The following is a 72,089-nucleotide window of genomic DNA, read 5'->3' on the forward strand; positions in this document are numbered from 1 at the left end:
CAAGGTATAGTTCTGTTTCCCAGCAGGTAGAAAATATTTTATTGTAGTTATTACTGTAATTACTCATTATTCGCATTTTTGTACATGAAATGTTTTCTTGGTGAGCCGACGACTGTATACGTATATCGATCTGAACTGGTGTTGTTTGAAACGGTACTCATTTCATGTTAGCCAAAAAGTGATACGATAACATGGAGTATCAAACAAAATTTGTAACTGGATTGAGAATGTCCTTTTAGGGGGGACGCAGCATGTTATCTTGGATGGAAGTACAAATGTCTTCAGGCATAATCGAAGGAACTGTTTTCGGATCATCTTTTCATGTTGTATAATAATGACCTAGCAGACAGTATTAATACCGATTTCAGAGTTTTTACAAATGAGGCCATTATCTGAAATGAAGTTCTTTTTGAAATAAGTTCCAGAAATATTCCGTCAGATCTGGATACGATTTCAAAATCATGGAGAGCTTATAAACTAGTTTTAAATGTAAAGAAATGTAAAACTTTGTGCCTCACAAAACGAAAAATATTAGTACCCTATGAACACAATACCAGTAATTCATAATTACAATCAGTCAACTCGTACAAGTTACTTGGAGTAACAAATTGTTGGGTTATGAAATGGAAAGGAGCTTTGGTTCATTAACAGGTTAAGGGAAAACAGCCAGTCTACAATCGAGGCTGTTCGCCAACTATTTGTGCATCTCGTCTCAGAATACTGCTCAGATATGTGGTACCTATACTAAACACGACCAACAGGGGATATTGAACGTATAAAAGGAAGGGCACTACAAGTGGTTACTGGTTTGTTTATCTCACGAGAGAGCATTACGGAAATGATGAAAAACCTGAATGGATAGATTCTTGGAAGTAGACGCCAATTAGCGCTTGAAAAACTTCTTGCAGAACTTGAAGACGCCGAATTAAGTGAAGAATTAGTGATATTCTTCAGTCCCCTAAGGACTGTACTCATATGGACCATGAAGACAAAATTCAATTCATTACAGTATTCACAAACGTATTAAAGGAGTCTTCTTCCCGCACTCAATACGTGATTTGGAATGCTACAATCTCTGACATGCGCTATTATCCTAAAAACGCTCTACCATGCACTTCTCAATGATTTGCGCAGTATGCATATATGTGTAGATGTAACTCCCGACCCCCATGGCTAAAAGTATGGAACTGATTTATTGTTCCTCTCAAAATCTATAAAACTATATACACAACTACCAAAATGTATCAAAAATGTATTTTTAGGCCATGACATAAAATACTAAATGTTTTAAAAAGTCATTAAATCCTCTGTGGATGTTTCACTGGTAAAATTCTCCGCTGGGCCCATCATTCAGATGTGGAGCATGTGTAACACAAACACTTTGTGCCTTTAATACAACTGTCGCTTTATTATAATTGTATTGTCATAAGTGTATTTTTTCACATTTGAAGTAATGATGAATATTTTTAATGTGTGGATTATATTTGAAAAAACGTTGGTCCCATTGCTGATTCACTCACACGGACCTCAAGGTAAAAATGCATTATTAGAGAAAAGCGCTCGACGAAGTCCTGTATGTCAGCGGTGATTAGCAGGTCAAAGTAAAATGGTTAAGAAGTGCACCGAGAAAAGAATGGCAATCAGTCTGTCACTAACCTTTAGATTTTCAACACCTTGGAGCGGAACCAAGGCAAACTAACCTCCAATAATTCTTACAGCGTGAAATGTTTCTGCAGTGACCTATAGTGCTTGGACACTGAAGGAACAATTACGTTAGAGCAGTTTGAATGCTAGACCACATTTGTGTAATACTAATTAACGTCATCACGGGCGCAGCGGAACGTGTTTTTGCTGCAAGGCAATATACTATTTATTTAGGTTTATAGAGATGCACAAATAAGTATCTCCTTTGTTGTGATCTTATATGTCTGTGAAATTTAAGCTTCCTGTTTTCCAAGACAGTTATTGACGACAGTCAAGTAACCTGTGGAATCCTATTCCTAATTCTGAAATAATGTTGAATCTAGTTATTAAAAGACTGTTTCATTCCGGCGATAATAATAAATGAAGTGCTAAATGTACGAGTTGGGGGGGTTGTTTTGGGGAAGGAGATCAGACAGCGAGGTCATCGGTCGCATCAGATTAGGGAAGGACGGGGAAGGAAGTCGGCCGTGCCCTTTGAAAGGAACCATCCCGGCATTTGCCTGGAGCGATTTAGGGAAATCACGGAAAACCTAAATCAGGATGGCCGGACGGGGGATTGAACCGTCGTCCTCCCGAATGCGAGTCCAGTGTCAAATGTACGAGTAATACAGTAATAAAGTCGAGGTTAACACTACAGTTCTTAGACTGCATTACCTGAAACAAAAATTTGCTTCTTGAAGAAAATAACTAGCACTCTGTTCCATTCTTTTGTATCCCGCCTGGAAGGCTCCTGTGATCTGCAAAACAGGCCGAATGAAGGAAGCGAGTAGGAGTAGGAGAAGTAAAGCACTTCGGTACTGCGTGTAAATTTGAAGATGTTTACTACAGGCAAAAACAAGTTAGTAAATGGCAATATAACTTCGCGATGATGATCACGTAGGTGCGAAGCCGTATTCCCGTCCTAAGTAATACAAACTCTCAATAGCGAGCAAACACACTCTGAAGTGGAAGCGATGTTTCCAGGCCGTCTGCTCTTGATGAAATGGGCAGAAAGAAGAGAGGCGCACGTTGAACTCCACAGCGTCGGCTAGGGGGCGCTGTGGTGGGCGTAGCTCGTCCGCTCTCGTAGTGCCAACTTACGAGTTTGCACCTACTCTGTGCCATCGGACCTACCGAAAGCGATACCACACATTCTGTTTCGAAACTACTCTTCAATAATTAATTGATATACATGTCGAATATTGTACAATCAATTTCCACCATAAGGATTTCCAAACAGTTTTTAGCATGTCTTATTATAATGAGAGGACCTCCTTATTCTAGAAACTTGTTTGCTAATTGCTTCTACAGACATCGTAAGAGCAATATTACTTCAAAGCTAGACAGTTCAGTTAGCAAACGTCATTGCGGGTGTGTTGATAGTGACAGATTTTGTGAATCTGTCCGCATGTGAAATCAATGCCAGAAGCGTACGTTTTATCGACTGAAACTCTGAGGTTTAAAATTATTAACACTGGTTCTAAAATTCTGTGTTTGACTTACATCGTCGATCATATTTTTACGTGTTTGACTTACATCGTCGATCATATTTTCACCTGGCTACAAATAAATACAACTGTTAAATGAATCATGTAAGAATAGTGCTTTTGAATTTACATCGCTTGTACAAAATCAATAGTCCAGTTGCTTAAATTTCTTAACTACATGTTCCAGTCATAAACCTTGAAATCCTGTACATCAACATCTACATTTATACTCCGCAAGCCACCCAACGGTGTGTGACGTAGGGCACTTTACGTGCCACTGTCATTACCTCCCTTTCCGGTTCGAGTCGCGTACGGTTCAAGGGAAGAACGACTGCCGGAAAGCCTCTGTGCGCGCTCAAATCTCTCTAATTTTACATTCGTGATCTCCTCGGGAGGTACAAGTAGGGGGGGAAGCAATATATTCGATACCTCATTCAGAAACGCACCATCTTGAAACCCGGACAGCAAGATACACCGCGATGCAGAGTGCCTCTCTTGCAGAGCCTACCACTTGAGTTTGCTAAACATCTCCGTAACGCAATCACGGTTGCCAAATAAGCCTGTGACGAAACGCGCCGCTCTTCTTTGGATCTTCTCTATCTCCTCCGTCAACCCGATCTGGTACGGATCCCACACTGATTGCAGTACTCAAGTATAGGTCGAACGAGTGTTTTGTAAGCCACCTCCTTTGTTGAAGGACTACATTTTCTAAGGACTCTCCCAATGAATCTCAACCTGGTACCCGCCTTACCAACAATTAATTTTATATGACCATTCCACTTCAAATCGTTCCGCACGCATACTCCCAGATATTTTACAGAAGTAACTGCTACCAGTATTTGTTCCGCTATCATATAATCAGAGAGTAAAGGATCCCTTCTTTCAATGTATTCGCCGGCCGGAGTGGCCGTGCGGTTCTGGGCGCTACAGTCTGGAACCGAGCGACCGCTACGGTCGCAGGCTCGAATCCAGCCTCGGGCATGGATGTGTGTGATGTCCTTAGGTTAGTTAGGTTTAATTAGTTCTAAGTTCTAGGCGACTGATGACCTCAGAAGTTAAGTCGTATAGTGCTCAGAGCCATTTGAGCCGTCCTATGTATTCGCAATACGTTACATTTGTCTTTGTTAATGGTCAGTTGCCTCTCCCTGCACCAAGTGCCTATCCGCTGCAGATCTTCCTGCATTTCGCTACAATTTTCTAATGCTGCAACTTCTCTGTATACTACAGCATCATCCGCGAAAAGTCGCATGTAACTTCCGACACTATCTACTAGGTAAAAACTAACACTAACTTGCTCTTAGAGCAATATAGTATGTTGATGTTATATGCTCTTGTTTGAGAGTGCGTATTCCGATGGATTAATTTTGAACGCATTAACTTCATCTGTTTATACAAATTAGGTTCAAGCCAAAATTACTGAGTAGCATCTGCTCTTTGAGGTTACTTCAAAACAGCATTCAAATACCTAGAGAAATGCATCCACTAAGCCTATTTAAAAGTATCGTATTTCGAATTTGGTAATAAAGAGCAAAGCACATTCTCATTTCCAAATACTGAAATTACAATCGGTCGGAAATGCCGACCGGTCATCCACACTTCCACTCAGGCGTCAGCTAATACTGTTACTAAGGCCAAATCTGTTTATGGAAATGACATTAATTTATAGCGTGACTCAGGGTGCTCGAAATGCTTGCATAAAAATACGAATTCCTTTATGCTGTCATTAATGGAAAAAACGACTCCCACTAAAAGAACAAGTCCATGTATCAACTCGAAGCGTCAAAGAGAGAGATCAGGTTTCATTTCTTTGATAAATGACAGTGTTATCTTCGGAACTTTGCAATTTATCAGACACTTTCCACCTTTTACTTATTTTGAAAACGGCTTAAAATACCAAACTGACTGAAAATAGCAAAAGGAGTGCCACACAGGCTGTGCATATTATTCGGTAATCCATTTCCTCTCCTCAAGACCTGTACGAAAACGTAACCCAATCCACCATTCACGTAAGCGTGAGGTGTTTGAAAACGTAACAAAAAAGTGATGTGGCTCTCCTGTATTAGCGCACAGTGCAGGCAACCACGATAACGTAACTCGTCCATTTGCTGGAGCTGATAACAAACAAACGGAACACAAATGTAAACACAAGTAACTTATGTTCTCCATAGATGAGTACTAGGTGTTTATACTTTAAGTGCAGCTACTCACAGAGGTCCAGTGTGGGCTGCAACTATAATATATCAGCGAAGCTTGATAGCTGTTCTAATGAGTTTCTGTGGAACCGATTTATGATGGAAAAAGTTAATTCCAGTTTTGGCCACCATGTGCATATATGACGCTGTGAATGCAAGAAAGACGTATAGAAATGTTTTCATATATAACGGATTAGGAAGATGTCGTGGGAAGAAAAGGTCAAGCAACTGAGATAGACATAATGCTGATTTTATTACTAACCGCGACTCACACAATTTTTCATTATGAGTAACATGCTGTAATGTGCCAGATTTGCACATGGTGGCCAATATTGAAACAATTTTTTCAGCGTAAATCGAGTCCGCATTAATTCATTAGCTTGTCTACCAAGTTTCCCTGCCATTCGATAATTACAAACTGAACACGGTGTCCGTGATAAGCTGCACTTTCATTATAGCCACCTGGTAGCATTTGTACGTTCTCTTTGTTGATGTACATTTTACTCACACACATTTTCAGCTGAAGAAGGTCGACTTATGACCAATTTGATATTTTCATTGAGTTTTCATTTGCTTTAACTGTCAATGACAGCAAGCGGACAAGTAACGTTACCCTTGATAACTGTGTGCTAATACAGGAAAATCAAAAGTCCTTTTTTTGTTACTGCTTAACCATGGTGTGGAAAGTGATACACTTATAAAGAGAATTTGAGGCGAGGACGTGGATTATCGAATAAATGAATTGGGGTGCTGTTTAAGAAAGACATAGTTCTGTTCACTTCTTCGTAATGAACATAATTATAAAAAAAGACAACCATGATGGTTTATGCCCCTCTGGCAGCCAGACAGAATGTAATTCACATATTTTATTTCATTTCTGGACAAATAGTTGTTTAGGATGGTAAAGATAAATGGGACCCGCTGTATATGCAAGCTGTACTAGCGAGCCAATGACATCCAGCTGTAATTAGGAATAAGTACAGGATCTTATCTAAATTAACAATAAAATGGGGGAAAACATTTACCACAAAATTATACAAAACATTTGTGTTACTGATATTTAGCCAACACATGGAACTGGGGGTGCTTTTTATTTGCTAAACTGTTTAAACAGCTTTATGCACAATTGTCAACATATTTATTGTGGTGGTATTAGATGATGATTATTATCAACTAGAGTTGTTAGATGACTGGAGACTACCGGAGATTGTCATAGTTGAAGATAGACTACGGTAGTTTTCGTAGCAGCTGTGGTCAGTTCAGATCGTACCTGCATTACCTGTACACTAGATGTGTTGCATAACTAATGGGCGTTACCTCATAACTAGCACTTTCTTTACGTATGCGATAAGTGTCTTACTAGATCTCCTAGAAACCAGAAGTGCTGAACTGTCCAGAAAATGAGAAAGAATGTATTACGCGCTGCATGACCTACGCAACATTTTTGTTCTATGTATTTATCTTCCTGTCTGTTACGTACAAATATACACCATTATAGCAAAATTGAAAATGTCAACCTTTATCTCAGGTTTTACTTGAAAATTATTGATTTGTAATGTGAAACAGAGGTATATTGTAGTAAAAATAAATAAAACACTACATATTTACCATACAGCAGAAGAAAATGCCATTTCCTCAAAAAATGTAAAAAAAAAAAACAGAAAACTAAAATATGTCAAGTATCGATTTAATGCTAAGTTTCTGCTATTGTGTGTGTGAGGTCCTATGGAACCAAACTGCTGGGGTCAGCGGTTCCCAGTCTTACACACTACTTAAACTAACTTAAAGGAACATATGCTAATAACGACACATACACCCATACCCGAGGCAGGACTCGAACCTCCGGCGGGGGGGGGGGGGGGCGCGCAGTCCGTGACATGGCGCCTCAAACAGTTCAGCCACTCCGCGCTGCGTTTCTGCTATTCATAAACAACTTTCACATTTATCAATATATGCAGAAAAATCTTGTCTTTGGTCATGATGAAGAACATTCTACTTCTAAATTAATTAGTCTTATTACATAAAAGCGTGAAAGTTACGCGATAAACTACTTTTTATTGCTCATGAAATGCAATTAATTTCTGTAAAGATATAAGATAAACAATTGGCTCACACTGAGTGACGTATGGTTTTAATTACTTGTAAAACAACGAACCAAATAAATAAAAAAACGAAGAGAAATCGTCAGCGTCCAGTCTTTGTCTTACACAATCATTTATGTTTCTTTTCCTACACATACCACTGGTAAACCTACCATTTACTACGTCATTTATGTACTGTACGAAAACTGTGAACCATAATTTTGGTAGAGCAACATTCTCAGCTATCTCTTCTACATATTTCTGGATCTGTGCAAGTAACTTACTAGAATACCGGTTGGAACTTCAACCAGGCAGTACCTAGATCACTGCTGTCCACGGTGATATCCTTTAGCACTAATACTGCCCTACTTACGAACACACTGTCAGTCTAAAAATTTTCGAGACTGGACTAACAAAAAATAGAGAAAAGTTAAGACGGTGGTTTCAAAGCCTCAGGTTTACGTAGTCTCCCCCTACCAGGGTCAAACATACAGACCGTTCAGACAACAGGTGCTTCTTTGGGATGTTGCTCAACTCGGGTGTCGCATTCGCACCGTCTTTGGTGTTGGCGAACCATCAGACAGACATTCAGGACTTCATCGTTTTGTCGCTTGTTCGTATTGATAACACCGGTGCCCGTCGCTCTTGTTGATTTTGGTCACAAATCAACGGTTCACATTTTTCATTTCAATGAACTCCCACATGCCTCCACGCTTAGGTGTTCTCGTGCTGGATTCAAGTTACTCAAGAAAAATTGCACACACTTTTCTTCAAGACGTTCCGGAGAATATCTTGAACACATGATTTAGAACAGCTCATTTCGTTGTTTCATTGCAATTTGTGAGTCAAAAACGCTGACACAGTACAGCCGCACGTCCACTTATTTAACGCTGCTTGCCCGCAATTGACTCATCGAGCGCCCATCTGTTGTTTACAGTTGTCACTTTAGGCTGCCCCAGAAATTATTCCGCTGAAGTCACTTATACGCCAGAAATAGTAACAGTCGTCCGCCTCGTTAGCTGCGCGGTCGTCAGGGTGGTGGTTTGCTAACCAAAGGGGCTCGGGTTCGATTCCCGGGCGAGTGAGAGATTTTCTCCGCTCGGGGACTGGTTGTTGAATTTCATTACTTCCGTATCATTATAGTTCACATTACTGTTGCGATGGCTAAACGGGCACAACCCAAAAGCCAATTACACTACGGAAGTGCGTTGGATTATGTCTCTCGCAGCTTTCTGTTCCGTCATCCAAGAAGCTTTGGATGGCCATCCACTGATAACAGTTTTTCTTTACAATACTTGTCCTGATATTTATACGTATTTTACAAATTAGAAACACAGCAAACTAATTCCAGGGTGGTCCATTGATACTGACCGGGCCAAATATCTCACGAAATAAACATCAAACGAAAAAATTACAAATAACGAAACTTGTCTAGCTTGAAGGGGGAAACCAGATGGCGCTATGGTTGGCCCACTAGATGGCACTGCCATAAGTCAAACGGATATCAACTGCGTTTTTTAAAATAGGAACCTCCATTTTTTATTCCATATTCGTATAGCACGTAAAGATATATGAATGTTTTAGTTGGACCGCTTTTTCGCTTTGTGATAGATGACGCTGTAATAGTCACAAACGTATAAGTACGTGGTATCACGTAACATTCCGCCAGTGCGCACGGTATTTGCTTCGTGATACATTACCCTTGTTAAAATTGACCGTTTACCAATTGCGGAAAAGGTCGATATCGTGTTGATGTATGGTATTGTGATCAGAATGCCCAACGGGCGTGTGCTATGTATGCTGCTCGTTATCCTGGACGACATCATCAAAATGTCCGGACCGTTCGCAGGAGAGTTATGTTATTTAAGGAAACAGGAAGTGTTCAGCCACATGTGAACCGTCAACCACGACCTGCAACAAATGATGATTCCCAAGTAGATGTTTTAGCTGCTGTCACGGCTAATCAGCACATCAGTAGCAGACAAATTGCTCGAGAATCGGGAATTGCATGGCGACGACTTTGAACGTCCTGTACAGTTCTGCCACAAGAGAAATTACAGGATGATGACAGATTTTTTGCACGCGTTCTATTTAGAGACGAAACATCATTCACCAACAGCGGTAACGTAAACCGGCATATATGCACTCACTACTGGGCAACGGAAAATCCAAGATGGCTGCGACAAGTGGAACATCAGTGACCTTGACGAGTTAATGTATGGTGCGGCATTATGGGACGAAGGATAATTGGCCCCCATTTTATCGGTGGCAATTTAAATGGTGCAATGTATGCTGATATCCTACGTAATTCCAATGGCTCAAATGGCTCTGAGCACTATGGGACTTAACTGCTGAGGTCATCAGTCCCCTAGAACTTAGAACTACTTAAACCTAACTAACCCAAGGACATCACACACATCCATGCCCGAGGCAGGATTCGAACCTGCGACCGTAGCGGTCACGCGGTTCCAGACTGTAGCACCCAGAACCGCTCGGCCACTCCGGCCGGCTATCCTACGTAATGTTCTACCGATGTTACTACAAGATGTTTCACTGTATGACAGAATGGCGATGTACTTCCAACATGATGGATGTCCAGTACATAGCTCGCGTGCGGTTGTAGCGGTATTGAATAGCATATTTCATGAAAGGTGGATTGGTCGTCGAAGCACCATACCATGGCCCGCACGTTCAACGGATCTGACGTCCCCGGATTTCTTTCTGTGGGGAAAGTTGAAGGATGTTTGCTATCGTGATCCACTGACAATGCCTGACAACATGCGTCAACGCATGAGTGAACATTACGGAAGGCGAACTACTCGCTGTTGAGAGGAATGTCGTTACACGTATTGCCAAATGCATTGAGGTTGACGGACATCATTTTGAGCATTTACTGCATTAATGTGGTATTTGCAGGTAATCACGCTGTAACAGCATGCGTTCTCAGAAATGATATGTTCACAAATGTACAGGTATCACATTGGAACAACCGAAATAAAATGTTCAAACGTACCTACGTTCTGTATCTTAATTTAAGAAACCTACCTGTTCGTCTAAAATTGTGATCCATGGGTTTGTGACTATTACAGCGCCATCTATCACAAAGCGAAAGAAGTGTTCCAAGTAAAACATTCATATTTCTTTACGTACTACACGAATATGTAATTAAAAATGGGGGTTCCAATTTAAAAAAACACAGTTGATATCCTTTTGACCTATGGCAGCGCCATCTCGCGGGCCAATCATAGCGCCATCTGGTTTCCCTCTTCAAGCTGGACAAGTTCCGTTATTTGTAATTTTTTCGTTTGATGCCTATTTCGTGAGATATTTGGCCCAGTCACGATCAATGGACCACCTCTCCGAACCCCAATAGATTCTCGGAAGCCATTTAATCTCTTTCATCCTATATTAACTTTTTGTAATCTGATTGACAGGAATATTGTTGCTGCTAGTCTATCCGTAATCAGAGGGTACGAAATGACCATTAAAAGGTCAAATGGCTTCCCAGAACAACTGTCACATAGACAGGAACAATTAAACAGCACAAAACTCATTGTCGGCGATCAAGCTCCGTACCGGTAGTGTGGTGTTCATTTGTATTTTCCTGTAGCCTCTTAATCGGTAACGCATACAGTCAGAACATTACAAACTAAATAAATTGTTCATTTTTTTAATCTGTCTCTTTGGGATGTTGCAAACGTAATTGCTATCATATATTGTACATTCTGCAAGCGCAGCAAGCCGACTACATCAAAGCCTGTTTATTTGCAACCACCAGCACTAATTTTTAATGAACTAATTATCGTCATGTATTTCAGCCGTCAGCTGTCATCATGCTAAATACGAGTGCAAAGTTACAGTCTCATTGGCTTACATTTGTCTGTGCAGCCTATTGCCTCGCTGAATGACAGGCAATTTACTAACGTGAACGACGAATGTGTACTCAGGCGAATCGACATGCTTTTATGGCGCACAGATAAACGTGGTTCTTTTTTCCATCTATCTGCTGATGGAACATGCATATCAGCATATGAATAGATGTTATTCTAAAAGTCTACTAAATTGTATGTCTTGCATATTTATGTAAAAGCAATAAGCAAACTGTTTTTCGCATTCATTCTTTTATCGATATTGTAGACATACGTACTCGCTGAATGCAGCAGAAAAATCTTTGCACTCTCTACGCACGAAAGGATGGAAGTGGCACTCTGAAACTAACAGAGTCTTTGAAATGAGTAATTTGCATCTTCGTTTCATTCACTACGAAACTATACTGTTTAAAGATACAAATATGTGAATAATACGTTGGGTATAAAGTGCAGTATTCACATATTAATAATATGATGTACCCATCTGTTGCACTTCTTTCCTCGTTTGGCTTTACCTACTATACTACCTATAGTGCTGCATCACACAAGCTAACATAAATTAAGTTTCGACATGCGAAAAAAACCGTTGGCAAGATTAATTATAGGTCAATCACGGCTGTTTTATGTTTACATCTGGATTGGTACTTAGGTGTAGTTAGAAGTGACCACCGTATTGCATATACAGGATGAAGCGAAATTAGCGCACTCGGGCTTCGCAGCGCAACTCCTCACATGCCAAAGAAAAAAATGTCTCTCACAAAATTGCGTCCGGCGTGTTCATCCGGCAGAAAAACGACGTTAAAGAGTGCCAATCGGGTAACACTGTAACCACATGTAGGGTAACTACGTCTGTCAGAACGTATAAGCTGTGGTGTACAGTTGGTTGAGTCAGTTCCTTTTCAGCCGCGCTAGCGAGTGGTCGCTGTTAACTGCGGCACTGCACTTCCGTGTGTACAACGCTGTACTTGTGCTTCGCCGAGTGCTGTCCGTCGGTTAATCTCCGTGTTCGTTCCCATTCCTTGTGATGTGATCGCTCTTTCTGGTCTTGCTGCTGCCAATTGGAATTTCGGTTGTTTAACCGAAACTGAGTCGCTGGATTAACCATGGCTACAAACCTCGGGAAGAATACTCTGGTATTTGCTTTTGACAAGGAATTCCGTTCAACCGACATCCCTGGAAATAGATGACTGGATTACACAGGTAATTGGTCTCAATTCTGAAACCGTCCGTACCTGGCAACTTGATCAGAAAAAATACTGTGCTTTTGTCAAGTTAATCAGTGCTGCGACTGTTGATAAAGTGTTACGAAAGTGGGGCTATGAAGTAGATTTTGCGCATAGAAATGGATATAAAAGTAAGGCTTCCATCTATAGAGCAGACATTCATTACAAAACCGTTCTTGTCTTGAATCTTCCCATTGAAATGGAAAATGATAAGATTAAGGAAGCTCTTTCAAACTACGTCAAGAAGAATATAACAATTCCAATCCCAAAGAAAGCAGGTGTTAACAGATGTGAAAATTACCGAACTATCAGTTTAATAAGTCACAGCTGCAAAATACTAACGCGAATTATTTACAGATGAATGGAAAAACTGGTAGAAGCCGCTCTTGCGGAAGATCAGTTTGGATTCCGTAGAGGTGTTGGAACACGTGAGGCAATACTGACCTTAAGAATTACCTTAGAAGAAAGATTAAGGAAAGGCAAACCTACGTTTATAGCATTTGTAAACTTAGAGAAAGCTTTTGACAATGTTGATTGGAATAATCTCTTTCATATTCTGAAGGTGGCAGGGGTAAAATACAGGGAGCGAAAGGCTATTTACAATTTGTACAGAAACCAGATGGCAGTTATAAGAGTCGAGGGGCTTGAAAGGGAAGCAGTGGTTGGGAAGGCTGTGAGACAGGGTTGTAGCATCTCCCCGATGTTATCCAATCTGTATCTTGAGCAAGCAGTAAAGGAAACAAAAGAAAAGCTCGGAGTAGCTATTAAAATCCATGGAGAAGAAATAAAAACTTTAAGGTTCGCCGATGACATTGTAATTCTGTCAGAGACAGCAAAGGACTTGGAAGAGCAGTTGAACGGAATCGACAGTGTGTTGAAAGGAGAATGTAAGTTGAACATCAACAAAAGCAAAACGAGGATAATGGAATGTAGTCGAATTAAGTCGGGTGATGCTGAGGGAATTAGATTAGGAAATGAGACACTTAAAGTAGTAAAGGTGTTTTAGTATTGGGGAGCAAAATAACTGATGATGGTCGAAGTAGAGAGGATATAAAATGTAGACTGGCAATGGCAAGGAAAGCGTTTCTGAAGAAGAGAAATTTGTTAACATCGAGTATAGATTCAAGAATCAGGAAGTCGTTTCCTAAAGTATTTGTATGGAGTGTAGCCATGTATGGAAGTGAATCATGGACGATAAATAGTTTGGACAAGAAGAGAATAGAAGCTTCCGAAATGTGGTGCTACAGAAGACTGCTGAAGATTTGATGGATAGATCACATAACTAATGAGGAGGTATTGAATAGAATTGGGGAGAAGAGGAGTTTGTCACACAACTTGACAAGAAGAAGAGACCGGTTGGCAGGACATGTACTGAGGCATCAAGGGATCACAAATTTAGCATTGGAGGGCAGCGTGGAGGGTAAAAATCGTAGAGGGAGACCAAGAGATGAATGCACTAAGCAGATTCAGAAGGATGTAGGTTGCAGTAACTACTTGGGGATGAAGAGGCTTGCACAGTAGCATGGAGAGCTGCATCAAACCAGTCTCAGGACTGAAGACCACAACAACAACATTCAAACTACGGGGGCGTTAAATCAATTGCAAATGAAAGATGGTCACCTCGCTTTAAACTGCAGTGTTTCAACGGGGTGCATTGTGTAGGGATGGACGTTAAGACGAATATTCCGTCTCACATAAACTATTTGTGAGTATAAGGCACAAATTGTTTATTCAGGTCAAGAAGCTACATGTCATATATGTAACGAAAACGTCCACTTCAGACAGGAATGTCGCTGCGAACTGTTGTTCTTAAAAGTAATCTGATACAGCGTCAGAAACTTACCTTAAATGAAATGTTACCAAAGAATAGCCCGGATCAACTGGTTGACGATGCTTAGGCAGCGGGCCAAGCTGATGTCTCCCTTCACGATAACAGTCAATTTCTCCCGTTAACAACAAAGGGAAACTCTGTTATCAGTACTCGTGAAAATGAAATGCAACCAAAAAAACGACCTCTGGAGACAACTGATAGTTGTACAGAGGACGAGCTGCCCTGTCCCACTCCCTCACTTCGCAAGCAAAAACAGTGCGATGAGGAGGCAGAGGAACCGGAAGGCAAAATGCGAATGGAAACTGATGAACAGAAAGATAATACACATTCGGTACCAGAAAATGAAGTGGGTGTAATCAGCATTAATTTGCAAGAAACAACAGGTGCAGTAGCTGATTGCAAAGATCAGCATCTATCTGTTAATAAACAAATTGAGGGAGAGATTGCAAAACTGCCGTCTCCATTTGGTTCCCTTGATCAGGAAGTAAGTGAAATTAATAAAGAACGGGGAAGTGGTGGCCAAACTGAAATTACGGTCAACACCTCAGGGCAGGCGCCGGCAGCCTAAATTGTAAAAGCGTCTGCTGCTGCTCCAGATAAGCCGCGAAGTAAAATATGGACGCAGCCAAATGGGAATATAGCTCGTAACCAAGGGAAAGGAAAATCCGGTAGGGGCGACCCAAGCCCAAAGAATGTTCTGTCCGAAACTGTCCTACACGAATCACTGGAAGAAAAATCACAAAGTTTACCAGGAAATGGGCAGTCTGCTTGCGGTACAGGGGAAAACATCAGAAGTGGAAAAAAACGGGACAGTAACTAATAAACTGATTGAAGTGTTATTCCATGTTCAGCCTTGTGAGAAAACTGTTACAACTTAACTGAACCCTGAACCACACGAATCTAAATTAGTTTATCAAAACATCTACATAGTGACAGCACGACGACGCAATCTTATTCTGTCACCACTATAAACATAAATAAAATTACGTCCAGTCCGAAATTATAGGCCTTTGAGGAATTTTTGTACGAATCTACGACTGATATTGCCCTGTTACAAGAAGTTCTAATTTCGGATTTAGCAATTTCCGGTTTTGTGAGTTACATAAATGTGTCACCCGAAACAAGTGTTGGAACAGCTGTTTTGGTGAGGGAAGGGATTACAGTAAGCGAGGTGGAACGACTGGAGTCCGGAAGAGGAATAGGACTAAATATCTATGATGTGACTATCATCAACTAGTATGTCCCTTCAGGAAGTTCTCACAGATCTGACAGGGCACTTTTCTTCAAAGATGACCTGATATACTTGTTAAGAAAAACTCCAAGATAGTTATTACTTGGAGGTGATTTCAATTGTGTTTTAAATTGAAAAGATCAGTTACCTAATTTTAATTTCTCAAGTGAACTAAAACAACTAGTTACTGGTTTAGAATTAAAGGATACGTGGGAAATCAGATATCCCTCCATTGTTGAGTTCACTTATGTCACAGCAACATCACGTGTCAGGATTGATAGATTATATACTTCTAAATATCTTGAAACTTCCGTGACAAAAGTAGAAACCATTCCTACGTACTTTTCAGACCATTCAAGTGTCGTAGCATGCATAAATCTAATAAGACAGCCGGTTCGCAGGTTCAAGAATCAGTGGAATTTGAACACTTCCTTGTTAGTAAATCATGATTTAGAAAACCTGATTAAAGAAACATGGCCAATATGCCTGCGTGCTCGTAGGAGATATGCCACTGCTATCGACTGGTGGGCTAAAATGGCAAAACCAAAGTTGACGAAGGTTCTTATTCAATACAGTGCCCAGAGCGCAAGAAAAATGAAATGCACTATAAAATATTACTACTCCGTTTTTAGAGATCTGTATGATCAAGTCTCAGAAGGTTCCTCACTTCGGATAGCAGACATCAAAAAGTGAAAGCCAAGTTACTTAATATCAAGAGAAGTCAAATGGAAAGGTTGAAAGTAAAATCGAAGGCAAATTCGGTGTCAGAAGATGAAACTACTTCCCTAGATCATTTAGTGAAGCATACGAAAAACGGGAGAAGGACTTTTATTGATGAAATCAGAACAAAACACGGTACGATTCTCAGAAACCAGCAGGGTTTCATGGATAAGACTTATCGCTATTATTGAGAGCTATATTCTGTACATCAAAGTAGCGATGCTTCCTTGGAAGAATTCCTTGACATCCTAGCTCCACAGCTGACAGAGGTTGACACCGAAAATTTTTTTGATGTTGTCAGTGAAGAAGACGTGTATGAGACTCTGTGCGCCTCACCACCTAAAAATCCCCAGGACCGGATGGTCTGCCAGCAAAGTTTTACATCCGTTACTGGCCAATAGTAAGTGCGAAAATCACGGGCATGGTAAATGAGGTTATTCAGGGTAAAATGATTCCGGCTGAGTTTAAGGAGAGTAAAATTGCTCTGGTGCCAAAATATAATGGAAACAATGATTTAAATAATTATCATCCAATTTAACTGTTGAAATCTGATTATAAATTAATAGGTAGAATAGTAAACAAGAGAATTTCATGCCTTACAGATAAAATTATTAGTCAACATCAGAACTGCGCGCAAGGCAGAACCATCTTCCAAAATGTAGCAGAATTCAGGTATATCATTGCAATAACTTCTGTAACAAACATAAAGTGTGCTTTATTTCTTTTATTTTTATAAAGCGCTCGATGTAGTAAATCATGAATACCTTCTACAGACATTTAAGAAAATAGGTTTCACGATAGGGTCATACAGTTGATTAAGAACATAGCAACTGGAATAAATGCTAAAATAGCGGTGAATTGTCAACAATCCAGGACGATGCAAATACAACGAGGTGTTCCTCAAGGAAGTCCTCTGTCGATGTCGCTCCTCGCCATTTCGCTGGAACCTTTGCTCCGACATGTCCACAGTAGATTAAAAGGCTTAACATTATCAGGAAATAAAACAGTTATAAGAGCCTATGCTGACGATATAGGGGTCATTATAAGGAATAATGACGAGGTAACCACGCTAGCAACAGTGATTGATTCGTACTGCAGAGCATCTGGAGCCAATGCAAACGAAAAAATAAGTAACATGTTAAATCTCAGAGGTTTTGATAATATCAACGTCGAGTGGGCAAAATTAGTCCGACAACATAAATCACTTGGGATCACCCTGAGAGCATTCCCCATGAAAATGACGGCTTTAAATTGGAAAGTTGCAGCAGATAATGTGCAAGGAGCCATTATAGAGAATTTAACTCGATATAAGAACCAAGTTATAGAAACAAGTATATCAACTCACGCATCCTTGCTGAAGCTTATTATACTGCCCAGATGTTTCTAATACCGAGAATGATGGCAAGGAGAATAATGTCCAAAATCACCAACTTTTTGTGCAGAGGTGAAGTGTTCAGAGTACCTGCTAAAGTAGCCACTTTAGATCCTAAAAATGGTGGACTAGGATTAACTGATATAACTGTAAAGCCTCTGCACTTTCTATCGAAAGGCAAGTTAATTTAATAATAGACTCGCGAGAAAGCATAACCAGCCAACTTTTCGAGATAATTAAACCTAGAAGCCTGCTTCCCCCGATTGACGTGAAGAATATCAACAGTCGTTTACAGCATTTGAGGATTTTCTATGTTGAGTTTAGTTATGTAAGTGTTTAACTCAGGCATACACGACACTTAACATCAAGAGGCATAATGCTGGAACGAAAGAAAAGTGAAGGAAGGAACAAAATAGAACGACAGTTTCCAAACATTGAGCGGATTAAGATTTGAAAGAAACATTAGTTCTAATGTGCTCACGTCTAATATAAAAACGTCATGGTACAAGACAGTTAACAACATAGTTAGCACCAATGAAAGACTGCACGCAATCGGACTCTGTGAATCAAATTTATGTCAACAACGCCATCTAGTTGACACGATAATTCATAGGTATACTTGCAGTGGTCACATAAATAGTTTGAAGTATGACAGCGCATACAATATAAACACTGCATCAGTCCTGCAAGCAGTTCCACCTAAAGTGCATTACCACTATGACAGATATTATTCTGCATAATTCATCCCAACACCGCTAATTGTGAACGGTTTCGAATTACACTGTTACCCTAACGGTAATAGACGTGATGTTTCCACGGCCCCATCAATAGAATAATAATAATAATACTGATAATAATAATACATTGAGATACGTACAAAACAGCATGCGATAACCAGACTCAATGTTGAAAGGCATAATTAGTGGGCCTATGGTGACAATACATGCAAATAATAACCGAGTTTGGACATTATACTCAAAGCACGTTGCTAGTCCTACTGGTAACGTAAGGCCCTAACGAAATGCAATGGACCTGAACGATGCAAGAATAATAGTTGGTATTACTCTATGGGACAACTGGAGGAGAGTACAAAGAAAACAGGTCTCGCATCTAGTAGATGAATTAGGAGGGGCTTCTATCAAAGCTGACCAATCTTCCATTTCTACTACTGAAGTATGTAAGTGCAAATATTTTCTTGAGGACCCACTGCAATCACTGTTGATGATTAACATGCCAGATACCGTACCACCTGGACTAAATTTACCAAATAAGAAGCATATGCCTCAACATAGGATCGAACCATCGACCTCCTGCATGCTAACCCAAAACTCTTATCACGTCGCTAACTGTACAGCAAAACTAGTATGTGCTCAGTTAGCTTACATGTGGTTACAGTGTTGCCAGATTGCCACTCTTTGGTGTTCTTTTCCTGCCGGATGCACTCGCCAGAGGAAAATTTGTGATAAACATTTTTTTATCGCTGGCGTTGTAAGGTGTCAGGAAATCCAACACCTTCCATGAAAACCCTGACATGATAAGCAAATCAAGTAGTATGTCACATAGCTCCGAATAAATCGTGACATTAAATTAACCAAAGTAATACGAGTAACGAGTGAGCAAATGGAATACCACAGACTAACACAAGAATGTCTAAATGCATGTCATACCTTCCCACCGTGAGACAGACGCAGTTCCGAGGGGAGAAACGAGAATAGAAGCCGAGAGCAGAACCGTGTTAAGCTGGAAGGCCCTACGATAAGGGACGGACACCCACGTCGCCAGCTAACCGCTAAGACCACCCCCCAGCCCTTCTTAAAAGCTAGAGCCCTTCAGAAGAATAGTATAGATCTTACGATAACGCTAAAAGGGCACTCTAGGTGCAAGTTTTAGCGTGAGACTTTTTCGCGTCTCTGTTACGTTGCAAACTTTAAAAACATTGCCCCACCACGAAAAGTATAACGTTCCTCATTGGATAGACAGAATATTTTTTGGCGGAGCTTAAGGTTAACATTGAGACCCTGATTGGTCAGATGAAAACACAGCCAGATAGTTTTTTTAAACCAACTTCGGTAAATTGTAGTATGAAGAAATTAGGGAAGAGTTGCTTCCGAGACAGCGAGGTGAGCAGAGCTGTGCTGTCCGCCGCCCCCTACCGAACACCAACAAGGTAATGAATGCACGCGATGCCGCATAACAGCGCATAAAGTTTCACTCAGAACTGCAGAAGTCTCATCTTTTACACCCCCTTTTTCCGTAATACTAGTGTCGATCGTCAATTAAAGTTCATGGAGTTCACATTTGCCACTTGAAGTAAAAATCTGAAAGGCGATGATTTTTCTGTTATATAGTTATTGAGAAGCCACATCAGCCACTGTAATTTACGGCAAGTTAGATAAGTAATTAAAGATAATTGAGGGTCACTGTAGACCATTTTGACAGTTTTCTCTTTTGTGAAACTTAATTTAAACCTAGATTATAGATGTGATATGGCATAGGTCATCCTTCGATCCATTCTAGAACTTGGAAACCCATTCAGGGAATATTCGTTCACATTTTTGTTGAATGCAGTTGGTTTTTACCATCCTGTATTAAAACATTTCCTTTTATCAATAGTGCAATTTATAAACAATGCTTTGTGAGTAGAATAAAATTTCCAATGGTAAACTTAACTGCTTTTTCGACTTCATTTTACCAGCTAACTAAAAATAGGAAAGCCTTGAACCCCTTCCACTAAATTTAGTTAGTATTAAGATTCTTTTACAGTGAGTGCAGTGGAGCTGACGCTGAAATCATTAAGTATTTGGTTATATCATCGCTAGTCTCACTGAACTCTTCTGAACTCTACATGTCATGTGTGGTCTGGCGTCTCCTTACCAGCAACAGGTCCCAGGTTCAAATTAGTCAATTCCCTAAAAAACACGCTCAGAGCGTCGTTGCGCGAAAGTGGTAGGGAGATACGATATAGAACAAACAGAAACCATGCAGAATGATAGAGCGTGTGAGGAGTCGCGCTGCGAACTTAGGTGCGCGAATTTCTCTTCACCCTGTATAGTAAATTTTTTCAGTCAAGTCGTGTAAGTACAATATTTTTGTTATTACAAAACGTAAAAATACGTTTTTGACAGATATTTTGACAGGTCAATATTTTGACAGTTCTATATGTTTACAAAGCCCGTGACCCTGTGATCAGCACCACGCAGTAAAGTCGCTAACACAAACATAAGCAGCCGTTTCCTTGTGACTATCCTTTTTCGTATTCTGTTATCTCAATGAAGTTTAGAGATGATATTTATGTTTAAAGTCTGATATGTTCATTTTGAATTTAGAATGGATATTTTCTTGTACGAATATATATTTTCAATCCTTGGAGAACGTTCGCAGTAAGTCTTTTCGGTATTCTATGTAAAATTTCTAACGTAGTGTGAATGTTATAGGCTTTATGATAGTGAATTTTCGTGTGTAAGTAAAAGGTTGACGTATTAGTGCTACCGTTTCTAGTGGGTTCTTTACATCTGACGATAAAATTTCGTCCGGTTTGGCCAATATAGAAATTGTTTCAATTATCATAGGCCAAATTCAGTTATCAAAGGCCGAACTGGAAGAAATTTTGACGTATTTAAAGCACACTACATACAGTGGTAGTAATCAACCAAACTTTTGTTTGATCTGAAAATCAATACCATAAAGTAGACAAAATTGAAATAGCGATAGAAGTATTACACAGAATAATGAAAGGATTTACTATGAACTTTCCAGAAGAAATGAACATATATATTCATACAAGTAAATATCCACAGGAAATTCTAAATGAACACCAGATTTTAAACATAAATACTGTCTCCAAAACTTTATTGACAGAATGTGAAGACGGATAGCTATGTGGTAAACAAAGCGTACGCAGACCATATACAAAATTCAAAAACAAATAAGAACAACGAAATGTAACAAAATTTCTGGTAAGCTGCATATACTTCTTAAACACATAACATCTTAGAAAGGAACTGTCAAAATATTTGTCAAAAACGTATTTTCACGTTTTGTAACTACAAAAAAATATTATACTTACTACGACTTGACAGAAAATATTTGCTCTGCGTGCAATGTGATCTTCACTTCCAACTAGATATAAGTACCAACACGAATGTAAACTTAAAACAGCCCCAATATATCTATAGATAATCTTACGAATGTTACTTTCGCAAGTCACTTGATAATGGCAATTAACCCGAAACAAGCCTATCGTGTAAAATATGAAACACATTACATTACTGCAACTAGTTTTGTAGCTTTCATTTTCATTATGCCGTATAATGACGTATAGTGTTGTGCGGCCCCAACAGAATGTGAGATTTTGATGATCCATTACATTAAACTGTCCCTTGTTCACTTTCGCTTCATGCATTGATATAAATTATTTACCGTGAAATATCTCTGCTGCTGATAGATAATGACTGTTAAGGTCTCTGTTATGCACTTTCGAAATTAAAATTATATCATTTACTAATGAAAAGGTGTGCCAAACAAAAATACTGCAATAAATGCAGTCAAAGTAAGCACTGGTCTGCGCAGTTTTAAAAGAAAGCTCTACAACATTTGTACGAAATTAAAGTGCTGCCATTTACTAATGAAACGAGTTACAAACAAAAGCACAGCAAGAAACGAGAGAGTCGGAAGGGACCAGATCTGGGACTTCTCTAAAGCTAAACGTTGGTAAGCACACTTTAAAGGAAAGATCTAGAATAGAATCTACTGCTGTAAAATATTACCGAAGCTTCATTGAGTAACGTTGTAATACTTATCTGAGAATACGTAGTTTTAATATCATATCATAGTGCAGATGCCTATTGAATCTAACTGAACTGCTGCACACGTTTTTCGCTTCTTATACACTGAGGTGATGAAACCCATGCGATAACGATATGAACACATATAGATGGCGGTAGTATCACGTGCACAAGGTATAAAAGAACAGTGCATTGGTGGAGCTGTCATTTTACTCAGGTGATCCATGTGAAAAGGTTTCCGACGCAGTTATGGCCGCATGACGGAAAGTGATAGACTTTGAACGCGGAATGGTAGTGGGAGCTAGACACATGGAACATTTCATTTTGGAAATCGTTAGGAAATTCACCATTCCGAGATCCACAGAGTCAAGTATCTGCCGAGAATACCAAATTTCGGGAATTATCTCTCATCACGGTCAACGTATCGGCCGACGGCCTTCACTTAGGGACCGAGAGCAGCGGTTTTGCTCAATGTTGTCAGTGATAACAAACAAGCAACACTGCATGAAATAACCACAGAAATCAATATGAGACCTACGACGAACATCTCCGTTAGGACGGTGCGGCGAAATTTGAAGTTAATGGGTAATAGCAGCAAACAGCCGACGATTGTGCCTTTAGTAACAGTACGGCACCTCTCCAGCGACTATGACCATATCGGTTGGACCCTAGACGCCTGTAAAACCGTGGACTGATCAAATGAGCCCCAGTTGGTAAGGCCTGATGGTAGGGTTCAAGTGTGTCGCGAGCCCAGCAAAGTTATAGATCCAAGTTGTCAAGAACGCATTGTGCAAGTTGGTGGAGGCTCTATATTCGTGTGGGGTGTGTTTATATGAAACGTACTGAGTCCCATGATCCAACTGAACCGATCATTGGCCCCAAATCGCTATGATCGGCTATTTGGAGACCATTTGCAGCCTTCATGGATTTATGTATGACAGTACACCGTATCACCGGGTCACAATTGTTCGCGATTGGTTTGAAGAACTTTTTGGAAGATTCGAACATTTATAGGACATAATCGAGAGCTCAGCCTCTGCACAAAACCCTGCACCGACAACTCGTTGGCAGTTATGAACAGCTATAGAAGCAGCATGACTCAATGTTTCAGCAGAGGACTTCCAATGACTTGTTGACTCCTTGCCACTTCGAGATGCGGCAGTATGTCGGGCAAAAGGAGGTCCAACACGATATTAGGAGGTGTCCCATGACTTTTGTCACCTCATTTTATGGCCAACACAACAGTTAATCCGAATCCTGCGCTCTGTAATGCATCGAAACAATTTACATTGAAATGAAATTATCGTAAGGCAGTGATAGCCGGGAGTTCCCATGCCGGGAAATATTGCCACCGAGTTCCAAATATTTTCAGTTGACGCCACAGTGGGCGACTTGCGTGTCATTAATGATAAAATGATGATGAGAACAACATAACACCCAGTCTCCGAGCGGAGAAAATCTTCGACATGGCGGGGAATCGAATCTGGGCCAACTGCATGGCGTCAGATGCACTGACAACTCAGCTAAGGGTATGGATATAACTTACATTCATTCCGGATAACATTTCGTGTTAACAACTGTATGATTTTCTTATGTCTTTTTGAATATTCATACATTCATTTTAATTAACGGTTACATTTCTTAGAATAATTAAATAATGCACGCGTAAGGTCATTCTCAATATTTAAACACATAAAATTCATCCATAAAAGACTGTATTAGAAACAGCTGCCGTGGTAAAAAGAAAATAATAAAAAAAAACTTCTACTAACTGTGAATGAAACTACTCGGCGTGTATTCTGACAGCGACACAGTTAGGCTCTGTACAGACCGTCGGCGAGGTAGGTGAGCTCAGGGTGAGAAAACCGCGCGTACCAGAGAGTTTGATCGCGTTCAGAGCGTGGTAGCACTGCAAATAATTCCAACAATGAGATCGTGATGACTCCTGGTTTTTCATACGGCACCCTGTAATGAATGTGCAGGTAGTATGATTCGAGGAAAATTATTGCCTCTATATCCAACAGTAAATTGAAGATAAGCTTATAATGTCTTGTAACAGGGGGAAAACGGTTAGAGTGCAAAAAATCACCCAATTCAGTGCTAGACTAAAGCAGCCCGTAAGAGACAGCGGACGTCCAGAATCTACCTCCCTGCATCAGCCGAAAGCAAAAACCAATTCTGAATTGGCATATCACCCGGCAAAGTACAATGCCGCGCCCATCTTGTAGGAACAACGCCATCCGGAGAGGCAGCAGCAATGACATATACCCAGTATCAGGTGGCACACTTCGGGCAATCTTCAGCTCAATGGTTTTTCTCTTGTTGCAATCAGTGACTCACGATGGTAAAATCACCCAAACTCAGGCAATAATTATATGATGAACAGCCTTCAAATGCCAATTCCGTAACTTTTCTTCATCATGTAACACCATCCTATCCAGTTAACTAACATATTAAAATACTACAGACTAACGCTCGGCCACAAAGTAACACAGAAAGCCCCACCATCTAACCATTCACCAGAGAACCCACAATAGATTGAAGCTGCTGTCTGGCTGAGCATGAGAAGTGGATCCAAACATCATCCTTTACACCTACAAAGTCTTGATCAACCTTGCTGTCAACTTAACCAATTATTTGTTGGATACTTGCCACCCTTTACAGTTTTTACTCTGTATTGTTCCCTGTAGTGTTTTGGAAGTTATTATCTGATCTTTAGGTCCACCTTGGTCCATCCATTGTAAGTTACTTTGCGTTCAAGATTGCAGAATTCCTTGACTTTGTCTACTTCATGGTCCTCTATTTTGTTATTAATTTCATCTCTAATTTCATTCCTGCTAGTACTCATCATTTTGGTCTTTTTTTTCTTTTGTTCACCTTCATTCCGTGAGTTCATATACCATACTTAGTAGACCATTTCGTTCAATACTTCCAATTCATTCTCGCTTCTACTGATGATAGTATAAGCTGAAGACTTTCCTGAGACGAATGAAGGACGGGAAGGAGTCTAGTCAGCTATTCATTCTATCCAGTTCACATCACGATGGAAAAGTGATGAACTAATTTAAAGTCATACTGCCAATTAAAAATTCGCATTGGTTAGGTAAGCACGAGCCCAGTGTCACTACTCAGTGGTATAAGAATCAATTTATTAAAAGCCGATGAAATTAGTCAGTCAAATTATGCCTTAAGGTCAATTTTCCCTGGCCATCTGACACCATCTATCGTTCGACTGAATAGAGGACTACCGATTGTCAGGGGAGAGGAATTTTTTGTGGCTGCCTAGTAATTACTTCAGTAAATTCACAAGACGGCGAAAATCAGTAGAAGTTTCGGCCTGTCGCTTTAAAATTCAAAGTGCATGAACATCAGCATGGAAGGGCACTTGCCCCGCTCATGTTCGGAGAACTGGAGCCAACTTGAGCGCCAATAGGTCGAACTGCCCAGTCGGCTGAAAGCAGCAGGGACCGTTTGCTTTGCCACCTCCAGTCAAACTGGCTACAGGGACCTCGTTCTGTCGGAGGAAGCATGCTGCTGTGATGGACTTGAGGTTTAAAAACTCCTGAGTCACGCTCTCCTGGCCCCAGTTCTCAGTCGGCTTCACGTCGTGACACGCAGTAGTGCGGTAGTTGCCGCCACTTCACGATACACCTTTTGACTGCCATCATTTTGGAAGGAACCAAGTGTAGATTCAGTTGGCTTTAGTCGTGCCGTTAATAGCAGAATAGCAACTTCATTCATGATTAAAATAAAAATATGCGATTTGCTGAGCGATCAACCAGCATAACCGTTCTACCGATGTTAGAGCAGTAGCCTTTTCCCGCTGCCTCTGCCTGCGTGCTTGTATTACGTGACTCCTCATGGCTAACTGCTCCCGTTTGTGATTCTCAGTTCCCCTCATGCGTGTTGTTCCGATTATTGCTCTCTCTAGGGCCTGGAGGAGTAATCATTGTTTCTCATTTGGCTATTTATATATCTGATGTACATTTAACCTGTCGTATCCCACGCCGGAGTCTCGTCATATCGGTCAAGATTGTAGGTTCGCTAAATCCCAGTATTTCGTGACAACATTACTGTCAAGATTACGTTAGCTTTAATTTTAATTTACTGATTATTACTAGTCTGTACTTGCTCCCTGTTGCCTTCATTGCTTATGTCGTTTATCTAGGCAATAGAGTTGTCTGCGATAAATGATGAAGACAGATGTGTCCATGATTCAGCGAATAGAAGATTAGCAGGTGACACTGTTTTATCTGCTGAACTGCTGATACGGAAACAGAGACAAGTAGTTCATACCATCTGGATCCCACCAAGCATCTACAGACTTATCGATCCACAACAGTAACACTATCATAGAATCTTATCATTGCTATCCTGTCACATTGATCCTACCTTTTAATTTCTTTGTTGCTTCTTCGGTGTACATATTGAGCAGTTTTGGGAGGGAAATGGTGCATGTTTCCCTTGCACCCTTTTTTAATCCGGGCACTTTGTTCTCGATTTTCCATTTCTCTTATTCCCTCTCGGTTCCTGTACATATTGTACATTACCCACCTTTTCCTATGAATTTCGAACATCATACATTTTGCACTGTGGTCTAACAAATTTACGGAGGTGTCTTGATTTTTCTTAAATGCTGCTTCCATTATCAAGCTGTAAAGTATCCCACAAAATAAAAGAATGAATAAATAAAATGATAAAGTGAAACTCTGAACCTTAATTGTTCGAAAATTGGGACACATCACATTGACGATAGAAGCAGCACAAGAAGGTCATGAATAGGTAGAATTTTTGCATTAATGCTCATGCTGAAATCCTGCTACATCCATTAAAGTCTCGTTTACCTGAATTTTCAAATTCTTCTAACAGTCATTGGAGAGTGGAAAAGCTTGGTGACGTAAGATCGTGATTATATGAAATTTAAAAACAATAACTGATGTGCTGAACAAAAGCAATGGTAATAGGGCTTTGTAGAAGAAAAATTTGACTGCAGGTTCGGCTTGTGAAAGACGTAAATGTACATCCGGCAGCGCGCTGATGATGCACGATAATCAACTCACCAGGTCGTCTACGTCCAGCGGCGTAGGTGGGTGGAACACATAAACACAGTTTTTCAAATAATGCTGGTAAATGGACTTGATTACTTTGGCCATAACTGAAAACAAGTTTAAGGCAATTATTCACATTATTAAAAGCAATTTATACAGAATAAATCATACAGAACCTTTCGGCCTAGCGGTCTGTGGTAAAAGGGTAGCACAAAACTTAACTTCCTAAGATGTTTGTACAAAACATAAAATGAACGAAACTTAAGCATAGATATGTTTTAATTTCACAGATATAAGTTGTGCTATAAACTCAAAATGATCCGATCACTGACATTATGAACACAGTGGTGCATTATAAAGTGGAACGACAGAACCGCCTCATTGGTGCCTTTGCCGTTCCTAAGCAAAACTGATTGTCATCTAATAGCTCCTTAGTTTTGTTTTTCATTCTTCTTTATGTCATCCTTGTCATAATCTTTTATGCATGATGTATTAGGCTGACAGTGCTTTAGTTTCCTCTTCTATCCACCCTTGCTACCTTGCTATACTCGTGAATATGTGGCTCACTTTTCTCCGCAAGTCGGATGGTACATCTTCAGGTTCATATATTTTGCATATCTACTTGAATAGTCCTTTGGTTACCACTTGCCCCAGTCATTACAAAAATTCCATACCATGCACTCCACACACCAGCTTGAATATTCGTTTGGTTTCCACTTCCGGCAAACTGTGTGGTAGGTGATGTGGTGTACGTTTACATACTGCGCAGACAGAGACGCGTCTGTAACTGTCGTAAGGTGCCAGAATCTGCATATGTATTGCTGCATACCCTTACTTTCCAGTTTATTGCAGCTTCCTACTGTAGGTAGTACAACAAGCAGCAGTCGTTTAGTGCAAAGGGAAGGCCTCTTCGTAATTTTTAAAGACAGAACTTTTATCGTGCATCTTAAGACTTTCCTGTTCAGAATTCGTTTCATTCACATAAAAATATTAATTAATCAGCTGAGTAGTCAAATAGTGTGTAGAATCTGAACTGGAAATAAGTCACAATCACTCAGTGCAAAGAAAATGTATGAGCTGCTGTATAAATGTTATATTTTAGGCAAGGGTGTGGTGGTATATAATTCATATTATGAGACGTTTCTAATTGCTTCTTAGGAAAATGCTTAATAGATTTTACACAGAAAACTCATTTTCTCCACCTGTGTTGGTATTTATGACATTTTTCTAAGGGGGATACAAATAGTACTTACACTAGGCTTATCCGTTACTCTTGATTGCCAGATTTCAGTTACCTTTGGACCCTACAATGGCTTTGTATAAAACTAAGCAACATGCTGACGACACGCGTGAAAGTTGTGGCAGGTAATGTTTCAGTATCTTACGATACAACACTACAAGACTGAGCCGTGCGTGGCTCATGTTCCCGCCATCATGTATTTTCCACCATTTTTTTAACGTACTTCTATCTCACTACGTTAATTTCAATTACTACTGTCACTGAGTTACTGCTTTGCCTGACCGTCAGCGGCGCTAGCAGCGCGTATCGATATATCCCCTCTCGTAGTATCTTTGCTCGACTGCTATCACTTCCCGGTCGTTGTCTGTCGTAAGCGCGTTCGGCTCGCTAGTACGAGCTGCCAGTCAGTTGGAGCGCGTCTGGAGCGCAGTCCGGACCTGCCAGTCGGGTAGTTGCAATGCGGCACTAGTGCAGTCAGGTTGGAGCAGCAATGAGGTCTGCGTCGACATGGCTCGCCCGACCATTATCCGCCACGCATCACTTGAGCCAGGCCTACTGGACGACGCGTTTTGGCTCGCCGATCGTTCATGAGTCGGCTGTGTGTGTGTGTGCGCATCGACCCCCGATTTGTCTTCGTGTGTGCTTAGTTACTGTTGGGTATCGTTCAGGTCTTCGTGCAAGTGTGTGTCAGGTTGTGTGTGTAGTTGACGTTATTTCCACTGTCGACGATTTTAGATGTTGTCGGCATTCTGAGGGTGTCGGTCGGTTGCTGCGGACGAGGGAAGTTATCTCCGCGTGGTGCACTCGGCTGGGTCCACTGGCGGTTCCTGTGCATTGTCGGAGCGTGTGTGGAGTTGTCCGATCGCCATGAGCTTCGTGGTTCACCGACCCAAGACGTCAAAGTTGAGTAGTGGTTTCAACTACCCAAGCCACGTCCATTCATGTTGTGTGGTTCGTTTCGGTGGTTCGCTGTTGGGGAGGTTTCCTGTGAGCAACACTGAGTGTTTCTATTGCTGAAATTTAGCCGCCATGCGGAACAATTAACTATATTGGTTGACTACAATTCAAGTGTACCAGCGCTGTATTAATTACTTTATTTGTAATTGTAACTGCATATTTTCAGTCGCTTGAGATTTACCTTGTCGATTTTTAAGATTTCTTGATTTCTTGATTGGAGGCCTTCAGCTGTGAAAGATTTGGAGTTTGAAACTCGTAGTTGTAAAAGTTCGGCTACATGCCGCTTTGGTTGTAAATTACAATAAATTACAATTTTAAGGTGAAACTGGCCCCAATCTTATTTGGTCCTTTCCACAATCCTAATCACTTGTTCTGCCCAGCGGGTTTAGCAGGCGTTTCGAAGATATTTATACCAACACGTATTTAACACAGCAAGAGCGTGAGGATAGGTGGTATTCGAATTGCTATGCGTGTCGTGCAGGTTGCATACGATTCTAGCGTTCATCACTATAAGGCATCTGAACAATACAGTATCAAACAGCAGTGGTAACTGTTAACCGAATGTTAGTAAAATGTTCAATAGTTATTAGTGTGGGGTGTCACACTATCTGTGATAAGAATAAAAAATAAAAGAATAAAAGAAATGGAAAATAATACTCTCCTACTTTAGTTTATTAAAAGAAACTTTTACATGAAAACACATTCACACACCCACACACACGTACATATAGACATCCTAACACACATACCGAGCGAGGTGGCGCAGTGGTCAACACACTGGACTCGCATTCGGGAGGACGACAGATCAAACCCGAATCTGGCCATCCTGATTTCGGTCTTCCGTGATTTCCTTAATCGCTTCAGGCAAATGCCGAAATGGTTTCTTTGAAGGGACATGGCTGGCTCCTAACTCGCCTAATTGGATGGGACCGATGACCTCGCTGTTTGGTCCCCTCCCCCAAATCAACCAACCAACTAACAAGCAAACACCCATATACACCGAAAATGGCAGCTAAGCTTATTGATGATGATGAGTAATGGATGAGAGCGTTAAATAGCAAGATCAGCAGCGTTATGTAAGGAACCTTCAGTGACTAGACGAGAAAGTGCGCCGGCCAGAGTGGCTGAGCGGTTCTAGGCGCTAGGGTCTGGAACCGCGCGGCCGCTACGGTCGCAGGTTCGAATCCAGCCTCGGACATGAACGTGTGTGATGTCCTTAGGTTAGTTAGGTTTGAGTAGTTCTAAGTTCAAGCGGACTGATGACCTCAGAAGTTAAGTCCCATAGAGCTCAGAGCCATTTGAACGAGAAAGTGCGACTTTTAACCCATATTTCACATTGGACAGGACTGCAAGATCTTCAAGTAATGAATCAGACGTTTCAATGTAAGTACTTCATCATTTTATTATCAAATATTTACGTGCAGTGTTTTAAATTGGCCGGCGAGTGTGGCCGTGCGGTTAAAGGCGCTTAAGTCTGGAACCGCGTGACCGCTACGGTCGCAGGTTCGAATCCTGCCTCTGGCATGTATGTGTGTGATGTCCTTAGGTTAGTTAGGTTTCATTAGTTCTAAGTTCTAGGTGACTGATGACCTCAGAAGTTAAGTCGCATAGTGCTCAGAGCCATTTGAACCATTTTTTTTGTTTTAAATTAAAAGAACAATATCTAGAAATAAAAACTCATGTAATATTCCAGGACATTCATAAGGATGCCTTCTTGAAATAAAAATTCTAGTGCGCCATGCAAAAATTGCGTTTTCCTGATACCTACTACAATTTATATAAATCTGCTGCCAAAAATGGCTACCATAAGAAACTTGTAAACTGTTTTCTTAAGAAACAATTTGAACCCCATCTCACAACAATATATGACGTTCCAGAAGTTTTGCATCTCTACTTGGTAATGAAAATACTACCAAATATACAGTAGAGCGTCGATTATCCGAACTTCGGTCAACCGAACGACCGCTTAACCGAAATGTGTACTCGCTCGCACCTGTTACTCTCCCACCATACCGTCCATCATCCCCCTCACTCCCAAACCAAGTTTCCCACAGTAGTCGCCGCACTGGGCCACCGCTGGCGGAACATTGCTTCTAATGGGGCCTTCACAAGGCGCTACTGACCGGCCAAGCCGCCAGTCGCTGTGTTTCAACAATCAGCACACTTCTGTCGGCTTGGCACTGGCAGTAGAAGTAGCTGCAGAATCAAAGCTGTTCACAGCAACAGCTGCGCCAGCGAGTTGAGGCGTGCCGCTCCGCGCAGTTTGAAGGACTGCGCGCCCCCAAGAAGAGCTTCTCACGGTGCAAACAGTCACCTTCTGTTCTCTGTTACGACCACTTGTGTGCTGCTGCGTGAAGAAACGAACTTGACGATACAAAATGCTTGAACCTAAACGTGTTGTCCTTTCTATGAGGGACAACTACGAGATTATTAAAAGGTTGGAAGAAGGTGAATCTACAACCACTTCGTCCAATGAGTACAAGATGGGGAAGTCGACAATTACGGATATAAAAAAACAAAAGACGAGGATAGCAAATTTTATAGCTATGCTTGATTCTACTGATGGGTCAACAAACCGTAAAACTATGAAGCTCGCCACTAACACAGATCTAGATGATGCTGTTTAAAAGTGGTTTACACAAAAGAGATCGGAAGGAGAACCTATCTCAGGTCCCATTCTGTGTGAGAAGGCAATGTAGTTCAACGAAAAACTTGGAGGGCCTTCGAAATCTAAAGCGAGCACGGGCTGGTTAAAACGCTTCAAGTCAAGACACGGCATTTGTGAGCTTACAATACAGAGAGAAAAACTGTCGGCTGATTCTTCAGCAGCTGATGCTTTCAAAGCCAAACTAAGGGACGTATTAAGGGAAGAAGATTATGCTCTTGAAACTGCTGGCGAAACTGGATTTAACTGGAAAGCTTTAGCGAGAAAAACTCTTGTTTCACGTCATGAATTAGCAGCACCTGGTCCTAAAACAAGAAAGGACCGTGTTACAGCTTTGGCTTGTGCTAATGCTACTGGAAGTCACCAACTGCCTATGTTCATCACTGGTAAAAGTAAAAAACCGCGTTGTTTCAAGCACGTTAACATGTAGCCTGGCCTGTTGTGCACACCTCACAAAAGAGTGCCTGGATGGATAGTACGATTTTTATGAAGTGGTTTCTGGACGTTTTCGTGCCCTCTGTAAAAGCTCTTCAGCTAAAGAATGGGAAGAGGGAGAAAACACTACTTCTCCTTGACAATGCACCAACTCATCCGTCATGTGATATTTTAAACGAAAAAGACGAGTCCATAAAGCTAATATTTCTTCCACCTAACGTAATCTCCTTATTACAGCCCATGGATCAAGGCGTTATTGAGACTTTCAAACGATATTACAGGAAAGAACTGTTGCGCAAGTTATTGTTAGAAAGAGAAGAGGATGGAGATGAAAGTCTCTTAAGAAATCGTAAGAATATTGACTTGAAAGACGCGTCCTACATGATCAGCGCAGCATGGAATAGTATAAAGGAAGAGAATTTGAAGAAAGCCTGGAATAAAATTTTGGACACAGAAGAAAATTCACAAGGTATGATTGAAAATGACGAACATAATGATATGTCCGAAATTCTCGGTATGCTAAAAGAAATATATTGCCAAGAATGTGATGAAGAAGACGTTCATGAATGGATGAATATCGATGATGCAGATCCAGGACACCAAATCATGCAGGACAGCGAGATTGTAAACGTCGTCACTGATAAAGGTGACGCCGCCAGCATCTCATCAATCAGTGCTCCAGAAAGTGAAGATGAAAGTATACCAACAGCTTCTGAGGCGTTCACTTATTTAGATACTGCCTTGCGATGGTTTGAAGCCCAAGATAAAAGTGACCAGTTTCAGAAAACTGTAATGAAAAAAGTACGTGACTTAGCAGCTCGTAAGCGTGTAGGCTTGCTTAGACAGACCAGAATAAATGATTTTTTAAACGTTAATTTTGTATTCTGTGTGCATTGTTCATGCAAAATGCTTATGCAATATGTATATACTTTTGTTTAATAAACTGTGCACATACTATATATTCCTACTGAAGTTGCCTTTGTATGTTACTTTGTAATACTAAAGAGATACCTGTTTTTATGATTAAATTTACTGTACAGTACTTCTTTTTGGCAAATAAACATGTCCAGTTCGATTATCCGAACAAACCAATTTTCCGAACACCCATGTCTCCCAATTACTCTCTACTGTATATCATTAATATGAATATTACTTAAATTCGGTATAAAGAAATATATCATGATTTCTGCACTGAATTTGTTATTCAACACTAACTTTTTTATACACGACACTAAGGTACCAAATCAGGAAGTGAAAATAGGAGCTATCAAACGTTCCAACAAATTGGGTAATCCTGCTCTCCACACACTTACGACAATACGCACGCAATGTATTCAGTCAATAACACGAAAAGCTGATCCGTATAATTAAATAACCGGAATATATTCTGCCTGGAAGGTGTTGTTGTTGTAGTCTTCAGTCCTGAGACTGGTTTGATGCAGCTCTCCATGCTACTCTATCCTGTGCAAGCTTCTTCATCTCCTAGTACCTACTGCAGCCTACATCCTTCTGAATCTGCTTAGTGTATTCATCTCTCGGTCTCCCTCTACGATTTTTACCCTCCACGCTGCCCTCCAGTACCAAATTGGTGATCCCTTGATGCCTCAGAACTTGCCCTACAACCGATCCCTTCTCCTAGTCAAGTTGTGCCACAAATTTCTCTTCTCCCCAGTTCTATTCAATACCTCCTCATTAGTTATGTGATCTACCCAACTAATCTTCAGCATTCTTCTGTAGCACCACATTTCGGAGGCTTATATTCTCTTCTTGTCTAAACTATTTATCGCCCATGTTTCACTTCCATACACGGCTACACTCCATACAAATACTTTCAGAAACGACTTCCTGACAGTTAAATCAATACTCGATGTTAACAAATTTCTCTTCTTCAGAAACGCTTTCCTTGCCATTGCCAGTCAACATTTTATATCCTCTCTACTTCGACCATTGTCAGTTATTTTGCTCCCCAAATAGCAAAACTCCTTTACTACTTTAAGTGTCTCATTTCCTAATCTAATTCCCTCAGCATCACCCGACTTAATTCGACTACATTCCATTATCCTCGTTTTGCTTTTGTTGATGTTCATCTTATACCCTCCCTTCAAGACACTGTCCATTCCGTTCAACTCCTCTTCCAAATCCTTTGCTGTCTCTGACAGAATTACAATGTCATCGGCAAACCTCAAAGTTTTTATTTCTTCTCCATGGATTTTAACACCTACTCCGAAATTTTTTTTTGTTTCCTTTACTGCTTGCTCAATATACAGATTGAATAACATCGGGGAGAGGCGACAAGCCTGTCTCACTGCCTTCCCAACCACTGCTTCCCTTTCATGTCCCTCGACTCTTATAACTGCCATCTGGTTCCTTTCCTGTGCTAACCTCTTCATCTCAGAGTAGCACTTGCAACCTACGTCCTCAATTATTTGCTTGACGTATTCCAATCTCTGTCTTCCTCCACAGTTTTTGCCCTCTACAGCTCCCTCTAGTACCATGGAAGTCATTCCCTCATGTCGTAGCAGATGTCCTATCATCCTGTCAATTCTCCTTATCAGTGTTTTCCACATATTCCTTTCCTCTCCGATTCTGCGTAGAACCTCCTCATTCCTTACCTTATCAGTCCACCTAATTTTCAACATTCGTCTATAGCACCACATCTCAAATGCTTCGATTCTCTTCTGTTCCGGTTTTCCCACAGTCCATGTTTCGCTACCATGCAATGCTGTACTCCAGACGTACATCCTCAGAAATTTCTTCCTCAAATTAAGGGCGGTATTTGATATTAGTAGACTTCTCTTGGCCAGAAATGCCTTTTTTGCCATAGTGAGTCTGCTTTTGACATCCTCCTTGCTCCGTCCGTCATTGGTTATTTTACTGCCTAGGTAGCAGAATTCCTTAACTTCATTGACTTCGTGACCATCAATCCTGATGTTAAGTTTCTCGCTGTTCTCATTTCTACTACTTCTCATTACCTTCGTCTTTCTCCGATTTACTCTCAAACCATAATGTGTACTCATTAGACTGTTCATTCCGTTCAGCAGATCATTTAATTCTTCTTCACTTTCACTCAGGATAGCAATGTCATCAGCGAATCGTATCATTGATATCCTTTCACCTTGTATTTTAATTCAAGCCCTGAACCTTTCTTTTATTTCCATCATTGCTTCCTCGATGTACAGATTGAAGAGTAGGGGCGAAACGCTACAGCCTTGTCTTACACCCTTCTTAATACGAGCACTTTTTTCTTGATCGTCCACTCTTATTATTCTCTCTTGGTTGTTGTACATATTGTATATGACCCGTCTCTCCCTATAGCTTACCCCTACTTTTTTCAGAATCTCGAACAGCTTGCACCATTTTATATTGTCGAACGCTTTTTCCAGGTCGACAAATCCTATGTAAGTGTCTCGATTTTTCTTTAGCCTTGGTTCCGTTATTAGCCGTAACGTCAGAATTGCCTCTCTTGTCCCTTTACTTTTCCTAAAGCCAAACTGATCGTCACCTAGCGCATTCTCAATTTTCTTTTCCTTTCTTCTGTATATTATTCTTGTAAGCAGCTTCGATGCAGGAGCTGTTAATCTGATTGTACGATAATTCTCGCACTTGTCAGCTCTTGTTGTCTTCGGAATTGTGTGGATGATGCTTTTCCGAAAGTCAGATGGTATATCGCCAGACTCATATATTCTACACACCAACGTGAAAAGTCGTTTTGGAGCCACTTCCCCCAATGATTTTAGGAATTCTGATGGAATGTTATCTATCCCTTTTGCCTTATTTGACCTTAAGTCCTCCAAAGCTCTTTTAAATTCCGATTCTAATACTGGATCCCCTATCTCATCTAAATCGACTCCTGTTTCTTCTTCTACCACATCAGACAAATCTTCACCCTCATAGAGGCTTTCAATGTATTATTTCCACCTATCTGCTCTCTCCTCTGCATTTAACAGTTGAATTCCCGTTGCAGTCTTAAAGTTACCACCGTTGCTTTTAATGTCACCAAAGGTTGTTTTGACTCTCCTGTATGCTGAGTCTGTCCTTCGACAATCATATCTTTTTCGATGTCTTCACATTTCTGTACAAATTGTAAATAGCGTTTCGCTCCCTGTATTTTACCCCTGCCACCTTCAGCATCTGAAAGAGAGTGTTCCAGTCAACATTATCAAAAGCTTTCTCTAAGTCTACAAATACTAGAAACGTAGGTTTGTCTTTCCTTAATCTTTCTTCTAAGATAAGTCGTAGGGTCAGTATTGCCTCACGTATTCCAACATTTCTACGGAATCCAAACTGATCTTCCCCGAGGTCAGCTACTACCAGTTTTTCCATTCGTCTGTAAAGAATTCGCGTTAGTATTTTGCAGCTGTGACTTATTAAACTGATAGTTCGGTAATTTTCACATCTGTCAACACCTGCTTTCTTTGAGATTGGAATTATTATATTCTTCATGAAGTCTGAGAGTATTTCGCCCGTCTCATACATCTTGCTCACCAGACGGTGGAGTTTTGGTAGGCCTGGCTCTCCCAAGGCCGTCAGTAGTTCTAATGGAATGTTGTCTACTCCGGGCGCCTTGTTTCGACTCAGGTCTTTCAGTGCTCTGTCAAACTCTTCACGCAGTATAATATCTCCCATTTCATCTTCATCTACCTCCTCTTCCATTTCCATAATATTGTCCTCAAGAACATCGCCCCTGTATAGACCCTCAATATATTCCTTCCACCTTTCTGCTTTCCCTTCTTTGCTTAGAACTGGGTTTCCATCTGAGCTCTTGATATTCATGCAAGTGGTTATCTTTTCTCCAAAGGTCTCTTTAATTTTCCTCTAGGCAGTATCTATCTTACCCCTCGTGAGATATGCCTCTACATCCTTACATTTGTCTTCTATCCATCCCTGCTTAGCCATTCTGCACCTCCTGTCGATCTCATTTTTGATACGTTTGTATTCGCTTTCGCCTGCTTCACTTACTGCACTTATGTATTTTCTCCTTTCATCAGTTAAATTCAGTATCTCTTGTGCTACCCAAGGATTTCTACTAGCCCTCGTCTTTTTACCTACTTGATCCTCTGCTGCCTTCACTATTTCATTCCTCAAAGCTTCCCATTCTTCTTCTACTGTATTTCTTTCCCCCATTCCTGTCGCTTGTTCCCTTATGCTCTCCCTGAAACTCTGTACAACCTCTGGTTGTTTCAGTCTATCCAGATCCCATCTCCTTAAATTCTCACCTTTTTGCGGTTTCTTCAGTTTTTATCTACAGTTCATAACCAAAAGTTTGTGGTCAGAGTCCACATCTGCCCCTGGAAATGTCTTACAATTTAAAATCTGGTTCCTAAATCTCTGTCTTACCATTATATAATCTATCTGAAACCTTTTAGTATCTCCAGGGTTCTTCCATGTATACAACCTTCTTTCATGATTCTTGAACCAAGTGTTAGCTATGATTAAGTTATGGTCTGTGCAGAATTCCACCCGGCGGCTTCCTCTTTCATTTCTTAGCCCCAGTCCATATTCACCTACTACGCTTCCTTCTCTTCCTTTTCCTACTCTCGAATTCCAGTCACCCATGAATATTAAATTTTCGTCTCCGGAATAATTTCTTTTATCTCATCATACATTTCATCCATTTCTTCATCATCTGCAGAGCTAGTTGACTTATAACTTAGTACTACTGTAGTAGGCGTGGGCTTCGTATCTATCTTGGCCACAATAATGCGTTCACTATGCTGTTTGTAGTAGCTTACCCGAACTCCTATATTTTTATTCATTATTAAACCTACTCCTGCATTACCCCTATTTGATTTTGTATTTATAACCCTGTATTCACCTGACCAAAAGCCTTGTTCCTCCTGCCACCGAACTTCACTAATTCCCACTATATCTAACTTTAACCTATCCATTTCCCTGTTTAAATTTTCTTACCTACCTGCCCGATTAAGGGATCTGACATTCCACGCTCCGATCCGTAGAACGCCAGTTTTCTTTCTCCTGATAACGACGTCCTCTTGAGTAGTCCCCGCCCGGAGATCCGAATGGGGGACTATTTTACCTGTGGAATATTTTACTCAAGAGGACGCCATCATCATTTAATCATACAGTAAAGCTGCATGCCCTCGGAAAAAATTACGGCTACTGTTTCCCTTTGCTTTCAGCCATTCGTAGGTCCACAACAGCAAGGCCGTTTTGGTTAGTGTTACAGGGCCAGATCAGTCAATCAGCCAGACTGTTGCCCCTGCAACTACTGAAAAGGCTGCTGCCCCTCTTCAGTTTTTTGCTATGGGTGTTTATGAAAGACTCCGTCATTATGTCTCCCTTTAAGTAATTTTGGTCGAGCTGTGTCGTTGCATAACAACAGCAGTGAATGCAGCAGCTCCAGCCGTGCTCGTTAAAGTAGGAGACGAGCTTGATTAATGTCTGGAACTTTGCCGCTTATGTAACGCAGCGTGCATTGAAAATTTGAGAAAGGTAAGCGAATACTTTGAGCCTTAACTTAACTGTAGAATGTATCTCAAAATCGTAGGTGCAGACATGAAAAAAATATAACCTAGTAAAATCAGACGCATCTTTTTTAAAATAAAAACTTTGTAGTTCCATGTGCAAGCACAAATTAACTCCCTTTTTCTATCTTTATTCGATTAGAGATTTTAGTCTTGTGAAATCTGACGAAACTTTTTTAAACAGATTTTAAAATAATCATTATTGTTTCATAACTCATTGATACTTAAATGGAAATTTTGTTATGAATACTAAGAGTCAGTGGATGCGTTGTAAATAATTTACTTCTTAAGGAACTTGAGGTGACCGATCCATCAAAACGTCGACAGGAAATTTAATGTTATGAAACTGTAACTAGGGAAATTAAAGGGAGAACATCTGTAGTAGGTAAATGTGAAGGTGTAAGCGGAATAGTTGGGAGCGCGCTAGCTATGTGAATGCCAACCCAAGTCGGATAGAAATTTAATATGTAGTCTGTATAGACGTTAGAAAGCCAGTGAAATAGTAAGCCTGAGAAAAGGGATTGAATAGAATAGCTTCTGACGGTACTGCATGCCAAAGTAGTATGGATGACATACACGTACTGCCATATTCAGCTCTGTAGCACGATTATAAAGGCAGCACCGATAGGAAGAGCAATATAGGGTCCATTGTTCTGTGTGGGAGCTATTGTGGGAAAGAGCCCGCTTGGTGTCTTCCAACTCGACATTTTACGTTACCTCCCCCCCCCCTTACCTCCCCCCCCCCCCCCCCCCCCCCATGAACCTTGGACTTTGCCGTTGGTAGGGAGGCTTGCGTGCCTCAACGATACAGATAGCCGTACCGTAGGTGCAATCACAACGGACGGGTATCTGTTGAGAGGCCAGACAAACGTCTTGTTCCTGAAGAGGGGCAGCAGCCTTTTCAGTAGTTGCAGGGGCAACAGTCTGGCTGATTGACTGATCTGGCCCTGTAACACTAACCAAAACGGCCTTGCTGTTGTGGACCTACGAATGGCTGAAAGCAAAGGGAAACTGTAGCCGTAATTTTTTCCGAGGGCATGCAGCTTTACTGTATGATTAAATGATGATGGCGTCCTCTTGAGTAAAATATTCCACAGGTAAAATAGTCCCCCATTCGGATCTCCGGGCGGGGACTACTCAAGAGGACGTCGTTATCAGGAGAAAGAAAACTGGCGTTCTACGGAATTTGGAGGCCAATAGAACAATGCGAGGTTCGTACGCCTGTTACGGCCGATATATCGTTAAGGGGGCGCAGAACCGTACTTCCGTCGAAATTCCTGCCGCACAGTTGCAATCGGACTAGATGCTGTGTTATCGTCATTCTGTGCATATGCGGTGACAAACGAGAGCGTGATCGAGCGAGTTAACTGCACCTTGTAGACCTCTATCAGCAACTACACGGAGCGGCCGTCCACAGCTGGTGCCAACGTAAGGTTGCACTTCCAATGCGTAACTTTAAGTTACTCCTAGTTTTCTTCACGTGTAAGACGTAAGAATCCTTTTTAAACATAGTAAATACAAGCACGGTGTACGTGTGACACCAGTTAACACTGTTTAACTTCCATCTCTTTCTATTTGTCCTTAATTTCACCTGCTTTCCTGTTCTTTAAACGTTCACTTGTCAGTTCTGATGTTGGTTGCAGTCAATGAAAAATTTTAATTAATATGTGTGTGGAGTGTTTACTCCATCTTCTGTTAGTCTGTCTTCAGGCTCGCTGAATAGCGTTACAGAGTGGAGCCTTAGCAGCACAAAAGGTACACGCAGATATGTTGATCGGTTCTGCTACTTTTTGTTGATTTAATATTTGATACCCAATGTGTGGCTTTTCAGACAACGGCCTTACCGCAGTGGATACACTGGTTCCCGTCAGGTCACCGAAGTTAAGCGCTGTCGGGAATGGCCGGTACTTGCACGGGTCACCATCCGTGCCACCCTGCGCTGTTGCCATTTTTGGGTGTGCACTCACCCTCCTCATGCCAATTGAGGAGCTTCTCGACCGAGTAGTAGCGGTTCCGGTCAAAGAAAACCGTCATAACGACCGGGAGAGCAGTGTGCTGACCACACGCCCCTCCGATCCGCATCCTCAGCTGAGAATGACACGGCGGTGGGATGGTCCCGATGGGCCACTTGTGGCCTGAAGACGGAGTGATTTTTTTCTTCAGCTATTGTTGTATTTATTGTATGATTCCCAATTGGGCCGGAGGTTTTCTCCACTCAGGGTTGGGTGTTGTGTTGTCCTAATCATCATCATTTCATCCCCATCGACGCGCAAGTCGCCGAAGTGGCGTCAAATCGAAAGACTTGTACCCGGCGAGCGGTCTACCCAACGGGAGGCCCTAGACACACGACATTTCTTTTTTTTTATATTTGTCATAATGTTTCTGTATAGTGCGATTTCTATTTGTGCTCCAATTTCGTTGTCATTACTGCCGTCGGCTCTCTGGTGTTTGTCTAATTGCAGTTCTATTTTACTTAAAGAGAATGTTTATATGCTCACTTCGTAATTTTGCACTCCTTTGTTGCGAAATGGTTCAAATGGCTCTGAGCACTATGGGACATAACTTCTGAGGTCATCAGTCCCCTAGAACTTAGAATTACTTAAACCTAACTAACCTAAGGACATCACACACATCCATGTCCGAGGCAGGATTCGAACCTGCGACCGTAGCGGTTGCGCGGTTCCAGACTGTAGCGCCTAGAACCGCTCGGCCACTCAGGCCAGCTTTGTTGCGATTATGTTTCTTTGGCACTTTATAACCGTTGTTGGCTGTATGGTCCTTCTAACCCACAACCAAAATAAAAAAAAGAAGTTTCCGTTCGAAGACTACAATAACCACTTGCCTATATGTCTGTGCATATATACCCAAATTGCAGTCGCGCTAGGTTGCGTGTGGGGTACAGCACCGCGCGCAAAAGGAAACTTTTTGATGGCCTCTTATATGGGGTGCTTGAGCACAGCGGTTACAAAGTTTCAGGACAGACGGAATACACCTAGACAATGGAAAATCTCATAGCAATATATGGTCGAAAACGCATTCTTGGCGCAATAGTGACGACACAAGGCACAAGAAAGGAAGTGCACGAAAATGGCGAGAAAACATGTTTATTATTCTCTGCACAGCTAAAATTCGGTTTTGGCGGGTTTACCCAGTAGATGGCATTGATGCGCGTCGCCATCTGAAGGCAATGTATTATCAACACTGGATCGGCAGGGGTGCACCGCTGCATTGGCCAGCGAGATAGTCAGACCTCACGTGCCTTGACCACTTCCTCTGGGGATACGCCAAGAGACTGGTGAAAGAAACACCCGCGAACGGTACTGATGAACTCGTTGCACCTATCGTGGCAGCTGCTGGGGAAGTCCGGGATACACCTGGTACTTCCTGGAACATCGGATCTTCCATGCACCGGAAATGTGAGGCCTGAATCATGGTCCGAGGTCGTGACCTTTGATGACGATCGTCGTCTGTTTTTATTCATATTTCTTGGTTTCTGTTGTACTAACAAGGGAAACTCCCCATCACACTCCTTCAGATTTAGTAGTAAGATGGCCCAGCGAATAGACAGTCAAAAACTAAACACGATCAACCATGAGAACAGGAAGAAGCTGTACTGAACTGTAAAAAAAAAAAAAAAAAAAAAAAAAAAAAAGCAAAATAGAGACACTGAACAATCGAAGCTTAAGAAGTGTAATATCGAGAGAAGCTGAACAGTGGTGGTTAACGGGTCACTGTCTTGGACGAGCCTTGTGTAATTTTTTTTTTACTCATAGCGTTGTGAACCGCCCGTTCGGTCACTGAAATATTTGTTCTCGTTCTGTAGTCTTGGAAGTTGTCGAACTATGAGTTTGGTAAGAATACGTTACCGTCTCTAGTAAATGTGAGAGCAGGCGAGATATCAAATATACGTCTCACAGAAATGAAAACAACAAATAAACGAGTGTGAAGTATACAACAAAGGAATTCAAGAGTCAAAGCTCCCAAAATGTAACGCAACATCAAAGACGTTAGAAACGCATGTTTTCACAGAGCACAGAGAAACTATGTGACTGTGAAACTGTTGCGTTCATTTGTGGCAGCCTATGTGACAAACTATTACATCTAAATCGAGCAAGGAGGCTTATCTCTCTCACCAGGCGTACAAATTAGGAGCGTCGATAAGAGATTCCTAATTCATTAATACTGTGTATGAGACGTGTTTTCCGGTGGAGGGTTCGGTTGACTTGTCGCCTTATCAACAATCTTTTGCGGTTCCCATTCGAAAGTTATTTCTTTTCGGCTGCTAATAGAGTAGTTGTGCAGAATAAGGTTGGTTGGTTGTTTCGGGGAAGGAGACCAGACAGCGAGGTCATCGGTCTCATCGGATTAGGGAAGGACGGGGAAGGAAGTCGGCCGTGCCCTTTGAAAGGAACCATCCCGGCATTTGCCTGGAGCGATTTAGGGAAATCACGGAAATCTTAAATCAGGATGGCCGGTCGCGGGATTGAACCGTCGTCCTCCCGAATGCGAGTCCAGTGTCTAACCACCGCGCCACCTCGCTCGGTGCAGAATAAGGTGTTATTAATAATGGCTCCCTACATCACGCCTCGCTGCTGCAAACGGACGTTACACCACGACACAGACACAAATTTGAATACAGCGAACAGCGAGAAAACAAATAAAAAAAGGGCACGGGAGATTTTTGAACACGGCTCGACCGTTTGACAGTGCAACACCGTGCCCACTATTTTTTTCTGATCTCAATTTTTGTTCGTTATTGTTTCTTGTATTTGTTCGGTACGGACGTCCTACGACACCCGTTGAAGTTCATTGCTGATACATTCACTCAGTTTTTTTATATAATTACAGAGAGCAGCTAACCCTCTTTATTTGTTCGGGGCAGACGTCACCTAACATCCGTTGAAGTTCATTGTTGATCCATTCACTAAGTTTCTTTACTACAGAGGGTAGCTAACGCTCTTACCAAACTTTAAACCACGACACCATTACTCTTCGAGGCTGCTCTATGTTGGACTTCTTGTCCTAGGACAGTTCACCGTTACTGTTTTGGTTTTCTGTCACAGTTCAGTACACATTCTTCCGGTTTCCATGTTTGATCTGTGTTAAGTTTTTGACTGGCTGTGTACTGGAGCCTCTTACCACTACATCTGAGGGGGTATAATGAGGAGCTTCCCTTGTAAGCAGAATTGACATGTTTTCACAGCCTGTTCGTGTGCTTCCTACCTTGGAAAGCTTTTCCGACCATGCAATACTCCATGATTTTCCATCGTCTAGATATACTCTATCAGTCCTGAAAGTTTGTAACAGCTGTGCTGAAACACCTTGTATAAGGATATTATTACTTCCTCGTGCATATTTGTTACGTGAGATCGTTAAACAATAAATAACCACCGCTTCAACTCAAGTAATCAGACCAGTATAACTGGAACAGTCAAATAGTTTTTATCTCTTCGCGACAGTTCTTGTTGCGCACTGATACTACGGCATCCGGACAGTTCATGCAACGTCCCGATCGGTAGTTGTGCCCTCGGTCGTTGAAGTTTTCCTGCCGTGCCAGAGAGCAGGCGCGGAAACAGAGCGGCAGGCCGCAACACCACCGCCTGTCGACTAGTGGACGAGAGTGGTACAGGAAGCAGTTTGCTCCGTGACTGCGGAACAGCCAAACCTTAAACCCGACTCCCAGGCAGAGGTGGCAGTTGACAGACAACACTGCGTGTGGGAGACGCAACCATGGTGGCCAATCCATCTGGTTTTTCCATCGTGCCGCAGTAGGTGGTTCCTGCTTTGCTGGTCGAGAAGCAACACTGGCTGATCCTGGAGGTGTATTCCTGGAGAGACTTGGCCAACAAGCTGACAACACAAGCAATCGGCCCCCGCATATACGCAACATGTGCCGGTCGGTGTTGTTTTGGGGACCAACACTTTTGGTCGGGCATCAGCGGAGCCGCGGAGTGAGATAGCGTGCACTTGGATAGACGGCTGGAGGTTGATAGTCGGCTACCTTGACTGCGGCCTCCTGTGTATGGAGGACGGAGCGGCAACTGCTTTCTTGTTAAGTGGAAGGAGTGTGCCGTGGAGCAGTAAAACAGCGCGTACTTCGGTGGACTCCTGAGGAGCCGAGCGGTGTTAGCGTCTGACAGTACGAGCGTTTCCTTAACTTCATTGACTTTGTGACCATCAATCCTGATGTTAAGTTTCTCGCTGTTCTCATTTCTACTACTTCTCATTACCTTCGTCTTTCTCCGATTTACTCTCAAACCATACTGTGTACTCATTAGACTGTTCATTCCGTTCAGCAGATCATTTAATTCTTCTTCACTTTCACTCAGGATAGCAATGTCATCAGCGAATCGCATCATTGATATCCTTTCACCTTGTATTTTAATTCCACTCTTGAACCTTCCTTTTATTTCCATCATTGCTTCCTCGATGTACAATTGAAGAGTAGGGGCGAAAGGCTACAGCCTTGTCTTACACCCTGAAAGGTCTCTGTTGGATTCCTTTCATGTTTGATTTCTTAAATCTGTTGTCATTTATGGAATAAATTCCTCTTCTAAATTTACTGTGGCGTTTCTGACTATCTGGGAGGAGACTGAGTAGTGGAACGTGTTACTTTTACACATAAACAAGAACGATCTGTCACACTACTACACTTTTAAAACACAGTTTATATGTAATTCATGTCACACAGTCTCATACGGAGCTTACATCTGCTTTCTTGTATATACTGTATATGATAAGATTATTTTCCGGTAGTTGCTTTGTCACTACTTTATGAGTAAAGTGGAACCATGTGTTAATCAGTAACTCTAACTAAGATCAATCTTAAATGCGAATGCTTGTGTGATTATAACGTCTTGTCTTGAAAATATTTTTCAACATAGCAACTTTTCTTTATGTTCAACCCACGTGGGGTGTACTTTGCGAGACCAGTACCATGTGCTTATATAACTGTTTGACCCGTCAGGTTAACAGTAAGACGTTAGTAACCAGTTCGAGGTTTTTCTTTTGTAAATTGCTTTTCGATCTAATTTATTTTAATTATCAAAATTATTGTGGAGTTACACTCTTTGTGTAAACCAAGTTGACCACGGGAAGCATGTGGTGTAATCATCAAAGTACCCCTCAGCTATTCTTTTCGCGAAGATTTCACAAAGAGTTAATATGAATTTAGTATACCAGTGTGTGGTAATTACATGACGGACAGGATTGTGCTACGAACGTAATTTCTTTGGGTGAAAATCTGTTGGTAGTGGTTAATTTTCTGTTGCATATGTTTCAATGTTCTTTGTGTGTTGTTTTATGAATGCAGTGTTGTATGCAGTCTCCCGATCTTGCCTCCATATCTGATGTGTTCCGTAAGATTGCAATCTCACATTTTCACAATCCTAAATAAGGCACCAGTTTATTTATGAATCAAATTTAATATGCTGAAATTTCAATGATCAATCTTAAAATAAATTTCCAAATATAAACTGATTTATTTCTTTTTATTTAAATTCTCTTATATATATATATATATATATATATATATATATATATATATCACCAGTTGTCGTATGACTATTAAAAGATTATAATTAATGTTAGTCTGGTTGGGAATTCGGTAAGCTAGACTGGATGCCTGGTGAAACAGTTGCTCAGTAATGCAAGGTTAACTTCCCCAGACAGCTCACAGCTTTTAACCCGCTTTTATTGTCTAGCAGTACTGCTTACATAGCAAAAATTAAAGTAGCAAACTTACACATGGCGACCCTGTTCTGTGATTCCGCTAGACTCTGGAATCTCTGAAACGTTAGATTGCAAGCGTTGTTTAATCTTAATTTTTTTCCCTACAGCGCTCAAACAACTTCTGCGTTGTTTCTGAGGAGACTTTCAAAAGATTCACTGCGTTGTTGAACGGTGTTGTGTTGTTCGTCTTGTTGTTTTGTTTTCTATATTTGTGTGTTTTATATGTGTGTGTGTTTTTTTTTCTCGCTTGTAAATTCCACTGTTTCGATCAAAGATAAAAATTTGTTTTGCGTGTGAAAAAGTGCGTACTAGGTTGGGTATCTTTCGTGTGACTGTCGTAATTTTTGGGGGACACATTTATTTTGATTATTGTGTCGCGTACCGGGTATAAATTGCACTAATGCAGGCACGTAACCAAGCTAAAAGTAAGCGGTCCGACAACTTAAGCAACATGGACCAAGGGGATAATTTTGATTTCGAATGTTAATGCGTCGGACAGTTCCGAAAATACAATGGGAAATACTTCAGACGAAATGCAAAACAGAACGAACAGGCTCACAGCAGAGCCAGAAATAAATTTGCCTCCTACTAACCAAATTGATTTGGCAGAACTCATGAAAGCCTTATTGCAACAAAATAAAGAAAACGCACAGAAATCTGAAAAATCGATCCGCGAGCTAGGCGAACAAATGACGCAGAAATCTGAAAAATCGATCCGAGAGCTAGGCGAACAAATGACGCAGAAATCAGAAAAATCGTTCCGAGAACAAAAAGAATCATCCGAAAAATCGATCCGAGAGCTAGGCGAACAAATAGACAAAAAACTAATCCAGCAGACAAATAAAGTCGACAAGTCGATGCAGAGAGTGTCCGATGATATCTCACAAAGAATAAACAGTCTGGCAAGTGAAATAAAAAGTGATATTATGAAAGAATTAGGCCGTACATTTGAACAAATCGATGATCGTCTGCAAGCCTTAGAACAGAGCAAGCGGAGTCGCGATGCGGAATCGAAAGAGAGCAAAGAACAGCTACTTAGGAATTTCCAAGCGCTGAGAGAAGAATGCGAAAGAGAACACCAGCAGGTACTCTCGAGGGTCCAAGAGGCGGAAACACATTGTCCCACGTCCGTTAGCAACACAATAGCGGACAACAGTTGAGCGATCCACGCGCTGGAACAGCAAGTAGAACAATTGAAGCAGACTGGGGCGGAGGACAAGAGACAAATACATGATAAGATTGCGGCATTAGCGGACATTGTAGGCACGATGAAGCTGACGGAAAGCGAGAACAATACTACACCGGTAGCGGCCGCAGAGACCGAAGAAGTGTGTTCGCTTCTGAGATTTCAGAAGGGACAGTTCGAAGTGAACAGGCAGCACAAAGCTGTAACAGGCGAATTACAAGAACGCGTGGCGCATCTGGAAAACCGCATGGCGTGTGATTCCGAACTCGCCAATAGCACTAAAAATAGCCGTACGAACAGTGCAGAGAGGGACTCCGGCCACGAGGGAGATTTTGACGACAGGGAAGAATGTAATTTGAGGGGCAGACATGAGAAAAATAGAAACATTCAAGGGCCTCGCCAGGAGGAAATGCGGGGATTTGATTTCAAACATTTCCTTACGGTGAGAAAGTTTGAGATATTTCGAAATTCGCAAAAAGGAATACATCCATGAGCATGGTTCGAGCAATTTGAGTTTTGTCTTCCCCCCGACTGGGCAAGTTCACATAAAATAGAATATATGTGTGGCTATTTGGAAGGCGAACCGGCGATTCGCATGAGGTCGGCAGCGCGTCACTGCAACTCCACTCGGGGGTTTCGACAAGCCTTTCTGTCCGCCTATTGGTCAGAAGCGGCGCAAGATAGGGTCAAACATGGCATAATTTTGCTGCCAAATTTGAACCAGTCTGTTTTCGGCAGCCCTGCACGCCTATTCGACCACATGCTGCAGGCAAATCAATTTTTATACGACCCATACGGGCCTGCGGAACTAATTAGGATATGCATCACCAAATTGCCGATACACTTGCGCCACGTCATTCTTGCGGGACGATGCAAAGAGGACGTGGAAACGTTTAAGACACTTCTCGAAGAGTTGGAATATAATACAGCAGAATGCCCGCCTAATCAGGCACGAAGTTATTACGGGGCACAGCAGTGCGATCGCAATCGTGGCCGTAGTACTAATCAACAGCGTGACTGGTCGTCGCGACGCGAACGGAACAATAATCGGGACAGGCCGTATAGAAACTGGGGTAACAGTCGCGAACACAGGTGGAACAACGGAAATGATCGAGGACGTGGACAAGATCGTGAACGCTACAGGTACGGCAACCAGAATCGATACTACGATGAACACGGTGGGAATAGGACTGTAGGCGGAGCACCTCATGATGTTGAAATTCGGCCGGCTAACCCTAGACATAATCCAGCAAATGGAAATGAACAAAACCGGCAATGACAAACGATCAGCGCAGAAGGCGCCCAATCGGAACAAATGAGCGACATGGCAAATGAGTAGAAAGGACAGTGAGAAGTAGAGAGGACGGTGAGGAGAAAGAATTGATTAGTTTACATTTGTGATAAATGCATTTTGAATAATATGTTGGTAAAAATAATGATAAAGATGTTTCTATGTGATCGATTGAAGTGATGTTTTTAATTTTTTTTCTTTCCTTGTGCAATTAAGATTTAGGTTGGTTCAAATGTGAAGATAAAAGGTTTCTTTGTGAACGAGTGAAATGCTGTTTATGTTTTTTTGTGTAAATTGAAAAGAGTCGCTCCTGAGAGAAGCAAGATCTGTGTTGTATTAATGCAAAACTCAGGGGAATATCCGATCTGTGGGTATTATGGGTCTGGCAAACCCAGGTCCCCAGCTGTTAGTAGCCTTGTTTCCGATTTTCTGCTTTCAGTGCTACTATCTATCTATTACTTTTCTATATCTGTCAGTATAAATGAGGATCTCTTACTATAGTATGCGTGCTGTATGAATATTTTAAGATAGGAGAACTCTGAGAAAGGAATGAGTAAGTTTGGAATCTTGAAAACAGGATGTGATAATACGATTGTTTAACCATTGGCTTGCCAATATGCGATGATATGTTAATATTGATGATATATGTCTTTTTTGTTCTTTATATCTGAGTACGTAAAGTGCTGTCTGTGGATTTCGTAAGTATATTGATTCCCTTCAAGGTGAAAGAAGAATTGTGGTTTGTGTAATTTACGTGGCTCTGAAATATTATTGTGGTAGTCAAATACGAGCAGTTTTTCAGCAAATGGAGAATGGAACGGGAATATGGATCCTTTTTGTAGTCTTGATTGATGTTGAGCCAAAGCCTGGAAAACTTATTCTGCGTTAATATTTGTCCCAGAAAAGCGACGTTTATGTGTTTTGCTGATGCTGTAAGCATTACAGCTTACTGTTTTCGCAGGTGCGGGATGCACTGCAGCCTATATGATTTGTACTGAGGAAATTTCCCTCTTCAAGGTAGAGGAAGATTAAATAATTTTGATTATGGGACCGAAGGAAAGCTTGGTTTAAGGTAATAAGGATGAAGCAAAACATTTGTCATTTAAACTACAGGAGGATTCGGATTTTTTGTGTCTGTTGTGAGTTCAACATGTTAAGATGAAACTGTTTTAAGAATAGAGGAGACCACAATTTTGCCATTCATGAGATATGATTCCAGAATAACCACCACAGGCGAAAAAACTGATTTGGAAGCGAAAGGTAACTTAAAGAAGGGACGAAATCGCAGCAAAATGGGTAAGAAAATGTAGTATAACCTGTAAAATTAAAATATTTTTACCCTTCTCAGAGTCATCTGCGTGATTAATTCTTGTGATAACGTAATTTTAGATGAAATTGTCTTACTGTTTTATGTAGAAACATATGAGTATGATAGATGTATAATTGCGAGTCTCTTATCAGGTGTGTCAACTGGTATAAATGTTTTTGCGTGTAAATAACCATTGTTCTTTTTACTGTGTATGTTTAAGGAAAGTTCTCCATATTTATCATGTGACAAGACATATGCCGCGAGCGTCAAGAAGAGGACGAATTAGAACAATGTTGTAGTGGTGTAAACACTTTGTTGAAGTAGCATTGAAGTAGCTTGTTGAATTAACTAGTAGTGGATTGAAGTAAAATTTTGAGTAATGCATGTTTATGGGTAGTTAGTTTGTAGAATAGACAACAGGTGTGCATGTGTGTGTGTATATAACATGTGAACCCTATGTTCTCCTGACCTATACTTGCGCAAGACATAACCCTATTCATTTTAGTGAATTAATAAGTGGCATTTGATTTATTAAAACACAAGTGAACCACATTAGTGATGTGGATTTAAATATTATATTGTCAGTTCATTTAATTCTTTTTTTTTACATTGTCAAGTCATTTCACTTTTATTTTTTTACATTGTCAAGTCATTTAACTTTTATTTTATATTGTCGATTCATCTAATTTTTTTTATTTAAAAAAAATTAAGTCTCACTTTTGTTCTTAAAAAATGTGAAAGACAATACGAAGTGGTATTATGTATGACATTTTGTAATCACATAAGGATGATGAAAAATTTCTGTGAATGCAGTTGAGAACGTGAAAGTGAACCGGCAAAACTCTTACGAGACAGCGGGAGCAGCCGGACTAGTTGTAAACTGGCGGGTTTCCCAGCAGGACACGCTGTCAACCGGGCCACTTCGGGAGCGCGGCCGACAACAGAAGAAGGGTACGCGGCAAACACTTTCCCTTGCACCTGGAGCTAATGGGCGGCCGCCCCGTGCGACCCTTCCTGGAGGCGATGACCTGAGATGGGCGAGCGGTCCACCGCGCGGAAATCCATCTGCTGGCAACGCACCACACGCACGCGACCGTGACGAGACGGCCGCGGTGAAACAACACAAGGGGGGTGGAGCCTTTTGACAGGTACTGTCCAGAGAAACTTGCAGACGTCAACGACGCCTATCGACATTTCCTGACGGATGCCCACTGTCAAGCGACAGTAAATCATGGTTCGATGTTCTCTGGTCGCTAAGGGTGGCACAAAAGAAGAGCCATTAAGTGTCATCCTTGCCCAGGAATATCAAACCGGCGAGCCAATTGAGGATAGCTCAAGAATGTAACAACACAAAGGGCGTGGAGCCTTTTGACCCATACTGTCCAGAGAAACTGGCAGACTTCAACGACGCCTATCAACATCTCCTGACGGATGCCCACTGTCAAGCGACAGTAAATCTTGGTTCGATGTTCTCTGGTCGCTAAGGGTGGCACAAAAGAAGAGACATTAAGTGTCATCCTTGCCCAGGAATATCAAACCGGCGAGCCAATTGAGGATAGCTCAAGAATGTAACAACACAAAGGGCGTGGGGCCTTTTGACACATACTGTCCAGAGAAACTGGCAGACTTCAACGACGCCTATCAACATCTCCTGACGGATGCCCACTGTCAAGCGACAGTAAATCATGGTTCAATGTTCTCTGGTCGCTAAGGGTGGCACAAAAAAGAGCCATTAAGTGTCATCCTTGCCCAGGAATATCAACCTGGCGTGTCAAACGAGGATACCGCACGAATTTGACAACTCAAACATGGAACCAAATCGAGATGCACGTGATACGGGCCACCAAGAGAAACTTCATGAGAGGGCAGAGACGGCGGGATCGCAAGCAACAGATGGTCAAAAATCCCTACTGACAGCTGCGGCGACGAACCCCCCCCCCCTTCCCCTTATATTGTGCCTCGGAACAGTGGAACTACTGAGTGTGTCAGTGAACAGTGATTATACGGTTCTTAGTTCAATGCATATACGTGTGTTGCTGTCACAGAAACTTTGACTCGTGTGTTTTGCAGGGGTTCGATTTATTGGTGTTTATTAGACTGACTCTTGTATTTTGCAGGTGTTCTATTTATTGTTTTTTTTTTTTTAGACTTTGATTCTTGTATTTTGCAAGTGTTTTATTTATTGGTGTTTTTTTTAGATGTTGACTATTGTACTGTTTTATTGATCAGTGTTTGTTCTAGTGTGATGTATTAGATTTGTGATATTTTGTTTCGTAAATTCATTCAAGTGGCATTGCTTCGTTTATCAGTCAGATTGCTATTCATTCTCATTGGACTGTGATCGATTAGCCTTTGCATGGGGCATATTTATTGTGAGGAACCCCTTAAGGGTAACAATCACATAATTATTGTAGCTTCAGTATAATGACACAGTGCTCATTGTTTGCTAACTAATTGAAATATAGTAGAGTGATTAAATTAGTGCCACATAGTTATTTTAATTCTACAAATTATTAGTTGTATAAGATATAGAATTTTTTTGCCATAACCACTTTGTAAAACATGTTTTTTTTTGTTATCAATTTTTTGCTTTTGCGGATTGTGCATTGTAATGTTCTGCTTTATAATATTGATGTTATTTGATGTTCTTTTTTAATTGCTGTGGCACCTTTGCTATTTTCATAAATTTTGCTTGTTAATAAACAGTCATAAATTTTCCTGTGATCAGTTGGCTCTTGCAATGAGCAAAAACTGGTGAACTCCATAAGGGTAACAACCAGAAATTGTTTTCATATTAATGACACAGGAACCATTGTTTTTACTTGCTGACGGAATTAGGTCTACACTATCTTTTAAATAGGTGTCACAGATTGTGTTCTTTTTTTCTGTTTGAAATTAGTAGATTTTAAAGATTTGTTGAATTTATTGTGTTTTAGCAAGTAGCTGGTGACCTTTTGCCTTTTATTTACACTTTTGGTTTAAGTAGGGTGTGAGAAGCCTGCTTGGGAATGTTACATGACCAGAAAATTCCCTGCACAGTCTTTTCCCGGAGCGTTGGGGTTATGAAAGGTCTCTGTTGGATTCCTTTCATGTTTGATTTCTTAAATCTGTTGTCATTTATGGAATAAATTCCTCTTCTAAATTTACTGTGGCGTTTCTGACTATCTGGGAGGAGACTGAGTAGTGGAACGTGTTACTTTTACACATAAACAAGAACTATCTGTCACACTACTACACTTTAAAACACAGTTTATATGTAATTCATGTCACACAGTCTCATACGGAACTTACATCTGCTTTCTTGTATATACTGTATATGATAAGATACTGTCATCCCCCTTCCCTTCTGTGTGAGAGGATGAATGAGCAAATGTGTTTCTAGTTGCATGCTTGAGCGTAGCAGACAAGCCTGTCTGCTAGAGAACAGTAGGACCAACGTCGGAACAGGTAGCTACGCTTTCTAAAAGAAGAGAGGTTTCCATTCTTAGCATGGTCCTGGCCGTCCATTGTCATGTTGGTATAGGAAGCTGCCCCTCTGGTCACTTCCGTTGGTATTTGGGAAGCACGCTCGGTAGGAGCGCAGGTCAGTCTGTCGGTGGCGAGCGTCTGAAGTGGTAAGATCTCCGGCTAAGCGCGTGTTTGCTAAGTCCGTAGGACAATGGATTTCTTAAGTTCAGCCTAACTGAAAATTTAATCACCTTTATTTCAGGTTTAGCTCTAAAATATCTAATGTTATCTTAAATTGCAGCGCAGTGTAATTCTCGTGTGAAGTTTAGATTATTTTCTGGTAGTTGCTTTGTCACTACTTTATGAGTAAAGTGGAACCATGTGTTAATCAGTAACTCTAACTAAGATCAATCTTAAATGCGAATGCTTGTGTGATTATAACGTCTCGTCTTGAAAATATTTTTCAACATAGCAACTTTTCTTTATGTTCAACCCACGTGGGGTGTACTTTGCGAGACCAGTACCATGTGCTTATATAACTGTTTGACCCATCAGGTTAACAGTAAGATGTTAGTAACCAGTTCGAGGTTTTTCTTTTGTAAATTGCTTTTCGATCTAATTTATTTTAACTATCAAAATTATTGTGGAGTTACACTCTTTGTGTAAACCAAGTTGACCACGGGAAGCATGTGGTATAATCATCAAAGTACCCCTCAGCTATTCTTTTCGCGAAGATTTCACAAAGAGTTAATATGAATTTAGTATACCAGTGTGTGGTAATTACATGACGGACAGGATTGTGCTACGAACGTAATTTCTTTGGGTGAAAATCTGTTGGTAGTGGTTAATTTTCTGTTGCATATGTTTCAATGTTCTTTGTGTGTTGTTTTATGAATGCAGTGTTGTATGCAGTCTCCCGATCTTGCCTCCATATCTGATGTGTTCCGTAAGATTGCAATCTCACATTTTCACAATCCTAAATAAGGCACCAGTTTATTTATGAATCAAATTTAATATGCTGAAATTTCAATGATCAATCTTAAAATAAATTTCCAAATATAAACTGATTTATTTCTTTTTATTTAAATTCTCTTATATATATATATATATATATATATATATATATATATATATATATATCACCAATTGTCGTATGACTATTAAAAGATTATAATTAATGTTAGACTGGTTGGGAATTCAGTAAGCTAGACTGGATGCCTGGTGAAACAGTTGCTCAGTAATGCAAGGTTAACTTCCCCAGACAGCTCACAGCTTTTAACCCGCTTTTATTGTCTAGCAGCACTGCTTACATAGCAAAAATTAAAGTAGCAAACTTACAACCCTTCTTAATACGAGCACTTCGTTCTTGATCGTCCACTCTTATTATTCCCTCTTGGTTGTTGTACATATTGTATATGACCCGTCTCTCCCTATAGCTTACCCCTACTTTTTTCAGAATCTCGAACAGCTTGCACCATTTCATATTGTCGAACGCTTTTTCCAGGTCGACAAATCCTATGAAAGTGTCTTGATTTTTCTTTAGCCTTGCTTCCATTATTAGCCGTAACGTCAGAATTGCCTCTCTCGTCCCTTTACTTTTCCTAAAGCCAAACTGATCGTCACCTAGCGCATTCTCAATTTTCTTTTCCATTCTTCTGTATATTATTCTTGTAAGCAGCTTCGATGCATGAGCTGTTAAGCTGATTGTGCGATAATTCTCGCACTTGTCAGCTCTTGCCGTCTTTGGAATTGTGTGGATGATGCTTTTCCGAAAGTCAGGTGGTATATCGCCAGACTCATATATTCTACACACCAACGTGAATAGTCGTTTTGTTGCCACTTCCCACAATGATTTTAGAAATTCTGATGGAATGTTATCCATCCCTTCTGCCTTATTTGACCGTAAGTCTTCCAAAGCTCTTTTAAATTACGATTCTAATACTGGATCCCCTATCTCTTCTAAATCGACTCCTGTTTCTTCTTCTATCACATCAGACAAATCTTCACCCTCATAGAGGCTATCAATGTATTCTTTCCACCAATCTGCTCTCTCCTCTGCATTTAACAGTAGAATTCCCGTTGCACTCTTAATGTTACCACCGTTGCTTTTAATGTCACCAAAGGTTGTTTTGACTTTCCTGTATGCTGAGTCTGTCCTTCCGACAATCATATCTTTTTCGATGTCTTCACATTTTTCCTGCAGCCATTTCGTCTTAGCTTCCCTGCACTTCCTATTTATTTCATTCCTCAGCGACTTGTATTTCTGTATTCCTGATTTTCCCGGAACATGTTTGTACTTCCTCCTTTCATCAATCAACTGAAGTATTTCTTCTGTTACCCATGGTTTCTTCGCAGCTACCTTCTTTGTACCTATGTTTTCCTTCCCAACTTCTGGGATGGACCTTTTTAGAGATGTCCATTCCATTTCAACTGTACTGCCTACTGCGCTATTCCTTATTGCTGTATCTATGGCGTTAGAGAACTTCAAACGTATCTCGTCATTCCTTAGTAGTTCCGCATCCCACTTCTTTGCGTATTGATTCTTCCTGACTAATGTCTTGAACTTCAGCCGACTCTTCATCACTACTATATTGTGATCTTAGTCTATATCTGCTCCTGGGTACGCCTTACAATCCAGTATCTGATTTCGGAATCTCTGTCTGACCATGATGTAATCTAATTGAAATCTTCCCGTATATCCCGGCCTTTTCCAAGTGTACCTCCTCCTCATGTGATTCTTGAACAGGGTATTCGCTATTACTAGCTGAAACTCGTTACAGAACTCAATTAGTCTTTCTCCTCTTTCATTCCTTGTCCCAAGCCCATATTCTTCCATAACCTTTTCTTCTACTCCTTCCCCTACAACTGCATTCCAGTCGCCCCTGACTATTAGATTTTCGTCCCCCTTTACATACTGCATTACCCTTTCAATATCCTCATACACTTTCTGTATCTGTTCATCTTCAGTTTGCGACGTTGGCATGTATACCTGAACTATCGTTGTGGATGTTGGTCTGCTGTCGATTCTGATTAGAACAACCCGGTCACTGAACTCTTCACAGTGACACACCCTCTGCCCTACCTTCCTATTCATAACTAATCCTACACCTGTTATACCATTTTCTGCTGCTGTTGATATTACCCGATACTCGTCTGACCAGAAATCCTTGTCTTCCTTCCACTTCACTTCACTGACCCCTACTATATCTAGATTGAGCCTTTGCATTTCCCTTTTCAGATTTTCTAGTTTCCCTATCACGTTCAAGCTTCTGACATTCCACGCCCCGACTCGTAGAACGTTATCCTGTCGTTGATTATTCAATCTTTTTCTCATGGTAACCTCCCTCTTGGCAGTCCCCTCCCTGAGATCCGAATGGGGGACTATTCCGGAATCTTTTGCCAATGGAGAGATCATCATGACACTTCTTCAATTACAGGCCACATGTCCTGTGGATACACGTTACGTGTCTTTAATGCAGTGGTTTCCATTGCCTTCTGCATCCTCATGTCGTTGATCATTGCTGATTCTTCCGCCTTTAGGGGCAATTTCCCACCCCTAGGACAAGAGAGTGCCCTGCACCTCTATCCGCTCCTCCGACCTCTTTGACAAGGCCGTTGGCAGAATGAAGCTGACTTCTTATGCCGGAAGTCTTCGGCCGCCAATGCTGATTATTTATCAAAATTTAGACAGTGGCGGAGATCGAATTCTGGACCGAAGACGTTTTGATTATGAATCAAAGACGCTACCCCTAGACCACAGGTACCTTGAACTTACAACTATTTAAACCAACTAACCTATGGACATCACACGCATCCATGCCCGAGGCAGGATTCCAACCTGCGACCGTAGCGGTCGCGCGGTTCCAGATTGTAGCGCCTAGAACCGCTCGGCCATCTCGGCCGGCGGCTAGTCTATGCAAAATTGATCATGTTCCTACATTACCTGTAAAGATTTTGTACGTGATTGGTTACGTCTAGTCGCGACTCACCTGGGTAATATTATTTCGTGCAGTCCTGAAACGAATGTTCTATGCGTGATCTAATAAAACATTTGCACCTGGACAGTAATAATGTTTGGGGGGTAAATTAGCAGTGATGCTCACTGTGTTAATTCTGATGCTTATTTCATTGTACCATGTTGTGGAGTGGTGAGCATGTCAAATTTTTTTTGTGCATTGGGATGTGGGATAAATAAACTGCTGTTTTGGTACCATAAGCACTAATCTTTTATTATGAAGTTTTACATTGAGAATTGTAATTCTCTGGGCTGGCCTCTTGTCCATTAATTCTGTTCCTTTTACTATCATTGGTGTTAACCTTTAATCTACATCTACATATCGCTAGCCACCAAGTGGGGTGTGGCGGAGGGCACAATTCGTGCCAAAGTCATATTTCCCCCCCCCCCCCCCCCCCCCCCCCTCTGTTCCAATCGCGGATCGCGCAATGAAAAAAGGCTGTCTGAACGCCTCAGTACGAGCTCTAATTTCCCTTATCTTTGAATGGTGATCAGGGCGCGATTTGAAATTTGGTGGTAATAATATGTACTCTACATCCTCGGCGAAGATCGGATTTCGGAATTAGTGAGGAGCCCCTTCAGCTTAGCGTGTCGTCTGTCTAAAGTGTGTCCCACTTCATACTTTCTATGAGATTTTTAACGCTCTCGCGATGGCTAAATGTACCAGTCACGAATCTTGCCGCTCTTTTTTGGGCCTTCTCAATCTCTTGAATCAGACCCAACTGGAAAGGGTCCCATACAGACGAACAATACTCTAAGACTGGACGAACTAACGTATTGTAAGCAATTTCCTTTGTTGAAGGACTGTATCGCTTCAGGATTCTACCAATAAACCGCAATCTGGAGTTTGCCTTGCCCGTTGCTTTTGTAGTCTGATCATTCCATTTGAGGTCATTTCGAACAGTCACGCCCAATTACTTGACGGATGTTACCGCTTCCAAAGACTGGGTATTTATTTTCTACTCATACATTACAATTTGTACAGAAACCAGATGGCAGTTATAAGAGTCGAGGGGCATGAAAGGGAAGCAGTGGTTGGGAAAGGAGTGAGACAGGGTTGTAGCCTCTCCCCGATGTTATTCGATCTGTATATTGAGCAAGCAGTAAAGGAAACAAAAGAAAAATTCGGAGTGGGTATTAAAATCCATGGAGAAGAAATAAAAACTTTGAGGTTCGCCGATGACATTGTAATTCTGTCAGAGACAGCAAAGGACTTGGAAGAGCAGTTGAACGGAATGGACAGTATCTTGAAAGGAGGATATAAGATGAACATCAACAAAAGCAAAACGAGGATAATGGAATGTAGTCAAATTAAATCGGGTGATGCTGAGGGGATTAGATTAGGAAATGAGACACTTAAAGTAGTAAAGGAGTTTTGCTATTTAGGGAGCAAAATAACTGATGATGGTCGAAGTAGAGAGGATATAAAATGTAGACTGGCAATGGCAAGGAAATCGTTTCTGAAGAAGAGAAATTTGTTAACATCGAGTATAAATTTAAGTGTCATCAAGTCGTTTCTGAAAGTATTTGTATGGAGTGTAGCCATGTATGGAAGTGAAACATGGACGATAACCAGTTTGGACAAGAAGAAAATAGAAGCTTTCGAAATGTGGTGCTACAGAAGAATGCTGAAGATAAGGTGGGTAGATCACGTAACTAATGAGGAGGTATTGAATAGGATTGGGGAGAAGAGAAGTTTGTGGCACAACTTGACTAGAAGAAGGGATCGATTGGTAGGACATGTTCTGAGGCATCAAGGGATCACAAATTTAGCATTGGAGGGCAGCGTGGAGGGTAAAAATCGTAGAGGGAGACCAAGAGATCAATACACTAAGCAGATTCAGAAGGATGTAGGTTGCAGTAGGTACTGGGAGATGAAGTAGCTTGCACAGGATAGAGTAGCATGGAGAGCTGCTTCAAACCAGTCTCAGGACTGAAGACCACAACAACAACAACAACATTAATGGGGATTTTCGCCTTGTTATACGCAGTAGGTTACACTTAGTAATATTGAGAGATAACTGCCAGTCATTACCCTACGCATTTATTTTCTGCAAATCCTCACTGATTTGTTCACAACTTTCGTGTGTTACTACTTTCCTGTAGATTACAGCATCATCGGCAAACAGTCTAATGCTGCTGTCAATACCATCAACCAGATCGTTTATATAAATCGTAAAAAGCAGCAGACCTATTAGCTGCCCTGGGGCAGACCTGAAGTTACTCTTGTTTCTGTTAAAGTCGCCACATTGAGGACGACATAATGCTCTCTGTATGTTAGAAAACTTTCTATTGAATAGCATATGTCTTCGGATAGACCGTAAGCGCGCAGTTTCTGGAGGGAGAGACAATGCGGGACTGAGTCGAACGCCTTTCGAAAGTCGATAAATATGGCATCAACCTGGGAGCCGGTATCTAGAGCCTGTTGTATATCACGCACAAAGAGGTACAGCTGTGTCTCGCATGACCGCTGTTTCCTGAAAATGTGCTGGTTTCGGCAGATGAGCTTCTCAGAATCTAGAAAGGTCATTATGTCTGAACACAAAATTTGTTCCATGATTCTACAAGAAATCGATGTCAGTGAAATTGGCCGGTAATTGTGTGCATCCGATTTTCTCCCCTTTTTTAAAGATTGCTATGGCCTGGGCCTTATTCCAGTCCCGTGGAATTTTCTGCCGTTCCAATGATCTCTGACAGATGATGGATAAGAATGGTGCTATATTTGTAGCATAGTCAATCCGTAGATATTATTTTTCCATTCTGAATTTTAATTATTCGCTGACTGGTACTTGTTATTCTGCAGTGCCTTGGAAGCTTTTAATGTCGTTTGTGAATATGCGACTTAAAATTTGCTTAAAGTTTTCTAAAGGTTTTGTATTATGGTGTACTGTATCAGGTGTTGGAAATGTCTTTTTATGAATCTGTTGTAAATAAGTTGTGAATTCTTGTAAGAAAGATATGGGCCTATGCCTCCAAAAACCCCAAACCACTTCCTCTCTTCAGCCTCTGTTGCTGCCAATCCTATTACATTTTTAACAATTCCTTTTCTGTAGCTTGTAATATAACACACAACCATCATCTTTGCAAACATATTTAACAGTGGTGCGACAAATAATAGAGATGAGGCACTCGGTTAACTATACAATTCACACTTTTATGTAAAGTTTATGTGACTTCAGTAATTACGAAACAGATCCTTGAAGATCTGGCAGCAGTTTGAAATAAATCGGCGATATGCTGATAACTGACAGAAAGAATAAAGTGAGCCTCCGCTGCTATTGTGTACTGTCAAAAATTCGTCTCATTTAGCCTCCCTGCTTCCAGTTCGTGCTCACTCAGTCGATCTGAGAGATTTCTAGGTAGTTACTTCCATCCTAATGATCCTGTTACCGGCGGAAAAGCAGACAACAATTTTAAAAATGTCTTGAGAGCTCAAGTAGTAGAAACCGTCTTAAAAGGTCTTGCTTATATAATACACAAGAAGATCTGTCGCATTATTAGTGCACGAGGGGGAACCATTACCGGCTGTATACTCCTTCTCTGAATACAACTGCAAATATTTTACTCTGTGGTACTTAGAGATGCCATTATTTTATTAATCTTCTGCTTCGTATTTGTTAATGTCTCTAAGCAGTTCAGCATTTAATTCGACGAGCCCTCATGCACGTAAATAGATAAATTCAGAAATCCACACAATTTTCGCATTAAAAAAAATTAGCTTTGTTACACAGCACGTTTTTCGTAAAGTACACAGCGCATGATTTACTGATTTTTTTTTTTTTTTAGGGATTGTTATCATGTATTTGTAAATTGCAGTGGACCTCAATGTGTTGAAATTTGTGATTATTTTAGTGGCAGTATGAAACCAGATAAGAAGTAACATAATCAACGATTTATACAAATTAAAGAGGCAGAAATTAGTGTTGTCGATTTAAGCATATAATTCGTCCTATCAGACAGACAGCTATTCTCTTAACATGTATTTCGCAAATATCGTCCTAAACTTCTAACACATCTGAGGTGGATTATTTTACTAGGTTAAAACGTTAAGTATGTCATGTTGCAAGGTGTCAGGCAAATCCAACACCTTCCATGAAAACCCTGACATGATAAGCAAATCAAGTAGTATGTCACATAGCTCCGAATAAAACGTGACATGAAATTACCCACAGTAATACGAGTAACGAGCGAGCAAATGGAATACCACAGACTAACACAAGAATGCCTAAATGCATGTCATACCTTCCCACCGTGAGACAGACGCAGTTCCGAGGGGAGAAACGAGAACAGAAGCCGAGAGCAGAACCGTGTTAAGCGAGAAGGCCCTACAATAAGGGACGGACACCCACGTCGCCAGCTAACCGCTAAGACCACCCCACAGCCCATCTTAAAAGCTAGAGCCCTCCAGAAGAACAGTATAGATCTTACGATAACACAAAAAGGGCCACCCCCCAGCCGCAAGGTTTAGTGTGAGACTTTTTCGCGTCTCTGTTACGTTGCAAACTTTAAAAACATTGCCCCACCACGAAAAGTATAACGTTCCTCATTGGATAGACAGAATATTTTTTGGCGGAGCTTAAGGTTAACATTGAGACCCTGATTGGTCAGATGAAAACACAACCAGATAGTTTTCTTAAACCAACTTCGGTAAATTGTAGTAAGGAGAAGTTAGGGGAGAGTTGCTTCCGAGACAGCGAGGTGAGCAGAGCTGTGCTGTCCGCCGCCCCCTACCGAACACCAACAAGGTAATGAACGCACGCGATGCCGCATAACAGCGCATAAAGCTTCACTCAGAACTGCAGAAGTCTCATCTTTTACACTCCCTTTTTCCGTAATACTAGTGTCGATCGTCAATTAAAGCTCATGGTGTTCACATTTGCCACTTGAAGTAAAAATCTGAAAGGCGATGATTTTTCTGTTATATAGTTATTGAGAAGCCACATCAGCCACTGTAATTTACGACAAGTTAGATAAGTAATTAAAGATAATTGAGGGTCACTGTAGACCATTTTGACAGTTTTCTCTTTTGTGAAACTTAATTTAAACCTAGATTATTGATGTGATATGGCATAGGTCATCCTTCGATCCATTCTAGAACTTGAAAACCCATTCAGGGAATATTCGTTCACATTTTTGTTCAATGCAGTTGGTTTTTACCATCCTGTATTAAAACATTTCCTTTTATCAATAGTGCAATTTATAAACGATGTTTTGTGAGTAGAATAAAATTTCCAATGGTAAACTTAACTGCTTTGTCGACGTTATTTTACCAGCTAACTAAAAATGGGAAAGCCTTGACCCCCTTCCACTAAATTTAGTTAGTATTAAGATTCCTTTACAGGGAGTGCAGTGAAGCTGACGCTGAAATCATTAAGTATTTGCTTATATCATCGCTAGTCTCGCTGAACTCTTCTGAATTCTACATGTCATGTGTGGTCTGACGTCTCCTCACCAGCAACAGGTCCCAGGTTCAAACAATTCCCTATAAAAACACGCTCAGAGTGTCGTTGCGCGAAAGTGGTAGGGAGACACTATATAGAACAAACAGACACCACGCAGAATGTTTAGAATGTGACCTGTATTACATAGTAAAAACATGACGTCTTGATCGGATAACGTTACGTTAGATCAGACTGAAAGCTTATACTGTATATCAGACCGTGACCGACAGTGCTTCATATCAGTATCTTCCAAAAAGTCACGCGTGAAAATGCGATTCCTCACGGGGCACATATGTCTGGTTCTATTGGTTACAGAGATAACGGTTAAGTGTTTTGGGTAGTCGTTCGCCTAGAGACCATTGGCATACCAATTTTTTTTTGTCATCATTCTTCTGACTGGTTTGATGGGGCCGCCACGAATTCCTCTCCTGTGCTAACATCTTCATCTCAGAGTAGCACTTGCAACCTACGACCTCAATTATTTGCTGGATGTATATCAATCTCTGTCTTCCTCTACAGATTTTGCCCTCTACAGCTCCTTCTACTACCATAGATGTCATCCCCTCATGTCTTAACAGACGTCCTATCATCCTGTCCCTTCTCCTTAATAGTATCTTTCACCTATTCCTTTCCTCTCCGATTCTGCGCAAAACCTTCTCATTCCTTATCTTATCAGTCCACCTAATTTTCAGCATTCGTCTGTATCGGCACATCTCGAGTATATAATTCATTCTATCAGGCAGAAAGCTATTCGCTTAACATGTATTTCGTAAATATCGTCCTAGACATATAACACACCTGATGTGGATTATTTTACTGTATTAAAACGTTAAGTATGTCAACGTTATCGCATCTGTTCCGATTTCCCACAGTCCATGTTTCACTACCATCCAATGCTTTTCCATATGTACATACTCAGAATTTTGTTTCCTCAAATTACGGCGGATATTTGTTATTAGTAGACTTCTCTTGGTCAGGAGTGCCTTTTTGCCATTGCTAGTCTGCTTTTGATGTCCTCCTTGCTCCGTCTGTCATTGGTTATTTTACTGGCTAGGTAGCAGAATTCCTTAACCTCATCTACTTCCTGACCATCAAGCCTGATGTTAAGTTTCTCACTATTCTCATTTCTACTACTTCTCATTAAAATTCGTATCTCTTCGATTTACTCTCAATCCAAACTCTGTACTGAATTAGACTGTTCATTCAGTTCACCAGATAAGGTAATTCTTCTTCACTAGATCATGTAACTCTGCTTCACTTTCACTCAGGATAGGAATGACATCAGCGAATCGTATCATTGATATCTTTTCAGCTTGAATTTTAATTCCACTCCTGGACCTTTCTTTTATTTCCATCATTTCTTCCTCGATGTACAGATTGAACAATAGGGGCGAATGGCTACATTCTTGTCTTACACCCTTTTAATACGAGCACTTCGTTCTTTGTCACCCACTCTTATTATTCGCTCTTGGCTGTTGTACATATTGTATATGACCCGTCTCTCCCTATAGCTTACCCCTACTTTTTTTCAGAATTTCGAACATCTTGCACCATTTTACATTGTCCAACGCTTTTTGCAGGTCGACAAATCCTATGAACGTTTCTTGATTTTTCTTTAGTCTTGCTTCCATTATTAACTGCAACATCAGAATTGCCTCTCCCGTGCCTTTACCTTTCCTAAAGCCAAACTAATCATCATCTAGCGCATCCTCAATTTTCTTTTCCATTCTTCTGTACATCATTCTTGCCAGCATCTTGGATGCATGAGCTGTTAAGCTGACTGTGCGGTAATTCTGGCACTTGTTCCTCTTTCCATCTTCAGAAGTGTGTGGATGATGCTTTTCTGAATGTGATATGATACGTCCCCGGAGTGCCTTGCAGCTTTCCTGTCTGGACTTGCTTTCCACAATGTGTCTCATATGATAGTCCTTAGCGTACACAATTTTGTATGCTTTGTGCCTTTATCGGTAACAATATTAGTGTGACTGATCAAAAGAAGATTATTTCGATGTGAACACATACGCTTATGCCATGGCCATTAGTACTGGTTGTCTATGAAGTGAACCTGAAAACATACATATACATTTTCCTTACCTTCTATTTTGCTGGGTCGCCTCTGGATAACGTCATCTGACTGCATCTCTGAATATACTCACTCTAATCTTCTGGTAAACCTTGCGGGATGTAAGGTCGTGGTCCATGAAACTCTTCAGCTCCTAACGTTTCATCCAGTGCTTCGCTGGACATCTTCAGAGGGGGGTTTCTCCTCCGGTGAGTCGGCAAGAAGAGGAGGAGGAGAAACCCCCCTCTGAAGATGTCCAGCGAAGCACTGGACGAAACGTTAGGAGCTGAAGAGTTTCATGGACCACGACCTTACATCCCGCAAGGTTTACCAGAAGATATGTCATCCGGTCGTGAAAGCCTTCATACTATGATCACTCTAATCTGTTGTTAATAATTATTTGGGTTGGCAAAATGTGAGCTAAAATTGTACTTATTATTCATTTGCTTTTTTGATTGAAGTTACTGGTACAAAATTCAATGTCATTATTAAATAAAAATATTGAGAAAACTCAACAGAAGTTAAATCTTGTGGTTACTGGTTTCAATGAAAAATAATACGATATTGACTGAGATAAACTGATCTATTCTCAAAAATAATTAAATATAAATTTTTAACTCTTTATAATGATTGAATTTATAAAACTTTGGTTTGGGTGGTGTGGGGCGGCGGGTGGAATTATTTGTTAATGTTCCTATTATTTATTTAATGCTGTTGTTTGCCGTTCTCAACACTGGCTCTCTAACTACAATATTGACAACCAGAAAATGATTAGCAAAACGTGATAGAATTCCTAGTGCCCACTTCATATGAGAAATACATTTATAGGTACAGCTTACAGCTCTGAGGAATTAGGAGATTGTCTGGGATTCATAATCAAAAACCATTCTCTCTAAAATGTTCACTATATTCTGAAAGTCACAGACCAAAAAGAAACCCCACAATCCAACTACCAGAGCGGTTCAGAGTCTAATGCGCTGATGCCACTATAACTGTTCAAATTAAATGTTTAAGTGAATGCTCGCCATAATTTGATGATAATGTTCATCAAACGCCGCGCTAATAATGGTAGAATGTCTGTCCTGCGGCGGCACGTGAAAATACGACATACGCAAACTAAAGATAGATCATTAACGTCATCCCAAAATGAACACTTCACTCGAAAACGATTTCATGGTTACGCGTATCCCGAGTAACTTATTACTACATCCAAGGCTGTTTATATCAACGATACCGACGCGACGCGACTCCGGCACAGGTGGTGCAACAATCAGTGTCTGGAGAGAACTGGGGCCTTCCTTTTTCTCCGCAGCGTTCTTACATATAAAGCCGCGGTGCGGACGGCTAAGGGAATGCCTGATAAAATCTGCTCTCCCGACTAGCCACTGGGCCAGTAATGCACCACTTTAAGTTATCGAATAAATCATTGCTTCCTTTGCTGATGGCCAATGAAGCTTTCAATTTAATTGTGCAAACAGCACACAGGTAAGTAATCATAATAAAAGTCTGACGTGGCAAAGTCAAATATTTGGGCGAGATAATTAATTGAATTACACTACACGCAGTAGACGAGCTCTGAACTTGCTCTTTGGAGATACGCTATAGCTGTAGTTTTATAGTTATTCTGTTGAAACTTCTCACATTTTTATGTATATAGCGGATCTTCCTTCTACTTAAATTTAAACATCCTAGCTTTATTTATTCGCCTACTTAATCTATCTTGCTTCCTTAATTTCTAAGACAAAAACCAGAAAATCATGAATTTCAACTAAAATTTTACTTTGTGAGATCCAGAATACTGTTTCTATTAAATTATTATTCAAAAGGAATCTAAACATAAATTTTTAAGTTTCTATCTCTTTCTGTTGCACCAATGATTTTTACAGAAAAATATCCAAATTTCGAAAATGGTTAAAGCTATTGAACTGATATTCAACACATATTGTGTTAGTATTACTCCTGACATGCTAGAACGTTTCAGTTTATTTACTTGATTTTTAAAGTATTGTGCAACATTTATGACGTCAGAGCTAGTTACAGCGGACTGGCTGGCACACAACGGAAAGACTGATGTGAATTTTATAAGGAGTGAGTATTCTGCTTCCCTACAGTGGGGATCGTTGGCATAAAACAGATTAAAAACGTAATTACGAACTTACGATATGTAGTTTGCGCTTAAATACCTTTGATGTCTTCAAGACGTTGATTTAGAATAATTCATAAATAATTACAAATTACATAATGATAGTATTCTTCAAGTAATATGTAGCTGGTGGCGAACAGGCACACTGCTCTGCCTCTACACACAACGTCACTGCACAAAGGTTGACTCAAGAGTCTTCTGTTCACAATGCTGCACGCTTCTCGCCATGCTCCCTATGTAACAATGCACGGGATCTCCCGCCAACAAAGAGCTTGGTGCGGATACTTCACTGTCACCATCGATATCCAAAGAACTTAAATAAATTTTACAAAACACTTTTCTTACACACTATAATTGTTATTTACATATTTCTTAGCTTATAAACATTTTTCATAGCCTGTTTGATTTTCTATTGACATATTTCATAACCCGACACTGTTTTTTTTTTTGTTTAATTTTGATTCGTCGTTAAGTCAGTTGGACTTGGCATGAAAAGAAAAATTTAACTATTGAAAATATATTGAAAAAGAGTATCAAGTGAACCAGTAATAAAAAAATTTATAAGCATTTGTATATACAGTGACATTTGAAAGTATGTCTTATATCTACACAAAGATGAGTATTTATGAAAAGTAGTCGGCAAAAACACAAATTTCAGAATAAATGTACAATAACATGTGGAAGTAAAATTTGAGTATTAATAATATAGTGGAAAAAATTGTCAACTTAGCTAGTAATAATATCCGAATTTGAGATGCATCATGCAAAAATGCAAAATAGCTTCAACTTATTCAAAATTTGGGTTTTTAAATTGACAATTGCAAAAATTATTTCTTATATCAATACAAATTATTAATTAGAATATTTTTAATGTCCAAGCTGGCGTCAGCTAGTACTATCATAAAGGATGGTTGTAAAAGAATTTGATAACATGGTCATAGCACTGGTGACTGTCTGTGACTGCAATCGAAAATCCATCTCTTTCACTCACATAGTACGACACCAGGTATATCCATATAGTTCAGTTGTCTCATTGACAAAATTTTTAGTGTACACAGACACTAAGTATAACGTCGAATAACCTGAGTTGCCGTAGCTGCATCAGGTACTGATTCCAATTTGATAGGTCCATTAATAGTTGTGGTGTGCATCTTGGTATTCATACACTCACTGTAGTAAAACAGTAGTTGTAGTATGCATCTTGGTATGCACACACCCATTGTAGTGAAGTGGTAATTGTGGTGTGCATCTTGGTATGCCCACGCACCCATTGTAGTAAAATATTATACATAGAAGTAGCCTGGTCCATAATTGAATTTATCACAGTTTGTTTGTGTTCCATACCATAGGGATGTACAGGATTCAATGTACAGGTAAAATTATTTTGGCAAAGGGTACATGGATATGGTTGGTACCGTAATTTGACTACCAAAAAAATTTTTTTCATTATCTTCACTCTACGATTACAAAAAATGACATAAAATTCAACGTAATAATACAGTCATTATATAGTTACAAATTACTTGCTCATCATAATAAAATTATGTGTTTTCCATTTAAGATTTCTTAAGCAAAATTTTTTCTCACATATTACGTATTTTATATATGAGACTCAAAGTCACTACTTGTTACATTCTTACTTAGTCATAATCGTTGTCTGACATTGTCGGAATAAAATTGATTCTCGTTTCAAAAAAATTATTACTGCAGTACTGTTTCTCAGCATGCAATTGTCTTATACAGGTATATTGTTACATGTTTTCATTGAACATTAGTGATTACATTACTTCCTTTTAGACAAAAAAAAATATTCTATACGTTAAGATATTTGTATCCATGCTTACATACACATAAAAAAATTTATCCCTAGTTTGGCCATTATATCCCTTTTTATTCCTTTGCAATGCATTCCTTGTCTTACTTTAATAAAGTTTCCCATTTCCCTTTATATTCCATTCAGTGATGTAGTCCCCAGTTGCGAGTCGTCTATTGTCAGTCATAATATAAATTTTGTTTAAAATTGTGTATCAAACATCGTCATGTAGATGGAAAAAAAATGTATATTGTACAGAGTGGTGCAGGCTTTCAAAACAACTATGCACCCTCCGACTCGGAGTTCCAATATTAAAAGTTCTGGCTGGTTTCTTTGTCTAGGGGCTAGGATATGTAGTTGCCGCATTACAGACCAAATACTGCTGAGTCTACAGTATACGATAAGAATACACACACGAATCGAATGGTCGAAGTTTTCTATTACTCGGCAATTGTGAATTATGAAAGTAACATATAAATTTATAAATGAAAGTTCGCAATTAAATAAAATCTGCAGGTACTATCTTAACGACTTCAAATGATGAGTATGATAGTAGAAGTACTTCTGAGAATAGGGTGTATTTATGTAAAACACTTATTCGTGTCGATGGTCCAGCAATTACATAAAATATAAGTTGAATAACAGGGAGACAATACATTCAAATTACATGTAATTAGTTATGAACAAACAACATAGCACGCGAGATATTCACTTGTAAACGCACACTACGTCTTCACTGTAGAAACCTCAGAAATCTCACAAGTTCACAAGTCCACACTATCTGCCGTGACCACGCGCAAACAACTCCAATGTCCAGGCCTTTCCGCCGACTGTGTGTCCGTCGCGCTGTGCTGTCCGCATCCAGCACTCACTCCCGTGTCCAGTGCCGTACTGTCCAGCAGTCACTGTGTCCTCTCCGGAAACTCAGTCTCCCCATTCACGAGCGCTGTGGTTGGCTAGAGCGCTCGCACCATGTCTTCATACCAACGCACAGTCACAAACATAATGAAACATATTCGAAATACTGGACTTTTAAATACTTGAAATTAAATAAACATTCCTACGGCTAGACCATAAACACGCTCTAACACACATTATTAAATACATGAACAATTAAATAAACATGTATCAAAAGAAAGAAGCAAAAGTTAGGCCAGTAGTCTAATGTCTCTGTGCTTTCTAAAACACAGTAAACATTTAACCAGTTTCTTCGTCAACAGTATATATGGATATATAAACAAAGACATAGATGAGTAAATATATTTATAAGCATGCGGCTGCCGTTTTCTCGTGTAACTGTGGAGTACTTATGCCCTGACGCGATCGATAGTAATCGGCCACTTTGACCTCCACTAACTCATGTACTATTCAAGTTACATGCCTTTAATTCATACCAATTTAGGGTTACACTAATCGCTTTCTAAAGACACGGCGATCGAAAAAATCGGATGAAGCGTTTATATTTTGGAAATTCGTTGCTGGGTGTTACTTGTATAATTTACCGTCAGATACTAAACTTTAAACTGATAAATATAGTCAAAATCTGATTATACCATCAGAATCGTTGTGCAAATAATGGAAATGTACATGTTTCTTTTTGAGGTATCATGATTCATCTGGCTACTATTCATTTCTATGCGACCTGTGAAATCTCTGCCCTTAACGCTTCACAAAGTCCGCCATCTTTGGCGTTCCCGACGTGTCTCCTTCATCAACATAGCATCACCATGGAATTCACAGTCACGTGGCTGGACCCAGCGTTTGGCACCACGTGGTCGGACTTCCGAGCGGCCCGTGCAACCACTGCTTCCTCCCAACTTATAATATTTTCAGGGCGCGATGACTTCCCCTTTATATCACAGTGGGAATCGTTGTAACGGTATATGTTTTTAATTTGTTTATATGTATGTATCTGTCGTTAAAGATGCCATCTTCTTGCAAAAAAAATTATGTAGCTGAAAAGACAGGTAAACATTGACTAAGATAAACATTGTAAACATGTTAATGTGTTTTTTCCATCCGTAGTGCTGCGATGTGTCACATGCTAGCAAAACTATTCGTTAACGTTATATATTTCTTGCATACTAACACATACATTCTCCTCCAGCATCTGTAAGTTGCGTCAGCTCTCTGGGTGACCTATTATAAAACATTCAGGATTAAATGTCGTCAACACACGGCATAACTTCAACAAACATCTTCTGATAATTCTCGTCAGATCTCGGTATGACCTATAAAACATTTTATCATAATATTATTTTCTGGAAAATCTCGTCAGCTCCCAGCATGAGCTATAAAATATTCTAGAACATAAACGTATGTCAGTTCTCTGCGAGACCTAAGTATTC

The sequence above is a fragment of the Schistocerca piceifrons genome, chromosome 2 (assembly GCF_021461385.2).
Source record: "Schistocerca piceifrons isolate TAMUIC-IGC-003096 chromosome 2, iqSchPice1.1, whole genome shotgun sequence".
NCBI classification, from domain to species: domain Eukaryota; kingdom Metazoa; phylum Arthropoda; class Insecta; order Orthoptera; family Acrididae; genus Schistocerca; species Schistocerca piceifrons.